General features: G+C 36.2%; 1 protein-coding gene across 1 annotated transcript; it reads left to right on the top strand.

Annotated features, from left to right (window-relative positions):
• Positions 1-11754: 11754 nt before the first annotated feature.
• Positions 11755-61549, top strand: LOC145669192 (uncharacterized). Its single transcript, XM_081737517.1, has 4 exons — positions 11755-12169; positions 42241-42398; positions 45042-45167; positions 61369-61549. Exons 1-4 carry the CDS (start codon positions 11857-11859, stop codon positions 61483-61485), a joined length of 714 nt encoding a protein of 237 aa, XP_081593643.1. The 5' UTR covers positions 11755-11856; the 3' UTR covers positions 61486-61549.
• The last annotated feature ends 10540 nt before the right edge of the window (positions 61550-72089 follow it).

The following is a 72089-nucleotide window of genomic DNA, read 5'->3' as shown; positions in this document are numbered from 1 at the left end:
GTAAATCCAAATTAACTTTCTTGTTGATTTTTGTAGATATCACCTTATTTCTCGTTAAATTTATTAAAAGTCTATTTGACGTTAGAACCAAAGCAGTTATGTGGTTATCATTTCGAAGATATGCCTATTTCTTTAACCGTTATTAGCATACCTAGAAGAACTAGAAAAAGTTGAAGCACGGTTACATTGACCATCAGAAATTTTTATCTAAATTAACTCATTTTTTTTTAACTTTAAATTAAACTTTCATTGTTTGTTGCTTTTTAACTATTTTTGCTATCTCCACACACTTCGGTGACAGAGTGATCGTCAGTGTAGCCAACTGAACAAGCCATTAGCAAAAATTCTTTCTTTCAGCTTTGCAGCTTGTGAGATTTTTGCTCCGCATGTTTTAAATCACTTAACTATTAACTACGCACCTGTTTTCCTAGCGCCTTGGAGACACCGTTATGGGGAAAACAGGATAGATTAGACTTAGGTCATCTTTCGTTATATATATCATTTTTTTTTTAATTCCTAACCATCTTAGCAAAACTGTATCTTTACCTTGGAGAACTGAAGTTCGAGCCCCGTGGAGTCAACTTCAATTCTCCAAACTCTCATTCATTTTTTTTATTTGTGTAATAGGCAGATGAGTTGTCGCTCATCAATACCATTCACTTTTCAAGTACAAGGTCAGGTATTCATTTCTCTGATGCATATTAGGCTCATCCGTGAGTGCCTTAATTATTCATTCTAGTTCAGATTAAATATGCAAATTAGAGATAAGGAATCGAATTCCGAAAACAATACGTTTCATATTCTTCGTCGCCCAAATACGTAAGATCTGCTTATTCGTAATATCACGCAGTAATTCTATTTGGCAGCCCGAGCAGAAATTTTCCTTTAATTATTAGTAATTTTCTATCGTTGCAAAACTTAGCGCCCGAGACAATAGCATTATCATTACCAAACTTGGCTTCCAATACCGGAACCCCCAGTGTTACAAGAAATGGCTTCCCGAACAGGAACCCGAATGCGTAGTTAATCTTATTTGAAGGACCAACATGCGTAGTTAATTTTATTTCAGGACCGAAAAGCGTAGTAAGCGTTAAAAAAAAAAGTAGGAAATTTAGTTTGGAGAAGCATACATAGTAAATTTCGAACAGCGAACGAAAACAGTAATCAAGTCTATTACGTAATACTAAAATTAAGAATGGGAAGCGTGATAGGAAATTAGGTAACTTTGTATTCAAAGAATCATTATTTCGAGATTACCCGTAGGGAACGATTAAGCGTTCTACTCCCCCTCGCAACCAATTTTATTTCATTTCAGCACATGCGTAAAATAATAATAATAATAATAATAATAGTATTTGTTCTTACCTCATGTTTGTTTGTTGGTTTGTGTGATTGGAAGAGAAAAGAGATACACCATTTTCTTTGTTAAAAAAAAAGAAGAAGAAGAAAAGAAGGAAAGAAGAAAACAAAAAGGTAATGCACCAGGTAAGCGATTAATATAAGTGAACATGCAAATTTTTGGCATATTGATGCATAAATTTAGCTAAGTTTGTTTCTAGTGAATAACATTAGTATTAACATAATTATATATTCATATATAGATATAGGTTTAGAATAGGTCAGATATAATACTTTTATTTACACATGCATTTTATTACTTACATATTATTGTGTTTTAGACATATTATATGTTAATTAATACACTATTTGTACACACACATAAATATACATGTGAACAAAAAAAAAAAAAAAAAAAGAATGAACTAAGTTGTTGTGGAAAACGTGTGGTGATAAAGTAGCTTGGCATGCTACATTGATGAAATAGTAATATTTTTGCGTATTAAGGTGAACTTAGAGTACGAAATTTAGAGTGATTGACAGCATAGGTCAGACAATTAGAATTCACTTTAGACAAATTTTAATAAGAATCATTCTGACAATCCAGTTATTTAAGTCTACTTGCAGATGCCACAGTTGAGGCCATCTACCTTGAGGCAACGACCAAGAAACAGGATGTCTGCCATGGAAGAAGCACAACGTTGTCGCACGTGTGGACGTGACCTATGGGAACAGGATTTGGATCCCACGGATGAGGCTCAAAATTGTCCTGAATGTGGTGACCAGAGGAATACAAGTCCAGTTATGGAAAATGATGTCACTCAAGGAAGTAGAGACAACATTCAACAGCATCACAGGCCGAACAGCACTAATGGCGATTTTCAGGAATCTCTTCTATCAGCGTTACATGAGTTCATGAGACAACAAAAAGAAGAAAACAAGAAAAACGAAGAATTTAGAGAAGAACAGAGGAAGAAAATCGAAGAATTTAGAGAAGAACAGAGGAAGAATATAGAAGAACAGAACAAGAAAAACGAAGAATTTAGAGAAGAACAAGATAGAAAACTTGACAAGCTCATGGAAAAACAAGACCATTTGGCACAAGACCGAGAAGAACAAGATAGAAAACTTGACAAGCTCATGGAAAAACAAGACCATCTGGCACAAGACCGAGAAGAACAAGATAGAAAACTTGACAAGCTCATGGAAAAACAAGACCATTTGGCAGAAGACCTCTCGAGGAAACTACAGGAGCAAGCTAGGAGGCTGGACGAACACGAGAAGTCAAACACGGAAGCGCTGGAGGACTTCAAGCGCACCATCTCCCAAAGTCTGGAGGAACAGAGAGAGCGGCAGCACAGGCAGTTGCAGGAGACAGAAGAACGTCTCACGGCACAAGCTGGCCAAATGGAAGAGAGGATGGTCAGGCAAATGGAGGAAAGACAGGAACAGGTCCTAGAAGATATGCAGCGCATGCGGATGGACTTGGAGACGCAGACCCAAGCACAAAGGATAGAGCTGCAGACAAGGATGGAGAATATTGAACATTCCATGACTGTACGACAAGAGGAGCTAATAGAGAGCCTCACTAATCAGAGCACCAGGATTGAGGAACTCCGGCAAATCCAAGATGTCGAACGGGAGAAAGCAGGAGCTATTCAGCAGACGGTGGACCAACTGACAGCATCCCTAACGGAGAAGATGTCCGAGTTGGTAGAAAGGAGAGTTGGGGAAGCAGTAAGAAACATACCTCAACCCGCTTTCTCAGGAATGGAACCACCTCGAAGGACTCCGACACCTCCGGTTTCAAATCCAATTTTAGAAGACCTCAGTCAAGGGAATCAGGAGAGTGGAAGATCTGTGGACTCTCACGCTAGCTGCAGAAGTTTTCTTCGAGCTCCTAAAATAGATGAATTGCCATCGTTTGACCCGGATACGGATGTGGGACTGCCATCAACCTTCCTTGAGCGGTTGTTGGATGACTGCAGGCTATACGGAATAGCGCAGGAAGAACTTCTCCACATAATTCCACGTATCCTACGTGGAGCAGCAAAGATGTGGATAGACAATCACATCCAACAGTTCAGAACTTTTGAAGACTTCCGTCGTGCCTTTCTGAGGAATTTCCAAAGCGAAGCCATTATTCAGCGAAAGCTCACTCGCCTCAGAAACACACGCTATAGGGCTGATTCACGTAAGTCCCTGCGTGAATTCTTTTGGGAGCAAGTCAAGGCGTTCCGGGAACTAAGTCCTTCTATGTCAGAAGCGGAAGTTCTCTCAAACGTGAAGAACATGTTACCGTTACGTATCCAAAGGCAGCTCATCGGAGTTCAGCTGGAGGACACGGAGCAACTGTCAATGATCCTCTGGGACAGCGAAGAGCTGGACAGGATAGAGAGTTTCCAGAGAGACCGAAATGCCCAAAGGAATAACAGGGGTACGACAGGCCAACGGAGAGTACAGCATGTACGTAGGCAGTCAACGGAGGAAACCGTATATAGGGACTCCGGAAATAGGAGACAACGGCACCATCCTTATCGAAGAGAGGACAATCGATTGCGCAACACTCGCCAGCCATCACAGCGGACTGATGAAGACGGTTCCGGCAGCGAGAGAAGTACAGGAGCACCGACAAGAGGTCACGCGCAGCACCGTTTCCGCCGCAATCAAAGAAACAGAGGAGACAGGCCAAGAAATGAAGAGAGACAAGTCCGACAAGTGACCACGCATCGAGGGAACAGCTCGGAGCGAAGAGGTCACACCAGAGAAAACAATCGTGGGTCACGAGGGAGAGGTAGCAGTACACCAGACAGCATCAATGCTACCAACCCACTGGTCCTGCAGGCAGAGCAGCAGCAGGAAAACTAAAAATTGACCTGCAACGGTCCAGGTTCGAGTCGAGGTTACGTGACAGCTTGCTGGAAAACAGACTAAGATACACAATGGCATGAAAACTAATGGAAGCACAGAAATACAATGATTGTAGGCAAGAAGTAAAGAAAAATTGCAAGAAGATACTGCAAGAAAAGCATAAGTCAAGAATAAAGTAGTAGCGCGAAGAAAGAAAACTTAGCAGGAAAATGATGAAAGAAAGATAAGAGAATTGTGTCTATAGCTCAGTTGAATGTACCTGCATCTCTTATCCAAGCGGCTAACCCTAGAAGTTAAACATAAAGAATAAGAATGTGTACTATATGGAAGAATAATGCCCAGAAATGAATTTGTTTACCAGCATTTGTTTTAACTTTATTTCAGATACCGGATGTGAGGCAATCAAAACTACAGAGGAAGATTGGAAAAAGATATTCGCCAATGTGCGCAACCCAGCATTGAAACCGGCCCAGGAGATATAATTTTTGTTATGCACGAAGAAGTGCCTGTATACGGAGCAATCGGTAGAGATGGATTCCCGATTTGAGCTCTCTGAAGTGGAGTTTTGCGTTTAGAGCAGAGACTCAACGCACCCCTTCGCCTTGGTGATGATACCTGCGAAAACGCGCCGAGCCAAAGAATAGTGAGCTACGAGCTGCGAGCAGATGACAATTCCACCAAGATGTTTGCAAGTTCCCACAATTGGATGTTCGCGACATGGAACTTTGCCTTTATCATTTTACTCTCCTTATTTTTTTTAAAGTTATGGTACTGAAGATGAATCATGGCCGAAGAATAAAAGCAAAAGTGCGAGCAGTGGCTTTGCCCTCGCACATGGAGGAATTGAAGCTCCATGCCACCCTCTGTAACCAATGCTCTCTTTCCCGATGATACAAGACGCTGAAAATTATATAATATTGTTGTTTTGTTGTTTTATTACCTAGGGCAGCCAGCACTTTGGAAGAAATATAAGAAGTCGTATCCCGCGCAGAGAAAATAAAGAACTCCAAGAGACAATTAAGAATAAGGTCATATTATTTAAAACATGCCTCATAAGCTTGTGTCCAGCAGCTTGAACTGACCAACAACTCAATACCTGAGACCTCTCATCTAGATTGAGATTATCTCTCTCAGCTTGCACGAAATTTTAACATTAGGGTTCGGATTTTTTGTGAATATTTGAATTTTCTTCTTCAACATAGATTAGGGTTAGGACTTTCATGTATTTGTACTTTTTATCAGAATTTGAACTTTTATATTTATCAAATGTTACTTCTCCTTAGATGCAGCCGTGCCTCACTCTGTTGCAGCACTTGCTACATCTTGGGAGGGGGGTATTGTGACAATTACGCTCACACACTAAAATTAATTGTTCTTATATTCAAATTAAAACATCTTTATATGTAAATTCAATTTATTTTAAAAAGTCAAGGAAAATTTTATTTTGTTTCATTTAGCAACCGAGCAACCTCTTTCATTTGTCCCAGGTAAAGAAGTTTCTCTGCTTTTCAGAAAGAAAAAAAAACATAAGACGGTAACCGCACTAATAGACCACCCACCGTTCTACCTCGCCAGTCGATGGTATTGTTACTCCAGCCATACTGTCGCACTACCTAAGTACCTCGATATCGCAAATATCACGTCACAGACACACAGGAACCAAAATTTTTTATCTACAATCTTCGCAAGTGCTTATGAAACTCTTTAACATCACGTACGAGCCCAGAACAGACGCTAGAAACCCAAGCCAAATTATCAACCGATTTTTGGGAAATGGTGTCACGAACTTAAAGCGGCGAATCAGAATCCGAAATTCAAAATTCACAAAGAGAAGAATGAAGCGTCTATTTTTTTTAAAAAAAATAAAGAAAGCTGGGAGAACGCCTACACGGAAGAGAGGTTACTCTAAGTCGACACTTCATCGTGAAAACATCACCAACACGCGATTCATAAGCGTACGTCAACTCATATGTACATATATATATATATATATATTTAAGTGTTTAAATTTCAGAAAAATGGCTAGCTAGACACCCGTTAGCAGCCAGTTACTTAAATCACGCGTTATCCACAGCAACTTCGTCGTTACAAGATTATTTATACAAATATTTAAAACATCGACAGATAATTCTTATCATCTTACGGTAACGCTACATAAATGGTGATGTTGAAGTGAGTCTGTGATTCTATATACGTTGATTTCCCGCATAAAGTGCAAAGACAGGAAAAGTAGTGCGATGTATGGCGGATATATATATAAACTGTGCGAGTGAAATTTAAGTGCAGATGGATTTGATAAGTGACGCATCGTTGCATTTCAACAACATGGAGATGAAGGACGGAGACACGGGTTCGATCCCCAATACTCGAGACAGATGCCTTGCCACAGGAAGACCCAGACGCTTCAGACAAACGAGGACCTCTTCTCCGGGAGTTGAATCCAGAGGACAGCGGGGTCTGAGAAGGGACACTAGGAAGCATTGTGACGGTCAGTTAAGTACAGTGCAGTTTTCTTCTGAAGTGTGGAAATATAAGCGGAAGGACTTATTAAGGTAGGACAAAGTATTCTGCTATTTTCTTTATTGAAGAAGGACTATGGCCAATATTTCCGTGATTCGTGATCTCCATACTCACCTTTTCCTAGAAACTTCGGGACATTGTTTATTCATACGGAACTGTCCGTAAACATTTAGAGCATTTTTTTTCTTTCTTTTGAAAAGAAGTCAGCAAATAGCCTAATGCCTTGGTTGCATTTCCAAAATTAATTCACTGATATAGGAACTGTTAATTTCATTCTTGAATAAGTACCATGAAGTTTTGATTATTATACTAGTAGAATTTGTATACATTGATTTGATCTTCAATCATGCATTTATTTGTAATCGTAATGTGTCAATATTTAGATCCTTGAAGCCGTCATTATAATCATTTATATGCAATCCAGTATTTATTCATATCAAGTATGGATTATTTCTCTTTTAAACATAAATCGCGTTTAAGATGTGTGAATGTAATGTAATTTCTGTTTTGAGTAAACTATGATTTAGCGTCAAAGTCTAGTTTTTCAAATTTTAACAGTTGTATAGGTTGTGTTAGGGAAATATGTGTCAGAGCGGTAAACAGGCTTAATATGATTTTATTGTAACTTGTCAATTTTTATTATACTCATTCTTAAAAGAAACAATCAATATAAAGGTTCCAAAGACGTGCTATGTTGAGTAAGTTTCAGACAAATAAGTGTAAACATTCTTATCCCGTAATATCGTTAGAGTCTCGTAAATAAGGTAAACAAATTTAAGATACTCGAGTAAATCCCTTCGGAGGTACCTATCTGAGCAACGAACGCAGATAGGGTCCATAGCTATGGAGAAACGTGTATTCGCAAAATAAGGAATCAGTGAGAAAATCAGCAAGCGTCGACAATATAATTATTTTGATCAATTGGCCAAACTATAATAATGGTAGTACTATATATATATATATATTTCTGTGTAGTGTACTTGAATATGAAATATTTGTGTAGTTAGTGTTGTGTAACGATTTTTATTGTGAATTGTATTATTTACCAACTGATATAGTATGTGTACAAAGCTATGTTTTGTTTATGCAAATCTTTTAATATTGAAAATTCATTAGAGTTCATTAGAAACAGTGCACTAAATTTTCTCAAAAGCATACTATCGCTTCTAAACTATTTCTCCAGTAAGTCTTGCAAGCAACCTAAATCATTAATTCTTTCATTCCGCAATCCGATTCTTAAACTTATTTCCATTCCTTTTATTAATAAAAAGAGGTAGTAACTGTGGGCGAATTACTTAATAGTCGTTTATGTCTAGGGGGAAAACAATAAATCATTTTGCTAATTAATATTCAGTTTAATAGAAATTTTTGTTTGTATAACTACGTCATAGTAATTATAAAGAATCGAATATTGTCAGTTTAGTTGAGTAGAAATAGATTGTTGCTAAATTTTACAGTCAAGATTGAATAATTTGAATATTACGTTGTACAGTGAAGAATGTGTTAAGAGAAATCATATTATTTGGTCAAAACAGTCAAAAGTCTGATTCATTTTCAGTAAAGTCAATTAATTCATTTTTTTTTTTTTTTTTTGTAAATCCAAATTAACTTTCTTGTTGATTTTTGTAGATATCACCTTATTTCTCGTTAAATTTATTAAAAGTCTATTTGACGTTAGAACCAAAGCAGTTATGTGGTTATCATTTCGAAGATATGCCTATTTCTTTAACCGTTATTAGCATACCTAGAAGAACTAGAAAAAGTTGAAGCACGGTTACATTGACCATCAGAAATTTTTATCTAAATTAACTCATTTTTTTTTAACTTTAAATTAAACTTTCCTTGTTTGTTGCTTTTTAACTATTTTTGCTATCTCCACACACTTCGGTGACAGAGTGATCGTCAGTGTAGCCAACTGAACAAGCCATTAGCAAAAATTCTTTCTTTCAGCTTTGCAGCTTGTGAGATTTTTGCTCCGCATGTTTTAAATCACTTAACTATTAACTACGCACCTGTTTTCCTAGCGCCTTGGAGACACCGTTATGGGGAAAACAGGATCGATTAGACTTAGGTCATCTTTCGTTATATATATCATTTTTTTTTTAATTCCTAACCATCTTAGCAAAACTGTATCTTTACCTTGGAGAACTGAAGTTCGAGCCCCGTGGAGTCAACTTCAATTCTCCAAACTCTCATTCATTTTTTTTATTTGTGTAATAGGCAGATGAGTTGTCGCTCATCAATACCATTCACTTTTCAAGTACAAGGTCAGGTATTCATTTCTCTGATGCATATTAGGCTCATCCGTGAGTGCCTTAATTATTCATTCTAGTTCAGATTAAATATGCAAATTAGAGATAAGGAATCGAATTCCGAAAACAATACGTTTCATATTCTTCGTCGCCCAAATACGTAAGATCTGCTTATTCGTAATATCACGCAGTAATTCTATTTGGCAGCCCGAGCAGAAATTTTCCTTTAATTATTAGTAATTTTCTATCGTTGCAAAACTTAGCGCCCGAGACAATAGCATTATCATTACCAAACTTGGCTTCCAATACCGGAACCCCCAGTGTTACACTACGACATAATAAGTTTCTTCATTCTGGACGACACTTATGGTATAAGCCTCACTGAGGTCAATTTTGAATGTACCTTAGTCGATCATAAACATTCCAGAACGGTCGCACTGGTATTCACAGTGAAATGTATGTAAGTCCAAGTTTGTGGTACGGTTTAACTATGCTGGCACCAGTGAAGGGAGCATTGGACAGTGCTTAAATGTAGTCTTATCAGAATCGATTCACTTTCGGCGTAGAATGGTGTTTGCTATCCAAGGCGTAGAATGATGTCCCAGGTCATCCTAGCCACGTGGGGCTTAGCGTTATTCTGCAACAGGAGAAACGCTTTGCGATTCAGAAGTTTTGGGTTTTTCTTGAACACGGCTTAAATGTTGACAGTACACAGTTAAATTGATGCTCTGACTAGCTGGTAACACTTCTTGATGCACGATACCGCGAGCAGTCCACCAAACACACAGGAGGACGTTCTTATGGTGCAGTGCTGGTTTCGGTTGTTTTCGAACCGGTTCATGGGATGCTAACCAATGATGACGGCGCCGTGGATCTTTGTACAGGACTCACTTCTCATCATATGTCAACATCTTGTTTAAAAATGGGTCCTTTTTGAGACGAGACAGCAAAGAAACACAGATATCTGCTTGCATTGCCGTCTGACCGGGAGTCAAATCACGTGGGACCCATCGACCCAACTCGTAGTGCTTCCCACGTTGGTGGAGGTGCTGCCGATGGTTTCTCAATTCACATTGAATTGTAGTCCCAGTTCCTCACATGTCTGGCCACTGTTCGCCTCAATTACTGCCTGAAGATCTTTATTTTGTACATGTGCTTTACATCCGACATGTGGTGCGTCTTCGAGAGTTTCGTCACCGTCCTTAAACTTGTTAAACCACCGCTGCACTGTCTGCGTAGTCACGACACGCTCACCAAAGGCCTGGCATATCTTTCGCCCGCTGCAGCGGCGTTTGACTCTTAATTTGAACTCATACAGCATATATGCCGTTATGACGTTCTGTGGAGATCCCATATTCACTCTGTCCTTACGCACGTTCACGGTGTAACTGAATTGTCACAACCAGATATTATGTTGTATGTACCCATAGCAACAACTAGACTACGCTTTATCTCCATTCCGATTCAGCTCACGTTGTGAGGGCCAATTGAATACAGACCTCCACAAAAAGAGACAGAACTGCACTTGCGTAACGAAGATTGTGATCTTTACGTTTATTAAAGATTATTTATGCCATAGAAGGAAGTATTTACCTAAGAGCTTTTCCGATATAAAAGTTTTTGAAAACAAGAATTTTAGGAATGATGAAATAAAAAAATGGATCAAAAGATTGCGCTCTTGGCCAATAATTAATTTTTGGACCAGGGACCACAAAATTTTTGAACGATCCCTAAATCGAGTTTTATTTTTATTTTTTTTTTTTTTTAACGGAATAAGCACATTGTACTGAGTTAAGTGATAGTTTAGGTTTGGCTACACTATATACAGTCTTACAGATATAAGACCTACAAGAAAATTTTTGCCTGAAATGTATTGGATCTTTTGATCCCAAAAACGTCAAATTTTGAATCTCCTATAACTTTGTTCGTATTCATTCGAATTTCGTCATGCCATGATCACAGTATTTGATACAAAAGCACTTTGAATTGCGTTGCCCCGTCTGTCTCATTTCAGTTATTACTGCTGTAGAGGCCACCACAATTTGGATATTTGTGGTGGACAACATCGTACCCGTCAGTTTTCTTGGGGTTCTCCCGTTTTTTCTCACTTTCTCATTCCACCAACTCTTCCGTCATCATTTACTTTCTTTTATCATCGTCTCCCTTAGCCCAAAGAGCATAATCATGGGACGTTAAACTGAAATATTTCCTTTCACTTTCTGGACTGTAGCGCCCTTTGTTTTGAATACTGAATAAATAAATGTAACATTGCAAATTCTCGTTTGACATGTTGATTTGAAATATGATGATAATAGTGCCACTTGAAAAAAAAAAAAAGATCTTGTAAATACAAATTTATGTGCATTGGAAAGACTGTATTTCTTGTGGTATAACAGGGAATACTAAACAGTGTTCCCCTACCAATATTTGCATGGTATAAAATTTCAGGGTTTTGTGTCCAGTAGTTTAGATGTTTCAAGGGCGTACCAAGATGAATGGTCCACTTTATACATATGTGTATATGAAACAGTGGTTCCAAATAGAATATTGAAACACTGTAGCCCCTCCTCTTCTAACTTACTTGACTCACAGACCTTGACGTTGATGTTGTATAAATTCTTTACTACTACTACTACTACTACTACTACTACTACTACTACTACTACTACTATTATTATTATTATTATTATTATTATTATTATTATTATTATTATTATTATTATTATTATTATTATTATTATTATTTTAAATTTATTTTCAGATACTATCAAAGGTTTGTAGTAAAAAAAGGACGAATAGAGAAGAAGAGGAGGTACCAATCAGCAGAACGAGAACTGATCCTTTTCCACGAATTGCATCATCAGAGGGATCAAGTATGATCATGTATAAGGGTCCGTATATGATCAGGCAACCAAGATCTAATTTCGCGCACCTCAGCACACTGATGCGGATTTACCCTCATGAAAGGGAAATACAGATCATAGAACCTGACAACGACGACAGAGATGATGCAAATGAACAAGAAGATATAGAACCTCAGCAGGCACCAATCGAGGCTAACGAAGATCATAATGATAACAATGATGATAATAATGACGAAGTTGATGGACAGATTGAGGAGTTAGCTATTGCTCAAGCGAATGAAGGAGTACCTGCGCGTCAGCAGGAAATAAGGAACCAAAGTTTGGGTACGTAAATACCATATACTACTAATCTTATGAGTTACTGCATTTGTTTTATATAGAGTCCCTGTCGTTGTTTTTACGTGGTGTTATTGGATAAAAGGTAGTTGCTAGAAGCAGTTATGGAATGAATCATGTATCACCGGGTCACTTAAGTCTCACGTTCTGTCCGGGTCTCAGAGCCAATCTGCCCTGGATACCCAAACAGACCTGGTGCCTAACCGACCGAGAAGCAGCCGAAATACTAGGGGCAATCAAAAACTTCCTGGAATGTTGCAGTTTTGGCATTTGTGAAGCAATCTCAATGAATCGTGTACAGCACAATCCTTAGGTTCTCTCAAATTATGAAACTAATAAGTGTGAACAGGTTCATAACAGGTTCAGTGAACGAGTAGCGTAGCTGAACGAAGGACTGTTTGGTGATCAGTTGGCACAATCTCACACATAGATCAAGCAACGCACAAACATCAAATTCATGTACATATTGGGGTTAATCTGCTTCAGAGACTGATAGCCTTAAAAACAGTTTAGCACCATCGTGTGTCTGGCTCTTCCCAAATCTAAAAGGGCTCCTTTTTTGTTTCGTTAATATAGAAAAGATCAAAACCAGCACGGTGGCTGAACTTCCGAAGATACCAAAAGAGGCATCGCGTATATGTTTCCACCAATCACAGGAGCAGTGAAACTAGTGTGTGTGTTTCAAGGGTGCCAATTTTGAATGTAATTAACTAAATGCGTACTTATACAGAGATAATAAAGAGCTATAGATATACCGCATTGACTTGACACCTAGTCTTCCATTCCAAGCGCTGCTATCGGCTAAAGGAATTCCACTCCCTTTCGCTAAGGCTGTCTAGCTTAGCAACAGCTGAACCCTTATTGGCTCAACGCGTGGGTGTGTAGCGGGTGTGAGCTTTAGTTCACATTTTTGCCACGGCTCAAGACATTTTGGCAGCACTATACAACAGAATTCCGGGTACTTTTGACTGCTGCTTGCATTCGTTCTGCAGAATTTTATAGTTGATTACTGATGTTCACGGATTGAGCTCGAATATTGCAAATGTCACATCATGTTTACTCATTTTCTCGTACATAATTTTTGTATATACATAGCCTATACAATATATTCAAACAAATTTGGTCTCAGTGTTAGTGTTACCTTTTATATTCTAAACGACAAGTTTTACAGGTCGATTAAACTTTGACGATCTCTCATACGAGAAATATCAAGCTTATCCTTTTTGTGATTCTGACGCGTTTGTACTCTGATAAGCCTTTCAGTGCGATACTTGACACACACACACACAGACGAAAACAAAAAGCAAGTAAGAAATTTATATTTACTGAAAAGGTAATGAGATATTAGATAATCATGTTTTGTTAGAATTACATTAAAGTCTGTTTCAGACAACCTGATAGGAAACTCCCCTACCTCCCACCACTTACCACTGCAGAAGGGGAAAGCAAGTCGCTGACCTTCACAGGGAGGGAAGCTTTTCTAACAAACAGAATCGTGTAAACTTTAAATTCGTACGTTAATTCGCTCGCACCTGATGTTGAGAATGTACTGCTGTTCCTTTTAGCTATCAAACCCGATTAACAAGCAATTATTATTATTATTATTATTATTATTATTATTATTATTATTATTATTATTATTATTATTATTATTATTTAATTTTTGTGTTGTTGAAAGAAAACTTCGTCCGTTGCCATAGAAACCGCCGTTTCTAGGGCAACAGATCCTGTCACGGTTAGCCAAAATTGAAAGAAGACGTAAAATTTAACGAAGATAAAAGAGCTAATGTAGAGTTGGAGAGGAGTCGCTAAAATTAATTTTCTTTAACGAGGACGATTACGAAAGATCACTTACTGATTGAAATCCAGATTATTTTCCAATAGAGTAACTTCCAATAAACCTTTTGTTATTGTTAATTATTCCATATCGGACTCCCGAAGAAAACTCATCGAAACAACTTATTGACCGTGCCAATAGCGACTACTCTCAATCATGACTCCGTTTTCTTTCATTTAGAAATAGGAAAGAAAGAGAAGAAAGTAGAAGGGTAAAAGAAGGAGGTAGGTAAAGAAGAAAGAAAAGAAATAGGGTATTTTAATGAGAAACAGATTACTGGATAATTCCGGAAATATAGTAAAAGGTCGGGAAAGTCGTTGAAAGATGAATCATTCTAAATGTTATTAACAACTAATCAATTTTGGAATGCTTCGGAATAGACACATGTTCCCTCATACCACCCAGACCTAGCTCCAGGCACCACGATCATGGGGTTGCCCAGACCTAGACCTGGAAATGAGAAAGGTGAAATTTAATTCTTTGTAAAGTTATTCCAACCGGTGATTGATAACTATCCAGCACCTGAACTCTGTCCTCTAGGATCGACCACACATATGAATTAGCCAAGAGGAAAAAAAAAATCAAACTTATCAACTCAATATAAATTTATGTATCGCATCAATAAAAGTCTCAACTTCCTGGAAGAAAGATGTCGTATTTAGGCTTATCCTGCTATTTTTGCTTCACTCCTCGAGCCGATTTAAACCATTAGTGACGGTCCTTCATGACCTAGGTTATTTACCTTAACACATATATTAAAACATGACACATATATTACAGATGTTAATATGACAAATGATATCACTAAAATTACTTATATTAAATCTATCATGCATTCACACGCTCACTCACTCAGGACAGTGTATATATGTTTAAAGGAAACCAACTAACTACAAAGGTACAAATAGTTTATTACATTCATAGAAAAAAAAAAGGACAAAACAAATAATTATCAAGAAAATATTAAACGCACAAGTTCTTGGTTATATATTAATAGAGTACATAGTGTTATATTTTAGTAAATTTTTATATATTCAATCATATTGACAAACGAAAAAGAAAGGAAAACAAAATAATTACACGTATCATATCTTAGGCATGCTAAAGCAAAATGATGATTTGCGACATACGCAAAAGAAAAAAAACTTATTCCACTTAAAAAAAATTGGACAAAGAGGAAAGAAAAAAAAACTTTTTGGTGTATTAGAATTTATATGAGTCTCTACCTCACGTCGAGATATTAAAATATTAATAATTTCGAGCGTCCAAATCACAACTCACGCACTAGTCGTAGTGTCCAAAACGTTTCGCTCCATTTAACTTAGTTTGTGGTCATTTATATATATCTCTATATGTATATATATATATCTATTGGTTTACAAAACCATTCGTCGTCTATATTTGGTTTGTAACTGGTAACAGTTTATATCTGCAATCGCACACTGCTACGTCTATACCCATCTAGGGATTTCGAGAAAATAACTTTCACTAGAGGAAGTTTCTCCTCTTAGACGGTCTATTTCCAAATTTATTAATCGAATAATTTCAAGTTATTTATCCAACACTGGGACACTTCACGAGACCTTTCATTAGGATCACTTTCGTATATGTTTATACATGGTTCGGATTAAAAAAAAATGATCTTCCACAGGTGTACGGAGTATGATGGTTCAAATTGAGGATAAAAAAAAAACTGGTCAAGTCATAGGATACACATGTAGGTGAGAAGGATTCAAGGTGCACTTTCCACAATGGTTTTAGGTTAATTGTTCAGGGATAATATTTGTTATGATGGGGGTTACGTTTAGACCTGCCGATATTTTTTTCAATGCATGCCATTATATAAGTACAGAGGTTATCACTTACATTGATTCAGAAGAAAAGGAAAATTACTTAAGTGCACGGCGGTATTCTTAACAAAATCTACATTCTTAAATTCGTCGGAAGACTTCTGGTAAACTATAGCAACCAATACACGTCTAGGGGGACAGACACGAGCGCTCTTACATATATTCATAATACATTTAATATCATACTTTTACTTTAACATCATATTCACATACTAATTACACATATATTTCGAAGTATTTATTTCTCTCTATATATATATATATTTATAATAAATGCGCACACATTTAAATTAATCATCCCCAACAATAAAATTTTACAAGGTTGCAACATTGTCCAAGAAAACAAATGACTTCCAACATTACATTTGGAAACAAATTAAATTTTATCTGATACCGCGCGTCTATAAATTTTTAACTTTTATATAATCAATTCGTGTTTAAATCATGAAGGGAAAAAAAAACTTTGTGAGGCAGGCACGTAACACAGAGCATTTCTAGATATAACTAGGTAAATCAAAATACAATTTCTGGGCCCAGGTTAACTACAAGGTAATTGAAAACCAAAACAGAAAGGAAAGTGACCAACGGATTAAAAAAAAAACTTAAGAGGAACGACGGTGAAAGAACGTAATCGAAGTGTCGTCAAATACTAAGTCTTTGTTCATTTCAGCGATAGGTCAAAATGTGATGGAGGACCCAATCATTATCTACTCCATTCATGAATCGTGTCTTGCAACGTCTCAGCTGGTAATTTCAGATCAGAGTTGTACGTTAAATAAATCGTAAGTAACAAGTTCAAAATCTTGGGGGGGGGGAGGTTGAAAAAATTAAAAAACTTGAAGAAATGAAGACAGAGAGAGAGATAGAGAAGAAGGAAGACGAAGAATAGGGGCGCCAAAGACTTAAGTGAGAAATAACTAACGCTACAAAGTTAGAAGTCGAATTTCGCTCTCAACAAAATCCATAGCCAAAATATTCTTAATATGCCAAAAAGGGTGGTCTACTCAAATACGTAGACTCAAGGGGCGTCCTGCTGCCAAGGATGCAAGTTCTGTGTCCATCAGATCCCAATCCCACAAGAGTTGGCTTGTAAGACTGAAATCCGATCCCCGTATCCGGCCCAGACCAGCAGGATAAAAGGAGAGGGGGAAAGGGAAAAGGTAACTGCGTCCCCAATTTTGAAATCTCTAAGTAAAAAAAAATATTCGACCCCTTAGAAAAACTAAGAAGGTTCGAGGACAGTAATGAAACTAGAATAATAGCTAAGATATCCCTAACTAATGATTTGCCGAAATAAAAAAAAATTAAATAAACTGAATTTTGGATCGGTGATTTCTATGCCAAACCTCACCGATAGCTACCCTGCGCAGACACGCCACGGTCTGGGATGTCGTTAATTTCCCTCGTCTAATTAAACTAAGAAAATAAATGAAAATACTTAAAGGGACTAGGGGTCGACATCCGGGTACGCGAATAAATTTCAATAACTAATTGTTTTGATTCTGTACCCAGTCAGAGCTGTCGCCTCCATGAACATTGTAAGCTAGCCTGAGTAGGTAACGTGAAGAAAAAAAAAATCTCACGGAGTGGTACATTCTATTTTTTAAAACCGACCAGAAGATATGATTCACTACAGCCCTGTTGTCTAACTACTATTGTCTTTTCATAATTTATTATTCAATATGTCTAGTCAGCGATTATATGATGCTACCCATTCTATCAGATGGTATTACTATGGTTGATTATTATTATAACACATAAAACTACAAAGTACTACCATAGTCCGACTATATATCGCCCTCCGGTCCGCGTGATATTATGGTGCAGGGGTCAGAACCTGAGATGTTTGTAGCTACACGTATCTATTCAATATCTATATATCAACACGCGGCGAAGTATTCACTGGGCTACTATATATTTAACTATATGGGTGTCCTATATTCTATATTCATTTACTACAATATTCATATACTTATTAATATTCATATTCACATTAATATTCATTTGCCACGACGCTATATTCTACAAACACCCTGTTTCCTCTATCTACGCCCAGACTATTTACACATTTCATCATAATACTTTAAAATCTATAATCACTACAAACATTTTCCCATTCCGATCACCGCACGACAACCTCACTCGAACCCAAGACTCTTTTACCACACACACAATACTATGTAATACTTGGTAGCTTTATTAAGAACGAAAGAAAAAAAAATCCTATGTATGTTCACTGAAAATAGAATTATCTGCGATAATGTCTAATGTTTATAAAATTCTGCATCAACAATGAAATTCTACAGCCACGAAGAAAGATGGACATTTAATATATTTTCAAAGCGAAGAACTAGCATCATATCGCCCGACTTCTGTTAAAAATTTACGTATTGTTTATTTATTTAAATATTTAGATTTCTAGACTATGCAGAATGTTGAAACTTTCAGAATATATTAATCTTGGGTCACTTGACCTAACTGTACATTCATATGGGCTGTGAATTATACCTTCTAGGTTTTATTTCGAAAAGAAAGGTCAATTTCATGAAAACTAAATCACTAAGCACCTCGACGGAAGAATGGCGGTTAGTACTGACTTTTGACACTAGGGCTAGCGACGATATAATGAACCCTTGAACAACTGAATGTGACCTTGTACACGGAATTATTATACTATATTACGTTCACTTAATGACGGAGTAATAAAAATTTATCGCATAGTAAATACTACACTGTCCAACACACTCTTTCATCACTTAATTATCACTATCACTGATACTACATTACAAATATACACATACTACTCGAACTACAAGACACATCATGCCACAATCATACTACACACTACATTAATACATGTTATACTAATAAATATACACAGAAATCATTCAGATTTCACCATGTTAAATCGGCTCTATGAAAGGTAACGAAAGGAAAGAAATGAACAGGGCCAACTGGCTCTTTATTTACTAAATCACATTCTTGAAATCAACCTGTTTAATCGATGCCCTGAGGGGACGTATCGGAGTATTAGCTAGCAATAGGACCCCTGCCCTGAAGGGGCAGGAACCCGGAAACAAACTGAATGTTCAACTCATCCCGCTGGAAGCCGTACTCCCAATTTGGGAGTCAGATAGGAGCCCTTACTGAAATTTACACGTGCATTGTGATTACTGGACTGACTACCACAAAATTAAATACCGCCATGTTACTAATAAATAAATACAAAAAGAAATCACATCCACTACATACACGAACACAAACGGTAGTGAGGCAGGCCTTACGTAACTAGAAAAGGAATAATTTTAAGGATAAGAATATTTTAAGGGAGAAAACACCACTCCTCCGAAACTGTTTATAGATTCCTAAGAAAACTCGCAAACTGATGCACTTTACAAAGCCTGTCCATAACTAACAATATCTGCACAACATGGCGTCATCTATTTTTTATTTCTTCAGTCCGGTTTTTACTATGAAAAACTAACAAATTACGGCTCCGTAGCTTCCTGCTTGGTAGTTATTCGACTATTATATTAGTTTTACCTTTTACTGCAGTTTTTCTCACTCCGTTGCGACCTTTTAAGCTCGACGATCGAAATCTGGCTGTTGTCAGCAAGATTTTCCGGCTTGGAATGGAATAATTGCGCCCTAATATCATAGCGTGGGTTTATCATCCAATCAAAACTAAGCATTTTGGCGGTGGGGCTTTGAAACGAATAAAATTTGGTAAAATCTGGATTAAACTAGTTTTTTAGAAGGACCTAGGTATCTAAAAGAGAGGTGAAGGGTGGTCCTGAAAATTCTGTCGAATTTTAGATTGGTTATTTGATCTGGAAAGTTCCGTCCAATAGTGGATCTATATTTTCGGATAGCACTGACACCGTAAGAATTGTAATAATCCATTTACATATACATATGCAAGACTTATAACTAATTTAAAATATAAATAAAGGTATTGATTCCCAAAACTATCATTCCCAATGAATTTTTTACAGTTTTTTCATGTTAATTTGAAATAGAATAACAAATAAAATTACGAATTATATGAACAGCCAGAAATTTTTTGTTAAACATCAAGTACAGTCGGTGCAAAAAATTTCGGGCACCCTCCTATTAAAAACATAATTTCATTAGACTGTAATGGCATATTACAGTTCCCCGGCGTCGTTAAAAAAAAAATTTTGTTTGAATAACAAAATTTTGTTGAATAGAATTAACATGTATTAATACTAATAAACTAACTACTCACTCATACTCTCATACACTCAAATGAGACAGTGTAACATTCACTTTGGGTATTGAGATAGAAGTTCCCGTTTTTTGTCCTCAGTACAGTTGAAAAGCTTAAGATTCTGGAAATTGTGAGTTCACCTTTTAGGTAGCAGGAAAACACGAGGTAACCAGTTCGCAATGTTCCCATCAAACGTGGGAAAACGTTCAATGTCCTGGAGGGAAACTTTAGAGCTCATACCAACATAAGTAGGGGAATAGTTACTGGGAATTAACATATTATCCTGCACAATCGGAGTCGTCACCGGATTTACCACCGACGACGTAGTAGCGGTGTTATAATTACCCATGTAAGGGAAAGGGATTTTGTTGGTCGTATTGAACATGTTGGGCTCCATCACCGGACCAATCGCACTCATGAACAACGACTCAGAATGGCACCCATCTCCTTTTCCCGGCAACACGCTATGTGATTGTATACCTCCATGTAAGGAGGGAGCACTCACGCTAGTGACCGTAGTCGTCACAACACTCGACTGATTCGGCACACTATTAGAATTGAACCACGACTTGGGTTCTGACCGATGCATGGGGTAGTGCGTCGCAATATCCCGTGCATCAACCGACATTAAATTTTCTTTTCCTGCGCCACGGGTAGTTGTAGCGGGTAATATTCCTGAGGAATCGCTACCGGGGAAAGGATAGGTTACCTCTGATTTTTCGCGACTAGATTTTGTCATTTCTTTTCGAATATTTACTATGTCATTTTGAATTTTCAAAACTTTCTGGTCAGTTACTTCCAGTTCGGTTTTCAATGATAAGTCTGACAAGGTTGACTTTAAACTATCAATTTCGGCCTGCTGTGTTTCCAGTTTATTGTCGATTTTATGTAATTTTGTATCCATTTCTTCAATTTCAGAATTTACATGATCTAATTTACTTTCAGTCTCCTGCTGAAGTTGCTTTATGGACTGTTGAGCCTCGCATCTGACCAAATTAATTTCAGTAGACATTTGCTCTCTCAATGTAGTTATTGAGGAAGCAAAGTCCGAGCGTATGTTGTCGATTTTCTGGGTTAATACCTCGAATCGAGATTCGGTTTCTCGTTCCGAGGTGTCGAATTTCTCATTTATTTCGCGTCTTATCTCCCGGCTATTTTCATTCATTTCACGTCTCATCTCTCGGCTATTCTCATTCATTTCGCGGCTATTTTCATTCATTTCGCGTCTCATTTCCTGTAGCATTTGTTGCAATGAAAGGAGGAGAGCGTCATTATTAGATGACCCAGTCTTCCTTTGCTTTTCTTTGGGTTTATCACCAATTGGATCCCCATCTCTTTCATCATCATCGAGGTCAGATATCTCCACTGGAGATATTTGGCCTCGGTTCTTCGGAGTACTATACCCTCGCTCACCGTCTGAATCGGGATGTTCCTTTTCTCTCTCAGAGGATAAACTCATGGATTCACGCGACTGGTAGAGCTTCCCCTCACATTCTTTGCAGTATTTAACTATCTCACCAGCCCGGACCTTTTCTGCACTTTCAGCAGTATCCTCTAAATTAATACAACTGAAATGAATCCATTTCAGCCCACATTCGTGACACCTCACTAGCCTACGAGAGACGCGAGCTCTTTTCTCACTACTTTCTAATGTACATTGTGTACATGAGACTTCCGCGTTCTCGTGTGATACGACTTCTCTATTGGTTGCCATAGCTTACACCCAAAAAGACACAATATAAACACATGCAATTATATACTTATCAACTAACAAGACTTATTAATCAGGTACTATTCATAAATTAAGGGACTCCTATCTAATTCCCTCCTTGGGTCAACTTCCAGCATTTTCAATTTTTAGAATTTACTTTGACAAATTCCTTCATTTCCCCCTTTCTACAGAGAGAGACAAAGATAGCAGAACAGCCAATGACTATAATTATTTAATCTCACTGTAACTTTTAATTATGCACCTTTTGTGGCCAAGTCAATATGTGCTCGATCCTAAACAGTGTTTAATAAATAATTTCAGATTCGTTACCAGGGAAAACAATTGTTTCCATGGTAACTGTCCTATGTCAACGGTCGCCAATATTGAAAGAAAACTTCGTCCGCTGCCATAGAAACCGCCGTTTCTAGGGCAACAGATCCTGTCACGGTTAGCCAAAATTGAAAGAAGACGTAAAATTTAACGAAGATAAAAGAGCTAATGTAGAGTTGGAGAGGAGTCGCTAAAATTAATTTTCTTTAACGAGGACGATTACGAAAGATCACTTACTGATTGAAATCCAGATTATTTTCCAATAGAGTAACTTCCAATAAACCTTTTGTTATTGTTAATTATTCCATATCGGACTCCCGAAGAAAACTCATCGAAACAACTTATTGACCGTGCCAATAGCGACTACTCTCAATCATGACTCCGTTTTCTTTCATTTAGAAATAGGAAAGAAAGAGAAGAAAGTAGAAGGGTAAAAGAAGGAGGTAGGTAAAGAAGAAAGAAAAGAAATAGGGTATTTTAATGAGAAACAGATTACTGGATAATTCCGGAAATATAGTAAAAGGTCGGGAAAGTCGTTGAAAGATGAATCATTCTAAATGTTATTAACAACTAATCAATTTTGGAATGCTTCGGAATAGACACATGTTCCCTCATACCACCCAGACCTAGCTCCAGGCACCACGATCATGGGGTTGCCCAGACCTAGACCTGGAAATGAGAAAGGTGAAATTTAATTCTTTGTAAAGTTATTCCAACCGGTGATTGATAACTATCCAGCACCTGAACTCTGTCCTCTAGGATCGACCACACATATGAATTAGCCAAGAGGAAAAAAAATCAAACTTATCAACTCAATATAAATTTATGTATCGCATCAATAAAAGTCTCAACTTCCTGGAAGAAAGATGTCGTATTTAGGCTTATCCTGCTATTTTTGCTTCACTCCTCGAGCCGATTTAAACCATTAGTGACGGTCCTTCATGACCTAGGTTATTTACCTTAACACATATATTAAAACATGACACATATATTACAGATGTTAATATGACAAATGATATCACTAAAATTACTTATATTAAATCTATCATGCATTCACACGCTCACTCACTCAGGACAGTGTATATATGTTTAAAGGAAACCAACTAACTACAAAGGTACAAATAGTTTATTACATTCATAGAAAAAAAAGGACAAAACAAATAATTATCAAGAAAATATTAAACGCACAAGTTCTTGGTTATATATTAATAGAGTACATAGTGTTATATTTTAGTAAATTTTTATATATTCAATCATATTGACAAACGAAAAAGAAAGGAAAACAAAATAATTACACGTATCATATCTTAGGCATGCTAAAGCAAAATGATGATTTGCGACATACGCAAAAGAAAAAAACTTATTCCACTTAAAAAAAAATTGGACAAAGAGGAAAGAAAAAAAACTTTTTGGTGTATTAGAATTTATATGAGTCTCTACCTCACGTCGAGATATTAAAATATTAATAATTTCGAGCGTCCAAATCACAACTCACGCACTAGTCGTAGTGTCCAAAACGTTTCGCTCCATTTAACTTAGTTTGTGGTCATTTATATATATCTCTATATGTATATATATATATCTATTGGTTTACAAAACCATTCGTCGTCTATATTTGGTTTGTAACTGGTAACAGTTTATATCTGCAATCGCACACTGCTACGTCTATACCCATCTAGGGATTTCGAGAAAATAACTTTCACTAGAGGAAGTTTCTCCTCTTAGACGGTCTATTTCCAAATTTATTAATCGAATAATTTCAAGTTATTTATCCAACACTGGGACACTTCACGAGACCTTTCATTAGGATCACTTTCGTATATGTTTATACATGGTTCGGATTAAAAAAAAATGATCTTCCACAGGTGTACGGAGTATGATGGTTCAAATTGAGGATAAAAAAAAAACTGGTCAAGTCATAGGATACACATGTAGGTGAGAAGGATTCAAGGTGCACTTTCCACAATGGTTTTAGGTTAATTGTTCAGGGATAATATTTGTTATGATGGGGGTTACGTTTAGACCTGCCGATATTTTTTTCAATGCATGCCATTATATAAGTACAGAGGTTATCACTTACATTGATTCAGAAGAAAAGGAAAATTACTTAAGTGCACGGCGGTATTCTTAACAAAATCTACATTCTTAAATTCGTCGGAAGACTTCTGGTAAACTATAGCAACCAATACACGTCTAGGGGGACAGACACGAGCGCTCTTACATATATTCATAATACATTTAATATCATACTTTTACTTTAACATCATATTCACATACTAATTACACATATATTTCGAAGTATTTATTTCTCTCTCTATATATATATATTTATAATAAATGCGCACACATTTAAATTAATCATCCCCAACAATAAAATTTTACAAGGTTGCAACATTGTCCAAGAAAACAAATGACTTCCAACATTACATTTGGAAACAAATTAAATTTTATCTGATACCGCGCGTCTATAAATTTTTAACTTTTATATAATCAATTCGTGTTTAAATCATGAAGGGAAAAAAAAACTTTGTGAGGCAGGCACGTAACACAGAGCATTTCTAGATATAACTAGGTAAATCAAAATACAATTTCTGGGCCCAGGTTAACTACAAGGTAATTGAAAACCAAAACAGAAAGGAAAGTGACCAACGGATGAAAAAAAAACTTAAGAGGAACGACGGTGAAAGAACGTAATCGAAGTGTCGTCAAATACTAAGTCTTTGTTCATTTCAGCGATAGGTCAAAATGTGATGGAGGACCCAATCATTATCTACTCCATTCATGAATCGTGTCTTGCAACGTCTCAGCTGGTAATTTCAGATCAGAGTTGTACGTTAAATAAATCGTAAGTAACAAGTTCAAAATCTTGGGGGGGGGGAAGGTTGAAAAAATTAAAAAACTTGAAGAAATGAAGACAGAGAGAGAGATAGAGAAGAAGGAAGACGAAGAATAGGGGCGCCAAAGACTTAAGTGAGAAATAACTAACGCTACAAAGTTAGAAGTCGAATTTCGCTCTCAACAAAATCCATAGCCAAAATATTCTTAATATGCCAAAAAGGGTGGTCTACTCAAATACGTAGACTCAAGGGGCGTCCTGCTGCCAAGGATGCAAGTTCTGTGTCCATCAGATCCCAATCCCACAAGAGTTGGCTTGTAAGACTGAAATCCGATCCCCGTATCCGGCCCAGACCAGCAGGATAAAAGGAGAGGGGGAAAGGGAAAAGGTAACTGCGTCCCCAATTTTGAAATCTCTAAGTAAAAAAAAATATTCGACCTCTTAGAAAAACTAAGAAGGTTCGAGGACAGTAATGAAACTAGAATAATAGCTAAGATATCCCTAACTAATGATTTGCCGAAATAAAAAAAAATTAAATAAACTGAATTTTGGATCGGTGATTTCTATGCCAAACCTCACCGATAGCTACCCTGCGCAGACACGCCACGGTCTGGGATGTCGTTAATTTCCCTCGTCTAATTAAACTAAGAAAATAAATGAAAATACTTAAAGGGACTAGGGGTCGACATCCGGGTACGCGAATAAATTTCAATAACTAATTGTTTTGATTCTGTACCCAGTCAGAGCTGTCGCCTCCATGAACATTGTAAGCTAGCCTGAGTAGGTAACGTGAAGAAAAAAAAAATCTCACGGAGTGGTACATTCTATTTTTTAAAACCGACCAGAAGATATGATTCACTACAGCCCTGTTGTCTAACTACTATTGTCTTTTCATAATTTATTATTCAATATGTCTAGTCAGCGATTATATGATGCTACCCATTCTATCAGATGGTATTACTATGGTTGATTATTATTATAACACATAAAACTACAAAGTACTACCATAGTCCGACTATATATCGCCCTCCGGTCCGCGTGATATTATGGTGCAGGGGTCAGAACCTGAGATGTTTGTAGCTACACGTATCTATTCAATATCTATATATCAACACGCGGCGAAGTATTCACTGGGCTACTATATATTTAACTATATGGGTGTCCTATATTCTATATTCATTTACTACAATATTCATATACTTATTAATATTCATATTCACATTAATATTCATTTGCCACGACGCTATATTCTACAAACACCCTGTTTCCTCTATCTACGCCCAGACTATTTACACATTTCATCATAATACTTTAAAATCTATAATCACTACAAACATTTTCCCATTCCGATCACCGCACGACAACCTCACTCGAACCCAAGACTCTTTTACCACACACACAATACTATGTAATACTTGGTAGCTTTATTAAGAACGAAAGAAAAAAAAATCCTATGTATGTTCACTGAAAATAGAATTATCTGCGATAATGTCTAATGTTTATAAAATTCTGCATCAACAATGAAATTCTACAGCCACGAAGAAAGATGGACATTTAATATATTTTCAAAGCGAAGAACTAGCATCATATCGCCCGACTTCTGTTAAAAATTTACGTATTGTTTATTTATTTAAATATTTAGATTTCTAGACTATGCAGAATGTTGAAACTTTCAGAATATATTAATCTTGGGTCACTTGACCTAACTGTACATTCATATGGGCTGTGAATTATACCTTCTAGGTTTTATTTCGAAAAGAAAGGTCAATTTCATGAAAACTAAATCACTAAGCACCTCGACGGAAGAATGGCGGTTAGTACTGACTTTTGACACTAGGGCTAGCGACGATATAATGAACCCTTGAACAACTGAATGTGACCTTGTACACGGAATTATTATACTATATTACGTTCACTTAATGACGGAGTAATAAAAATTTATCGCATAGTAAATACTACACTGTCCAACACACTCTTTCATCACTTAATTATCACTATCACTGATACTACATTACAAATATACACATACTACTCGAACTACAAGACACATCATGCCACAATCATACTACACACTACATTAATACATGTTATACTAATAAATATACACAGAAATCATTCAGATTTCACCATGTTAAATCGGCTCTATGAAAGGTAACGAAAGGAAAGAAATGAACAGGGCCAACTGGCTCTTTATTTACTAAATCACATTCTTGAAATCAACCTGTTTAATCGATGCCCTGAGGGGACGTATCGGAGTATTAGCTAGCAATAGGACCCCTGCCCTGAAGGGGCAGGAACCCGGAAACAAACTGAATGTTCAACTCATCCCGCTGGAAGCCGTACTCCCAATTTGGGAGTCAGATAGGAGCCCTTACTGAAATTTACACGTGCATTGTGATTACTGGACTGACTACCACAAAATTAAATACCGCCATGTTACTAATAAATAAATACAAAAAGAAATCACATCCACTACATACACGAACACAAACGGTAGTGAGGCAGGCCTTACGTAACTAGAAAAGGAATAATTTTAAGGATAAGAATATTTTAAGGGAGAAAACACCACTCCTCCGAAACTGTTTATAGATTCCTAAGAAAACTCGCAAACTGATGCACTTTACAAAGCCTGTCCATAACTAACAATATCTGCACAACATGGCGTCATCTATTTTTTATTTCTTCAGTCCGGTTTTTACTATGAAAAACTAACAAATTACGGCTCCGTAGCTTCCTGCTTGGTAGTTATTCGACTATTATATTAGTTTTACCTTTTACTGCAGTTTTTCTCACTCCGTTGCGACCTTTTAAGCTCGACGATCGAAATCTGGCTGTTGTCAGCAAGATTTTCCGGCTTGGAATGGAATAATTGCGCCCTAATATCATAGCGTGGGTTTATCATCCAATCAAAACTAAGCATTTTGGCGGTGGGGCTTTGAAACGAATAAAATTTGGTAAAATCTGGATTAAACTAGTTTTTTAGAAGGACCTAGGTATCTAAAAGAGAGGTGAAGGGTGGTCCTGAAAATTCTGTCGAATTTTAGATTGGTTATTTGATCTGGAAAGTTCCGTCCAATAGTGGATCTATATTTTCGGATAGCACTGACACCGTAAGAATTGTAATAATCCATTTACATATACATATGCAAGACTTATAACTAATTTAAAATATAAATAAAGGTATTGATTCCCAAAACTATCATTCCCAATGAATTTTTTACAGTTTTTTCATGTTAATTTGAAATAGAATAACAAATAAAATTACGAATTATATGAACAGCCAGAAATTTTTTGTTAAACATCAAGTACAGTCGGTGCAAAAAATTTCGGGCACCCTCCTATTAAAAACATAATTTCATTAGACTGTAATGGCATATTACATTGTAGAAAAGTATTGCATATTACTTATGTACTAAAGTTTACCCTACTGTAAAACATTTTATTGTCTTAACAAACATCGAAAATATTGAAATCAATAAGCGTTTAATCCGCCCAATTTTGCATGAATGTGCAAATTGATCCCTAACATAAATACAAGAACGGGAACTTCGGGGTTTCGGAAATAAAATGTTGATAAAAATATTTGGAGCAAAAGAGGCATACATTCAGGTGAATTAAAACACTATGCAAGCTTTTTTTTTCATAACAACTACAGGTCACCGAGTATTATAGAAATAATAATACTGCATGATAAATGTAGATATGCGCACACTATATAAAAACACTAGAAACATAGCCCTTGTATTTGATATCACTTGCACTATAAACTTATGATTCGCACTGAGACGAGACTTTCACTAATGACAAGGGGAATGGAGAGGTACAGGAAGAACTAATTATGCTGAAGTTTCTTGACTCCAAAAACTGCTACATTCTCAAAAGATGATAGATCACTTTTTTTTAGCTTCACACCAAGGTAAGATTCTTCTTACATATTCAATTATTCGTCGCACCCATTCACATTAATATAGTGACAGAACGCTCTTCCTGATTGTTCGTTCCTTCTTTACACGAGGACTTTTACTCTCACTCTCCCACTTCCACTAACGCTTGGGAACAACCCGTTTGCTATACTTCGGGTTGGTAGTGCATTATACAAAATAATAATGAAATGTCAAAGTTTTCTGCATTAGTACACAATGCAACTATGACGACGGTATAATGGAGAACACTAGCAACATTTGTTTTGGTCCCGTGAGAACGAAGCTTGGAAATGATAGTTAAAAAAAGTGTTGCAGTCTGAACTAGTAGATTCTTTCCATGACTATTAGATTTTCATACACTACTACTATACGTAAAAAAGTTCAGTGGAAAGGAGCGGACGATGATAATTGTGTGAATGAGTCATTTCACCTACGACTCCTACAAATCATAAACATTGTTCTCACGGTAGGAAGGATGACGTAATATGAGTGCATGAGAACACGACAGGCGGCGAAAATTCGTTCACACACGATATCAACTTCGTGTCCAAAAATATTCCCAATCTTAATAAATGTTGCTTCGAAGAAAATATATATGGAACAGTCATGGTAACAAAAATATAAGTTGGTAACTATTTTTAGGGAAAGAAAAAAAATAAGCTTGCTACTACGAAGCACTTTGTCCAGACGATAAGCGTTATATTGAAAAACAACGAGTTCTTTGTTTCATCGTGAGAAGCGATAAGAGCAACTGAAGAACACCTGCAGACAAAGAAAGAGTTGAAGTTCTCACCAGAAGAAAAATAGCTTTTCTTTTCTATGAGTAAAATAATGATTTCGTCGCATGAATAAAAGTTAAAAAAGATATACACTGTTCGTCCAAAAACGTAGTTTTGTGGCCGGGCTGACGGTCACAAAATACACATTCAATTGCCAACACTGCCATCCCTTGCCATCCCAACATTATGTCACAATCCCGACTGCCAAAAGGAAGGAAAATAAACAATACAACTGTTCAATAAAATTTCCATTATAATAGCACGTCTTACTCTGTACCTCACTAATACAAGTAAATGTAATTCAGTGTTTTAAAATATGTAGTGTTATTATGAAAGTTGTATTTATTATTTAGACATACAGTATTTAGATAGACTCTATAACTTCGTGTGTGGAAGACGGAACACCAATTCACCTGTACTTGAGAGTGATGGAGGATAAAACATAGGCGGCGCCAGGATTTTGTTAATGTAGGTGCAGGCTAGAATGGGACAACTGCACTATTGAGCCTTAAGATCTTAAAAATAATCCCTAAATTTTACTTTAAAAACCCTAGAAAAACACGGTATGATAGCAAGTAACTTAAGAAGTCACTCAAATATATCCAAACATAGAAAACAAGAAATATACAAAATTAACAGGATTATTGTAGGAAGACTGAAAATCGAAGTTAATGTGGGTGCAGCTGTACCCACTGCACTCACTGTGGCGCCGCCTATGGGAAAACTTCTTTTTCCTATCAGGTTACGTCAGGGGCGGATCCAGGACCGACTTCTGGGGGGGGTTGTCATACTGCTACTTTTAAGGGCTCCAAACTTTGGGATGGGTTTTATTTATAGGGTCTATATATAAAATAAGAAAGTTTCCTATTCTGGGGGGCAATCGCCCCGATCGCCCCCCCCCCCTTGGATCCGCCTCTGGGTTACATGAAATAGATTATAGTAGCCTTATAGATAATCTATGTATGGCGACGTTTCGTCTCCGGGTCACTTTAGGTAATGGGTCTGGTGGGTCATAGGTCTAACTGTCTCGTCTTCCGGGTCACGGGTCACGAACTTCCTGACTCATTCCATCCCTCGTTAAAAGAGAAAACATGAATAGTTTTCTGTAGTACTTTTCAGGGTTGCCAGAATATTAGAGGAGTAAAAATCAATAAGCATAATCAATTTCTCACTGTTTTCTTGTATCATATTATTAAAGTCATTTGTGTTTATTTCAAGATGGAAACTGAAAATTAGGGGAGAAAAGTGCCATACTAAGTTCATTTTGTCATTTTTAGGTCAATTAAGTTAGTAATCATCTAGATGATTTAATGTTTGACCCCAAGATAAATAATTTTAGTTGTTCATTACATAAAATTTTAAAGTATCCCGGTGACTGCTCTTATAAAATTTCATTAGATTCAATTCATCCTTTTTAAAAAAAAGGGCACATACAAGAACTTTAATTTAAAATCATACACCTGACAACACTGGCATACGTCTAACACTATTTATAAATAAGGAAATTAGTTTGCAACCTTGCCAGTGGCTTAGTGTTTGATGGATCAATGGTTGAACGCTTAGTTTTGGTATTAGGATTCCCTGGTCGCGTCCGTGAACTTTCTTTGTGTTCTTCCTTTTCCTAACATATTATTATTGCACTAATCTAGGGTTGGCAACTGTCCAGTTTTTCACCGACCTGGCCGGAAATATTGCTGTTATCATGATTAAAGCCGGTGACCGGTATAAATTTCTTGCCAGTACCTTTATGACTTTTTTTTTTCAGATTTGTATCTAGTTCGAAGCAATTTCATCTAGTTTAAAGTATGGATTTAAAATCTAACTTTCATTCTGTAAATCCAAAACGGTCATCTTTCACCATCTATCAACGATTAATTCGTATTGTTCATCAGTTTAGATAATTTTAAAGATGACAGGGACTGTATCAGGGAAAATTTAAAATTTACTTTTAAGGAATTCTATACATTTATTGAGAGTGAAAAATGACTTCTTAAAGCAATTTTCTGTAGCTCAAGTATAAGTTAAAAGAATAAATTTCATTTTCCAAATCCAAAATTGTCACTTAATGATTGAAGTGGTGGATTCCAAAAGAGCTTAAGTTAATTTTTGTCAATTTTGAGATATTGGTTCTATTAAGTTCCATTTCAGCATCTTCGTATATTGAACAGGCTTTCATGCCAAAACTACATCAAATTGGTTGTAGATAAAAGAAAACTGCATTGTTGTCCAAAATGTCCTTAGTCAACAGCATTCTTTAAAGTTATTTTCTGACTCATGCCTACAAACACTTATAAAATTCTTCCTATAGATGATAATTTCACCGTTATCTTACGAAACGTAGGCAATTACAATTTTCTTTTACGTAATTACTTTTCTTTCACGGAAACGGAATGATGGAAACGCACACAAAATGTCGTCTCCTGAAAAGCTTATTTTTCTGACTTAGGCTCTTTTGGAATTGAGCTCTTCGATTAATATACTTTCGTTCATCTGTTTCGATAATTTTAAAGAAGTGGCAGTCACTGGTAAATACAATAAAATGATCAATGCCGATTTCAGTTTCTCATTTATAGCACATTGTATCTATGAAGCTTATCAGTGAACGTACTAAGGATATGCAGAATACAGACACTTCACACTTAGATCTATATCATTGGGGTTTTGAGGGGTTGCCGGTGTAATACTCCTGGATAGAAGTTATCACGCTTGTGTGATACTCTCTTTTGTAACTTCTATTTTGAGTTGAACAGATGTAATGTATTAACTTCCAACCCTGTCGCTGAAAGTCACTAAAATATAACTGTAATATCTCCTTATGGCATTACTAAAACTAAATATTTGAAATCTGCATAAAAGGTTATTATATCGATCAAAAGAAACGAAAATATTGTTGTAGTGTGTTTTTTAATAGTAATCTGCTACTTAAGTGGTATGCATGTTGCGCATCGATGCTTAAAGATGTCATCAGGTACCTTAAATTCATTGGTAATACATCCACATCAAGCAACAGTTCTAAATTACAAACTGTAATAAAATTTACATTAAACACTTATTTACATGACGGAAAAACCATTGAATTTTGACTTACATGAACTCAGTTAAGAGTCTTGGCCCTGCGCAATGGAATCGCCACCCGTTTATGCTTAGAAACGGGAAAGATCAGAAGAAAAATCAAGATTCAGGACGATGTGGAGAGCAACACCAGAAAATTAGTATCATGACGAAAAGTATTAAAGAGAAAAATCTTGTTGTAACATTATACCAAAATATCTACGATATTAACTTATTAAAATAATCCAGAGACTTAAAAAAAAATTCAATGGTAACGTTTATTTTATTATCAGTTTATAATTTTACTAGATATTTCATATTTTATAATAATCTAACAACAACATATAGCGATGGATTCTTCTTCGTTTACGAACTCAGGTTAAATTTATTACCTTAGTTGTTTATATAATTATGTATATATACGTAGATCATATATATAAGTTTGCTTGTTTCCTTGATTTTCTGATCCTAGGCGCAGATTTTTCTTTAACTTAAAATCCTCAACAGTATTTCATTGTGTGGTGAAACAAATAAATACCAATTACCATTATATTTTCATTAGTCTGAATCCTATTCATAATTATATTTCTTATTTACAATATTTATCTATCTTCATTTCTTCTATACATAAACTCCCACCACAATGATCTACTATTAACATCTCTGCAATTAATGACACACGTATTGAACCTGCAACATATATATATTATTACGATTCTCAGATCATGCTTCCTGTAGGATCATACTTTTCAAAATTCTATATATTATATTATCAGAAAACATTATGAATATACAACCTTGAGTTCGTCGAATCCCATTGTAAAACATTTAAACGGTATTATAGAATTACCATTTGTAGATATATTGTTAGGTTAATTTATCATAATCAGTTAGAAGTAGAATAGGCCAAATTCAATAAGAATGTTTATAACACCATCAATTTTGAATTTTACTGCTTCAATTTATATCATTAATTATTTCATTTCTCTTCTAGAAGTTTAGGTGGACGATGATGATAGGGAGAGGGAGTCTCCCCCGAATAAATTTATTCTAGCACTTCATTTTTTATTATTTTCTCTCCCTTTCCACAAAATTTATATTTAATTATTTCTAGGTTACCTGGTGTAGTTGTTTTAATCCTCAAATTCCGTGTACAGAAGAATTAAATTTATATTTTTCAATAATACACACCAACTTTTAAATCTTTTAGTTAATACACGTATATATTTTTTTTCGTTTCGAAAAAATTTATTAATTTTCTGTAATTTCAATTTTAACATCTTGAGATGCAGATCAAAAACCAATTGCAATCAAAATTTAAAATTCTGGGATACGGATTAAAATCCAAATTGTAGTTCACGAACATCTAGTAATGCGCTAGGTACAGGTATATTTTAGTGGCGCATTACAGACTCCCGCTTGTCCAAATAAAAATTTTGTCATTAGAGAAAATTTTTCTGAAATTCAATTTCCAAGTTTTCTTTTCCTGAATACGGTTAGATGTTTGTAATCCTCTTCAACTAATCCATTTGTCATTGGTTTCATCTTACATTTTCTTTAAAATTTTCTGTCTTTTAGTTTTCTATCTCTGAATCATATTTACTTAGAAGTATCTGCTTCTCTTCCTCTGCAACATTTGGTGGATATCTACTTAAAACATCAGCAATGAAGTTTTGTTTTCCAGGTACATGTTCAAACTTCAGATCGTATCTCTGTAATTTTAATATAATTCTAGTAGTTCTTGAATCCAAATTTTTTAAAGAAAAAGCATAAGTAGCTGCGTGGTTGTCGCAGTGCACTATTGTCTGTCTTCCTAGAATATAATTGGAAAATCTCTCACACAGGAAGAGAATTGAAAGAAGTTCCAATTGAAAAATTGTCATGGACAATTCATGAATTTTAAGTTTTCGGCTGGCATACGCTATGACAGTTATATCATGATTATCATCTTGGTATTGCCCCAGATATCCAGCTAGATTTTCAGCACAGGCGTCACTGAACAAATGAAATGTTAAGTCAAAATTTGGTTGTCCTAACGCTGGTGGTTCACTTGCCAGTTTTCTTAACACCTCAAAATTTCTCAAATGCTCTTCCAGAAATTTAAATGGTACATCCTTTTTCAGAAGTTGATATAATGGAGCAGTTAACTCTGCATAGTGAGGAATATGGCGATGTCGCCATCCCACAATTCCTAAGAAGGATTTTAATTGTTTTCTTGTCTTCGGAAGTGGGAAACAACGTATAGCTTCATTGGCTCTGGGGTCTACTTTAATTTCTTTACAATTAACAACATGACCTAAGAATAAGATTTCCGTCTGGATGAATTTACATTTCTTGTAATTCAACGAAAAATTTGCATTATCAAAGATACTAAAAACATGATCAAGGTGTTGGAAATGGCTTTCTATGTCACTCGAAAAACATAAAACGTCATCTAAATAGACCACTACAAAAGAACGAGTGTCCATAGTGAAGAATTTATTCATAACAGACTGAAAAATCGCAGGTGAAGATCGTAACCCCATAGGCAGCACACACATGCAAAATTGTCTACCTAGATAGACGAAACTTGTGCATTCATAAGAGTCAGGATGCAAGGCTAAACCATAGTAACCAGCAGTACAGTCAAAAGACGAAAAGAACTTTGCTCCAGACAATCGTGACAAAATCTCAAAGATTGGTTCTACTTGCACTCGTGGTGAGATTACTTTTTGATTCAATCCTCTTAGATCCAAAACAGGCCGCACTCCACCAGAAGATTTCCTAACACAATGCATAGGGTTTCGGTAAGGAGCGCTAGGTACAGGTATATTTTAGTGGCGCATTACACCGGTTTTTTTATTTTCCAGAGTTGGCAACCCTACACCAATTCCATCCTTCTCCATAATCATTTAGTTTCATTAAAACTCTTTGCTAAGCTCAACTTTTTCAAATGTTAAGTTCTTAAGTTAAAGGTAATGAAGAACATCAAAAAGGTAGAAAGCCAGGTACTATCTATAAAATCCAATTAAATAACTGTTGATATATGAGACTAATTAGGTAATTTGGGGTAATCCTGATATGCTAAGCGTCAGACAGCTTCAATTTATCTGCATCGAAATGATTGCACACACTGCAATACTTGATATATAAGCCATCCTCATTACCATAGTACTTATGTACTTGAAACGTTATTGTAATCTGTTCAATTTTCCGCAAACGCTACAGGTACGCAGTGTCGAGTCTCTTCAAGCTTTCTTGGGGAATTCCGACACTTGCTATGGGGACTTCCAACACTTCTTTTAAATAGTCTAGAAATAAAAAGGGAAAAATGCAGCAATACAGATATAAGTGGCATATGTAACAGCACATTCATACATCAGAATTTTGGGTCTAGGAAAATTCGGTGTAAGAAAATTCGGTGTAGGAAAATTCGGTGTAAGAAAACTCAGTGTAGGAAAATTTGGTGTACAGAAAATTCGGTGTATGGAAAACTCGGCGTGGGGAAATTTAGGTGTAAGGTAGATTCGGTGTAATACATATTAAATATTACCACTTACAATAATTTACGACACTTCATATTGTGAAAACGAAAACCATAAAATGTAACGAATAAAACGTTATTACCTAATTCAAGAAAAGCATTTTATTTTTTATTATTATTATTTTTATCTTTTTCATTTTTATTTTTTATTTTAGTTTTTTTTTTGCCTTGAGTCCATACTTCTTTCATGTCTTTTGTGGAGTATTACTATAAACTACTTTTCATCACACAATGAAGCTGACACTTTTTGTCGGAAATAAAACAATTACAACTTTAAGTTCAGAGAATAGTTATAGGAACAACTAAAAACACCTTTCCTATAGTACATCATAGAACATATACAAGGTGATTCTTTTAAAACTCATGGTTTTCATTTGGGTCTAGAATTGCTAACTGAAGTCCGATTTTCATGCGGTTTGTGGGAAATGATCAAGGAACGTTGGGAGATTTATGGAACTATGTTTACTGGTTTAAATTCATTTGGGGTAATATCGGCCACGTCTCTAGAAAAACAGCAAATATTCGCCACTATACCGAATTGGAATTAGGTGAGGTGCGGTGTGGAGATTTGAGTTTCTTCGTTAGATGACAACCTCGCGACGGTCAATAAGAAACAAGAAACTGGGCCGTTGTATTGAGAATTATGCTGTGCTACTGTATCAATATGATCAGGACACAGTTATAATAATGTACTCTTTGGAGCAACGTTATATTATCGTTAAAAGGTTTTTGGAGAACGGGATCTGTTGTAGCTACGCAAAGGGCATTTACACGCAACTTTGCCTCGCGTTCTGCCCCAAACAGGAACATAATATGGTCATTAGTGTACAAATTGCAGGAAACAGGGTCGCTTCTGAGTAAGACAGTGAAGCACTACCGGATGTTGTGGATGATGTCAGTTACCGACTCTTTAAGTCGCCCAAGAAATCTCTCTGTCGTTTGTAACGAGAAGCGGCTATAGCTATTCAACATGTGATTTGTGTGTGTTACCACTAACACTTAATTTGTATTTTCACTAACACTTAATTTGTATTCTTCAATTTCACTTCAAATATCCAATATCTCATTCGAACTGTAACGTACAATGGCGAATATTTGCTGTTTTTCTTGCGGCCTGCTCGATATTACCTCGGATGAATTTAAAACAGTAAACATACTCCCAAAAATCTCCCATCCTTTCTTGATGATTTGCAATAAACCGCATGAAAATCGGACTTCAGTTAGAAATTCTAGAGCCAAATGTAATCCGTGAGTTTTGAAAGAATCACTCTGTATATACATATGCAAGATGCAAAAATATATTGATCAAAAAAATCTTAGTGGAAAGGACAATATAAAGCAGGATGGTTTTATCAGATAATAGTTGTACAAATAGTTGACTTCTCCTCCAATCAGACACTTTAGTTTGTTTGCCTTAAGTTAAGGTAAACAAGTACTGCAACCCTATTGACTCCTTATTGACTACTCCTCCAATCAGAAGTAGATACTTTAGTTCAGGCATTTATTTTTACACCTTTGAGTAACATAAATGTCGTTTTTGAAGAATTTCGATTTAAGTGTTTGCTTATAAAATAGACAAAATCGTCAGACCATTTTTGAAAATCTACAATTTTCAACTTTACCCGTCCAGCAATCTACATTTTTTTTTTTTTTTTTTTTTTGGAAGTAGAAAATTCTAGGAGACATCCTCCAAACTTAAGTTTTAAATTAAATGTCGATTAGTAGCGATGGTCGCTTCGCTAAATCACATGAACGGACATCGAAAAACAAATTTCTCGTCATGTAAGGGCCAAGAAATGTTAAAATCCGTCGAAATCTAGAATTCAAATTATTTCACGATGACATTTTTTTTTAATTTGTTATAGTAGACAGTAAAGGTACGTTCTACACAAAGTTTGAACTTAAAACTAATACGCTCATTTATCCTCAAAGTTGAGTTTTTAATAAAACCTACGGTCTACTACAACGAATCTTTCTTTACACCTAACATTCCCCACACCGAGTTTTCCGTACACAGAATTTTCTGTACACCGAGTTTTCTTACACCGAATTTCCCTACACCGAAATTTCCTACACCGAATTTTCCTGCTCCCCAGAATTTTAGAAGACCTTGAAAACGTGTCCTGGTTTATTCCACAAATTATTCTTTTTATAATACTCTTTCGAAGTCTTAGAAAATGATTCTACTGTATCTTTTGTTGGCCTCTAGCTCTAGAAAATGATAATTCCTGAGCTTTCTCTGTAGTAACTGATGGATATCGGTTTTAGAAGTTATACGTCTAATCATATTCAGCCATTTCCGACTTCTTGCTGAAACGGTGTTCAATTTAGTTTTTATCAGCATAAGAAAAAGTTATCCGACGTAAATCAGTAACGGTGAGACCAAATTCCATGGCGTCAAATTTTAGTATTCGTTTTGTACAAACCCCTTCTCTTACTTTTCTCAGAAAATTGGAAAACCCCTAAAGTTCTTACTAGTGAACCTATCTACTTTGATAACCCTTTCTCGTAACGTATTCCTAGGCACATCAAATCCTCTAGCTGCAGTTGTTAGTGACGTTTCATTACGAGGAGCCTCAAAGGCACTTCATATTTCTTAACGATCAACTGCACTGAACAGTTTTACGTTAATAATTACGTACCATTCTGCTGCAACTATAAATGCAGAACAGTGATAAGTTCATTTGAACCCTTTAACTTTGATACTAATGTAATACGTTGTACGAATTGCAAATTTGTAGAACTGTCGGAACTAGGGCCTACCCAACATTGACTGTCGCGAATACCCCCTTACGACCTGACCACTGTTAGTTAGATATATCCTTATATACGAATAGAAACACTGAAACAGCAACAATCACCCGTCATACTCTAACCTTTAGAGCGCCAACTTACATATGGCGGGCGCATTATTTCTTCTTTTCTCTCTTATCAAGAAAGTGAACGCTTAGCAACGTGAAACTGTATTTCACATTACACCTACTTACCTTATAGACAGGGGATACGGACAAAATCTCGCGGCCGAAACATCGCCGCCCAAAATCTCGCCGGCCAAAACCTCTCGGGACAAAATCTCGCCGGGCCAAAACCTCGCGTGGCCAAAACCTCGCGTGGGCAAAACCTCGCCGCCGAAAACCTCGCGTGGCCAAAACCTCGCGGGACAAAATCTCGCCGGGCCAAAACCTCGCCGGCCAAAACCTCGCGGGCCAAAATCTCGCTGGGCCAAAATCTCGCGTTGCCAAAACCTCACCGGGCCAAAACCTCGCCACCCAAAACATCGCGTGGCCAAAACCTCGCCGCGAATGAAACTTTTCTTTAAAATTTACCCAATGAGTTTCTTAATATTCAATTCCACATTACAAATAATAATAATAATAATAATAATAATAATAATAATAATAATAATAATAATAATAATAATAATAATAATGATAATAATATACAAAACATCGTGTACGTGGGCTTTCTCAGGTTATTCCCGTTTCTTCCCACTTTCTTTATTCGATCATTTCCTTCATCCTGGTCATCTACGTCTCCTTTAACCTACAGGACATAATCAAGGGACGTTGTAAAAACTCATATATTATTTCATACTTTCATAAATATTATTAGATTTTTGTTAAAATTTTAAGTTTTTGGATGTTCCAAAGTTCACGAAACTAACCCCGTTAGTTGTCATTACTTTCCTTATGCAGACTTTTTCCCCCTATAACCAGTTTAAAAACATCCTGTCGCCCTACCTTCACATTGAAATCCTCTAATACAGAAATAGAATTTTCATATGGTATCGTGGGACTTGGTCAACTACCCGTGATACTTCTTCTGAAACAGCGTCTTTTATACCGTCATCCTTATCATCTGTTGGAACATTTACATTTTGGTCAGGCGAGATTTTGGGTATGGCGATATTTTGGGGCGCGAGGTTTTGGGTGGCGAGGTTTTGGCCAGGCGAGGTTTTGGCCCCGCGAGATTTTGGCCCGCGACGTTTTGGGCGGCGAGGTTTTGGCCAGGCAGGGTTTCGGCCAGGCGAGATTTTGTCCCGCGAGGTTTTGGCCAGGCGAGGTTTCGGCCCGGCGAGATTTTGGGCCGCGAGGTTTTGGGAGGCGAGGTTTTGGCCAGGCGAGATTTTGGTCCGCGAGGTTGTCGCCGCGAGGTTTTGTACCCAAACCTATAGACAGACATTTAGAGGTGAAATTTAGTGTCTTAGAATCGCATCTACTTATAAAAATTTGTAGTCAGTGGGAAATCTACAAATTTCAGGAAAATACTTGAAATGAAATTTCGGGAGAAAGTCACATTTTTGATTTTGAAAAAAAAAAAATAGGTCTCCGAGATACAGGGACTTAAAATAAGGAACACTTTATACCTAGGTAGTTATGCACTTACTTTTTTGCGAATTGTCAGAATTAATTAATAGGCCAACATTCACAAAAGGTGAGTGTCAGAGAGTAGGTTATTGAGTACTAATGACTAATAAAAGTGGAATTTTTAAAATATCGTACGAATTTTATTGTTTTAGAAAAAAAAAAAAAAAACAAGACACTTGGACTCTTAAGTTTTAAAAATTCGAACGCCTTTAGAGTTTATAAATTATTTCATAGCTCATTTTGTGCCTTCTTCACGCCTCTCAGGGGGAGTCCCTCAGTTTGGGAATCACTGGTCTATTGGATCTGTTTAAAGAAAAGAATATATGAGATTTTGAGATATCTCTCTTGTAAATACCAAACGATGAATACTCATTGAAAAACTTAAAAGTTGGCATACATCCCTGGAAGAAACATTGCTTAGACTAAATTCAAACAATATCACAATAAAAAAATCACTACTTGACATATTTTGTACGTATGCTATATTATTTTTAAAAAATATTATTGAAGTAGAATATTCCGTGCTACATTTATAATACCAATAAGTCACATATCTAATCCACAATTTGCCCTTAGAACCAGTAGGGAAATGTTTGGGTGCAATATTTTTCGAAAAATAATGGATGTCTTCGACAATCTTGAGACATTGCATTGTTTTTTTTTTTGTCAATAATTTTGCTGTAGTACATACATACCAAAGCCAATTCCAAATAAAATTGAGAGTGTAATGTACTAACGACAACAAAGTACAATTATTTAAGTTTCGGATTCGTATTTAATAAGTGGTACTCTTTTATGTGTGTAATTTTATTTTAATTCGTTTCACATTGAAAAATTAAATAAAAAAAACTAAATAAAAATAAAATATGTAAAATTGCCTTGATCATTTAAAGTTACATTTTGTGTAAGCAGGAATATTCTTTTAGTAGCATCTTGTTTGTGAAATGTTCAAGAAATAGCACACAAGATTATTGCAGTTTTTGGCTTTAACTTACGAGTTGAGTTGAGTTGTTAATGAGTTGAGCCAATAAACATGGTGTGAATGAATGTCGTTAAACTGGAAAGTATAGCCACATGATTTTGCTGCATTGAACGTTCTTTTTAATTATACGAATCAAAACTATTAAAATATTATTCATCTTTATTAGCGGCAACTTCTGGCGGCATTTTCAATCATCATATTATTCTTCTGTACACGAATCTAACGAAATTTTGATTTCGTTGGCTACATTGGTTGCTGCATTAGACTTGGTTTGAAGGCGCGTGATTTGATCCAGTGTTTCTTCCAGACCTGTCTTTTGGGGGGCACTGCCCCCCAGAGCTCTGAGAGTGCCCCCCGGAGAAGATCAAAATAATACGTCTATAATATAATAATAAATAGAATTGTATCAGCAGTGCCTCCCCAGAATACCAAGTGTGTCCTTCCCCCCGGAAGATTGTTTCTGAAAGAAACACTGATTTAAACAACGGTGGAAGAACTTTAGAAAAGTCTTCAGTCACAATGACAAACAATAAATCTAACATAGAATTATTATTATTATTATTATTATTATGCAAGTATGCAAGATGATTTATGTTCTTTACATATATTTACTGTTTTTCTATCTTCTATTTTACATAGCTTTATCCGCTGCAATTAAGACACTTGAGCGCAGCGAGAGAAACGTTACCGATATTCTGAGGGTGCGTTGGAGACAGCTTGACGAAGAGAGGGAACGGAATTTGCCCTACTACCGGTGGGTGGGAAACCATCGGAGATGGATGAAGACAAGGCGGCAAGTAAGTTTAAATTTTAATCTTTCTAAAACTTTTCGAGGTAAAAAAAAAAAAAAAAAAAGTTAACCTGCATACTAAATACATAACGGGGACTCAGTGGTAAATGATAGAAATCCTTGGTTCAATCCCAGGCCTTGAGAGTTTGTGATGGATGAGATTGTGTCCATCGGTTTTCTCGGTTCCTCATACACTTCCATTTCAACCAATTCTTGCGTAGGTAATAAATCAGTTTCATTGGATGCACTGAAATTGCGCAAACTTTCACTACCTTATGTGTTGGCACAAATAAAGCCTTAATGAGCAGGTAACAAAATTGGAAATTGCGCAAAACATTGTTGTACAACGTTGCCATCATTACGATAAGCTTTTCTGTGTCATGTTTATCTGTAAGATAGCCTGTAAGACTAAAACTGTAAGAAAATAATCATTGGATAACTGTAAGGAAAACAATCTTATTGGCCTATAAAATAAATTTTAAAAATTCTAGAGGTTCCATTTAAATATTGCGGACAGGCGTTCGACCAATCAGAGATAAGGATTTGTCTACATTTTCCAGTTTTGGCCAATTACAAACAAACATTTGTTTACACATTTCAGGTGTGTCTATCACGTATCTTAGTAACCGTTCTTTCCTTTTATAAATGATCCTTATATTTATATTTGCATCTTATTTACTGTTCTTAGGTGCTGTTAGAAAGATTTGTTAAACATTATTATCGTATAAATCGTTATAGGAATGAGTAGTTAGTGTGCTGGTTGTGGATATAATAAGACAATAATATAACAAGCCAAATTTGCGGAATTTCAGCACTTTCTGCTCCTTGTTAGTAAGTCATGGATCACAGAAATTATCAATGATCTAATCCATAGAAAAATTTGGGCAATGTCGTTGAACCGCTTTCATTAGTCATTTGTTTCCTTTTAACCGAAAGAGCATAAGCGTGGGTCGTTAAATTTTATTTATTCATTTTATTAAGTATATAACAAGTTCAACCCGATCACCAGAGCTAGTGAAGTAATCTACCTCTATCATAAATAGAAATTATAAGGGAAGAATAATAGGAGAATAATTGGTTTTACAATTATTCATTCATATATATATATATATAGATAGATAGATAGATAGTAGATAGATATATAGATATAGATAGATAGATGTAGATATATAGATATATATATACGAGTATATATATCAAAGAGAAGCACCAAATCGATATTGACAAAGTGTACAAGGAATTTAAGTCCGATGTTGGTCATTTCAGACGTATTTCATATTTAAGATCTCTATTTGAATCTCTTTTCAGTGCTTGAAAGGTTCATGAACAGATATTGTCAAGGACTCATATGAGTTTTTTTTTTTTAACTTTTTCATGTATTTAAACACAGCTTACGATTAAACGTTATATCTCTTTTTCGCATATTTTTGGTAATTGGATTTGAGTTCTTTGTGCTCTGAACGTCCCATATATCAAAATACAGTAGTCACGGAATCTAGGCCTAATGTGGAAAGAAGGGTGGTCGAATTTGTGAAAATGCCGAGTTATCGGGAATGGGGTTAAAAGATAATAACTACTAGTATTTCATCAGAAAATACAGTACTGTACTCGTATGTGCTATTTTCTTCAGAATACAATAGAAAATAAACTGCCCAATTAACCTTAAACAAAGAAAAAGTACGTACATGAAGAAGGCATAGAGCCTTTATTATATATTCCACATGAAAATGAAAATTAATGATAACCTGATAAGACAGACTTAAGAGTCTTCATCCCGCTGAAATTATAATACCGCTAATTTTGCAGTAATTATGTGATATCGTCAAATAGATAAAAAATAATTGAAATATGGAACAAGAGCGCCCTAGACAATATTATTTTGCCTGAGGTACCGTTATCACAAGTCACCTAGTGGCTTTCCGTTTTCAGTTGTTTAGAAACGCGAAAATAAATGCCGATTTTCAAAATGGCTCGAAATCGAAAGCAGATAAGTGAGTCGTGATAACGGTTTCTCATGTAAAATATTATTGTCTAGGGCGCTCTTGTTCCACATTTCGATTATCTTTTATCTATTTGAAGATGTCGCATAATTACTGTAAAATTAGCGGTATTTTAATTTCGCCGGGATGAAGACTCTTAAGAAAAATACCCGGCAATGACCCTGAACGGGTCTGCGAGTGGGTATTTTTTTCGCCCTGCCAGGATGTGGAAGAGTTATCCGGGCTGCTGGGTTATCGACTGCCGAGTTATCCTGGCTGCTGGGTTATCGACTGCCGAGTTATCCTGGCTGCTGGGTTATCGACTGCCGAGTTTTAGGGACTCTACTGTATTAAAAATACGTCGAAATATGTAAAATATTTACAAATCATAAAGTTCAAATTACCGAAATATGAATTTTAAAAAATCGAACTATCGATTAGAAATGTTTTGTGGAAGTTAAGTTCAACCCGAACTTAACTTGCACAGTTGTCCACGGAAGACATACAAGCGTCACTTCTCCACAGTAAAGAATAATACATCAAAATAAACTATAATAATAATAATAATAATAATAATAATAATAATAATAATAATAATAATAATAATTTAAGAATAATGTAGAATGTTAAAGATAATAATTTCTTGTTTCGTTTCATGTATGCGTCTATAGATAGACTTGGAAATGTCTATTCAAAAACTAAACCGTCTCCAACATCAATTATTGGAGGAATTAGGCGAGAAAATAGATGAATTGCACGGGACAAGGGTTGAATTACTCACAATATCCCCTTTCCAGGTATGTATATTTGATTTTGAATTTTATTTCACTTATTAATTAACTGTTTATTACAGTCGTTTTCAACTGGCAGATGTATCACGTGGAAGCATTATTTTGTAATCTGAGAAGCACAATGATGAAAGGAAGGTAGGGGATGACGTAGGAGAGCAATTTTTGGCAATATAGAGTAACGATGTAGTGTAAGAGGTTTCAGCTGCTCTTCCCGCTGAAATTATATCACGTGACTGGAGACAGTGGCGCCGCCACTCAAAGCAGTTCGGGTAGCATGAACTGAAAACAAGAATTTAATCGAATCATTCAGAGCACGTGGGTTTGAACAGAGAACGCATGCCCATAGAGTAAGAGGCAATGTAGACGTAAGCATGGATCCACGGCTGCAAAACCATCAACTATGCTATGACTGTTTTTCTGTGTTTGTCTTCACTCTTCACACTTTCTTTTGATAATGACATGGTACTAGGGATGCGCACGAGTCGAGTCGAGTCGAGATTTAAGCCTGTCTCGACTCGTCTCGAGAAAATGTTGTTTCGAGTCGTGACTCGACTCGAAAATATGTTTGTCTTTACTCGACAGTTTCTGTCTTCACTCGACTCGAACTCAAGACGAGACGTCTCGAAATTCGAGTCGAGACAAAATATACAATTTAAAATATACGCACACATCAGTCAGAACATTATGACTACCTGCCTAATTGTCAGTATATCTACCTTTAGCACGGATAACAACATCGACGCGACTTGGAACGGAGGATCCTTGGTAGGTCACTGGAGAGAGTTGGCACCACATATGTACACACAGGTCACCTAGTTCCGTAAATTCCGGGGAGGAGGCGATGCGCTCTGACGTCACGTTCAATCACATCCCAGATGTGTTCGATTGGGTTCAGTTCCGGCGAGTTGGGGGGCCAACACATTACTTGAAACTCGTCCCTGTGTTCCTCGAACCACTCCATCACACTCCTGGCCTTGTGACATAATGCATTATCTTGTCGAAAAATGTCACTACCGTTGGGAAACATGGTCGTCATGAAGAAGTGTACGTAGTCTGCAAGCAGTGTGAGATACGCCTCGGCCGTCGTGGTATCTTCCGTAACTCATGATATGATGCAACACATTAAAGCCTCAAAATAGTTGGGGAAGCGAATAATCCAGAAGTTATGTAACCCTATTGCGTTCACGGGAACGAAAACACAATGATTATAACTATACTAAATTACTATAGACTGCCAATTGCTTATTCGGAGAATTTTTGAAGTTCACTTTATCGCAATAATTTTATACAAACTAGATATAGGCTACGGATAATAGTTTTATACAAACTAGATAATCTATTATTATTATTATTATTATTATTATTATTATTATTATTATTATTATTATTATTATTATTATTATTATTATTATTATTATTATTATTATTATATTTGAAGTACAATCAAATATCATGACATTACTTTTTAGTTTAATTAATTGAATGGAGCTGAAAATTAAATCTTGATCTCGAAAGATTAACTATTAAAATTTATGCGTTCTGTACCTTTCTAAAGTAATAAATGCTGGAATTGGTTTCAAGGCTGTTATTGAGTGAATACTTTCTTCAAAATAATATTAAAAATTATAGAAAGATTTTCGAGACAATCGAGTCGAGTCGAGATTTTTACGAGCAGTCTCGACTCGTCTCGAATTTTACGAAGTTTGTCTGGACTTGTATTTCGCCTCGAATTTTACGAAGTGTGTCTCGACTCGAATTCAAGTCGAGTCGAGTCGAGATTCGAGACATGTCTCGACTTGCGCGCATCCCTACATGGTACCTGCCAAGTTCCTCCTCTCAAATTACGACGTCCCATTGCATTTAACTTTAAATGACTTGCTTAGTACTTAGTTACAGAACTTTTCTTTTCAGATGCTTTCGTAGTACGATATTTTTAAACTTCGTTACTAAAGAATACATACAACCCTTTGTGTCCAAATAGTTAACTCCTGTGCGGTCGGATAAAAACCTAGGTAGAGAAATGACTCCTGCCTCATATAACTTCGGTCATGAAAAAGGGTAATTAAACTCCAATCAAGTAATCGGTGTTATAATCGCTGTGAGTCGTGAAACTTGACCTAGGTCTAGCAATTTCAGCATCCGATAGAACGCGAGGATATGACCCGATCCAGGGCCCGATCGTCATTCACCATCCAGGGAATTTTCCCAGTATCGTCTCCAATGATTCCTACCTTTTGGGGGAAATCCCATTTTGTGGGATTTTTGACATTAATTATTCTAATTGGGTAAAGGGAATTTTCGTCGAAATTTGCAACATATATTGTATTTTTAGTTATATGTATAATCCACGCTAACAAAAATTCTGTACGAGCGGGAAGTAAACACAATGAGCCCTCAATAAGCGTGACAATGTTGTCAACTTTTAGTCTAAAGTATTTTCTTTCTAATCAGGAAAGTCCATACTAGTGAGGAGTGAGTTAAACATACGTGATTCTTAAAAATCAAGTATCAACAAAATAAATTTGTGCTCTGCTATTTTTTTTAAAAAAGAAGAAAACCAAAACAATGAGTGAATAAAACAAAAGAAGTAGAGATCAAACGAGAAACAATCAATTTTCGAACGTTCCAGAGGTATGCATGGAGAACAAAACTTTTCTAGTGTCAATCGGTTCAGTATAAGGTGATGGTATGTACAAAGGTGTGATGGAGTCACTGGATTTCTGACAATATAACAAAATATACTTATTTTCGGGTAATAAAAACAGTCATTGAAAAACTATTTTATAAACGTGGAAGATTGAAATTTATTGATAATTCACCCAGAAATTGAAAAAAGTAACACAGTACATAGTCTACATAAGTTTTATTTTTATATTTATTATATTATTATTATTATTATTATTATTATTATTATTATTATTATTATTATTATTATTATTATTATTATTATTATTATTATTATAGTACGTGAGAAATTAAAATGCAAAATGGAAGTTTTTGCCTCTTGAGATGGGATTTTATAGCGTTTCAGGTTGGCATCACTGATAGTCTCTCGCGCTATACAGAGAACATCTGAGGGTGCAATGGTATCAGATTGTCGCTAAGTTTCATTTTATTGTTGTCGTTATTTTATATTTTTGCTATTATTATTGTTAACGTTTAATTCGCATAATTGTTAGTAAAATGAAATGAAAATGAAATCTTTGAATTGTACGTCCCACGATTATGCCGATTAGGCTAAAGCAGACGGTGATGATGAGAAATGAATGAAATGGTGGAATGAAGAAAGTGGGAGGAAATGGGAAAATCCCGAGAAAACCCACGAGCACGGTGTTTGTCCGCCACAAAGTCCACATGGCGTGAGCTGGGATCGAACTAGGGACCCCAACTACCGGAGGTGAACGCTCTACCACCGAATCCCCGCGCCCCCGCATAATTGTTAGTGTTTGTGTTATAGTTCTTTAGATGATTTTGGCCCGCTATACTGAAACAATACAGTTTAAATTGCAATGAATTCGTCGGAACATAATATTTCTGTAGAAATTATGCGTCATCAAAGAGTGGCACACCAAAATAGGCGCGAGACTAAAAAATGCATTATAAACTATTTTCGCCATTGTTTGGTTGCCCTCAAAGGAAGAAAAGAAGGATCGTTACTCAAATTGTGTCATTGAAATTTGAGAAGAAATAGGTTGAAACATTTGAACCATAAACACTAAAAAATCATGTTACATATAAGTTTCACGAAAATATCAGTAAGTAAATAAATTAAACTATGGCTTTTCAATTCGTGTTTTATTTAATTTAGCTTTCGTTTCAAAGGCTACTTACTGTCTTTAGCATCAAAGTTATAAAACTATTCTTTCGAGGAGATTGTAACTCCATGATATAGACAGTAGTAATTCTGATACCTTTGATGGAGCTGTACTCTCTGTTTAAACAAAGGCTATAACTTTGATTATAAACGGTGTAAGTCACCTTTCAAACGTCAATGAAAAATAAAACACGAATGGAATACCAGAAGTTTCATTTATTTAACTGAACTGTTCTTTAAAGTTATATAACACTTCACACAAAGTCAGCATGATGGAACTGAGATCCAAAAATTAAATAAGCTTAAAAGTAATATTGATTTTTTCAGGATGGGACGAGATGCATAATGGGCTGTGGAAGAGATGGGGACATTCCCGTAGTCAGCCCAAAAATTTAGGGGGGGGGGGCGGTAGAAGTTAGGGGGGGCCCGACCCAATCATATTATACTTCATCACCATATTATAGTTCATTTGCAAGCCTACCGTGAAATTTTATGGGGGCCAGCCAAAATTTAGGGGGGGGGCGGCCCCCTCTTTCCCCCCGTGGATACGGGCCTGGATGGGGACCCTTGATTTAATAGTATTTTCTATGATCTACAACGCTACGAAGCTAAAATTTTAACGTTGTGTTTCACCTTGCCTAGAGTTGTGAAAAAAATTAAACCCTGCTGATTCTCCAATACCTGAATTTGTATATATATTTGTTCTTTCCAGCGCTGTCACATTTCCTTGTAAAAAGTAATATTAGTGAACTATAAGAGCTAGTTTAAAAAAAAAAAAAGTGAACATGTAGTATTCGGGTAGATTAACATCTGGAGAAATTTTGAACTGCATAAGACAAATAGTTTTCACAATACTTTGGAAAGAAGTTCACCATGTTATTATATAGGGATTAATGATCTCAGCTGAAAACGTTAGACACGGCCTTAAGTTCATCATTATATAAATGAGGAACGAATTGATAGGGAAAGTTTAGTCAAAAAGCGTCATCAAATTACAAATCAAAATGCTTTATCGCATTTAATTTCATAGTTTTACAAGAACTTTCATATTAATTAAGTTACTTTTAGTCTATCGTATAAATTAATATAGTTCAATTACAATTTTATTCTTTCCACGGATTAGACCAGGGAAAATGATAAAATTTTAAAATTCAGAACTGAATTTCGAACCCCATAACCAATGATACAAGTAATTAATTATGGGCTAAATTGTAATTATAGTGTGAGTACAAAATAAAGAAATATCCTACACTGATAATATTTGACCAGAAATTAATTCTACCAGAACACGGTGGCTTAGTGATAGAGTACTCCCCTCTCCGGATATGGTCGCTAGTTCGATCCTAGCTAAGTGGGCTTTGTGATGGACAAACACCGTGTGGGTAGGTTCCTCAGAGTTTTCCCGCTTTCGTTATACCGCTATTATAATCTCATCATCACCGTTTCCCTTAACCTCGGCGCATACTCGTGGGACGTTAAAATTAAAACTAAATTTAGAAAATAAATTAATCCTATCACTGAAGTGTAATCCATAGTTCCAGTTTGCATAAAAATAGAATGCGGAAGAAAGAAAATCCCTATTTGAAAAGCTAATAAATTCAAAACCATAAAAGATACGGCAATTATTTATTATTATTTCTGGAAAGTACACAAAATGACATTTTAAATAAACGTATTTTGAACAAACCGTCACTGAAATGTTGACCTTCATTATTGACACACTGATGTAGACTCTCTCCGTAGGCGTCCCTGAATTCGAAAATCATTTCACGTGTTGTATTGGCTTCTTTAGCGTATGGCTATTTGAGAATGCGTTTTCGAAGCGTTACTCCCTGCAGTGAACGCGACTTAGGTGCCTTCTCGGTAATTTTACTTTCGACAGAGTTATAAATCATACTGTGAGCCAGTCAGGGTTTCTAGGTCGTTTTGGCTAGGTCCAGGTCTATAATAGCGAGTTCCAATACTCTGCACAAAGCATCTTCCAAGCAGCTGTTTCTTTCTAAAATCTCCGTGCCTGGCAACACGTCCTTCCTTTTTGTCCTTCCTTTAGACATCTTTTAAACAGCAGGCGCTCAATTGTTCCGAAACACACTAAATACGTTTTCTCCGCGTTTTTATTGCCTTTCGCGTTTGTGATTAGCCATCCACATTTAAATACATGGTCAACGTATTCCAAGCATACGCTTGAGCCATACAAACGCTTTGCGAACGTTATGAATAACCAATGTGTTAGAGTTCCCAAAGTTTAGAGATGTCGTTTATAGAGCTCTTTGCATTCAGATAGCCCGACAGAAAAAATATCACAGTCCAGGAAATCTGGTCTCCTTTAGCATAAACGTGGGACGTAAAACTCAAACTCAGGAAATCTGGCGAGCGCTGATCCAAAGATGGCGTGGCTTAACAAAAACTTGACCCACTGTCCATGGTGACCCACGACCCATTGGATACGACCCACTATGACTCACTCCGACTCACCATCAACCTTGACTCACTCTGACGCGCCATCCTCCAAAACTCTTCGTCATCAACTCTGACCCATGATCCACGCCCTCCTTAAAACTGACTAAAAAATTTATACTTGTAGTAAAAAAAAAAAAAAGTGCAATTATCTTTAAACGAAGTTTGAATTTCTAAGGTTAATCACTGAAGCGCCGTTCTATTACAATAACGGTGGATCTGTCCTTTATGACATAAAATGCTAAAGTGTTGGTCATAGGTCATATTACGATGCATTTCAATTTAAACATCATATATAATTATTTCCTTGTTGAATTATATATACTTTTCAGTGGAAAATAGAATGAAATTTGGAAATCTCAAATCAAGGCAAAGAGGTCAACGTAAAGAAAAAAATATTCCATTTAATTAAGCATAGACATATAGCCAGTGGATCAGAGTGGATCATGGTGAGTTGCAGTGGGTCACGTCCTGTTGACACACTCACAAATCTTAAACCCACTCTATTTATGCTCGGGGCTGGCAGCATACACTGTGCGCTATTACCGGCGATAAGTCATTTTTTTTTATATATGAAACTCCTTAACAAATATAGTGCTGCCAAAATGTCTTGAGCCGTGGCAAAAATGCGAGCTAAAGCTCACAACTTGGACACACTGACCCGTTGAGCCAATAAGGGTTCAATTGTTGCTAAGCGAGAGAGCTTTAGAGAAAGGGAGTGGAATTTCTTCAGCCTATAGCAGCGCCTGGAACGGAAGACTAGATATCAAGTCAATGTGGTGCATCTTTAAAGCAATATGTTCTCCAGACCATGCCATTCGAATATTAGGTTAGTCGCATATTGAATAACAGTAGACAAATATTCCAATAATTTTAAAAATGCTACTGTACTCTGAAAACGACACATACACAGTTGTTCAACGACACGCTTCCACTCAAAACTATACCTCTCCCAAATAGTTGCGTGCGTTCTTTCTAACGCTTTCTGTAAAATCAGTGTTAAAAAGCTTCGCTCTGATGCGCGTGTTATCTGCTATGTGATTGATTGACTTTTTTTTTTAGTTTAGCGTCCCTTTCAGCAGCGGCTATATGAGACGTGGACCTACTGATTAAGTGGAATCCGAACCACATGAGCTCCCACCGGGAATCGAACCCGCGTCTCCCACGCCAAAGGCGCGTACGCTAACCGCTTAACCACGAAGGAGCTCCTGGTACTATGTGAGTTTGTGGTGGACAACACCGTGTCCGTGGGTTTTCTCATGGTCCTTCTGTTTCCGCCCACATTAATTTTCCACAAATTATGTTATAATCATTGTGTTTCATTAATAATTTGTCTCAGTTAGTTTACAGGGCATAGCCGTGGAACGTAACTCTAAATAATTTCACTCTATAGTATTTTTAACTAAAAAAATAGTTTCATCTAATAGAAAGTTCTAAACAGATTTGGCCACCCAATTCTCTTTTTAGATCAAGAAGCCCACCTCTGTAGTAGAGCTCTCACCGCTGGCGCGTGGAGTCACTGGTTTGATCCCAGTTCCCGCCAATCGGACTTCGTGGTGGACATGTTCCATATGTATTGGTTTTCTCCCGTTTCGTCCCATTTTCATCATTCCACCATATCATGCATCTCATCATCACCGTTTGTACCCGCGTATAATTGCCCGGTTCGATTCCCGGTGGGGACAACACTCGGTCGAAAAGGTGTAAGAGCTTTCTCAGGCCAGTCGTCCTGATAGAGGGTTTTTCCGTAGTTTTTCTCATTCACACGAGGGAAATACTGATATGATACCTAAGCCCCAGGTTACTTCATTCCTTCACCATTTCTGTCTTCCCCGAATAGTGTGTTCACCGACGAAAGTTATCCCTCATACGCGACAGACTTACGGTCATAGATGCCATTTACGCCCAAAAATATGTACGAAAAAATAAATGAATCATAACTGTATCAATCAATCAATCATCATCACCGCTCCCTTAACCTCTGTGGGTAAATGTGGAACATTAAAGTTAAAAAAAAAAAAAAAAACTCTATACGAAAAGCTTTCTCCTTTGATATAAAAAGGCCGAGAAAACATTTTTCGTGGCATTGGTATTTGGCATTGCCTTGAAGCTATAGCATATGCGGCTACTGGGCTTCAGACTCCGCATTCAAGTTTCAATAAAGATTCACGCTCTCCTGGATAGACTTTGAACAACTTGTACTTTGTTGAGAGCTCGAACCGAGTACAGCTGCAATCCAGAGTAACAGTACAGAATAGCAACGATGGACCTTTAAAGGCTCTGGAATACATTAAGAGCATCAACAGAGAATTTTATAGTGCTGCCAAAATGTCTTGAGCCGTGGCAAAAATGGGAACTACAGCTCACACCCGCTACACACCCACGCGTTGAGCCAATGAGGGCTCAGCTGTTGCTAAGCGAGAGAGTCTTAGCCAAGGGACTGAAATTTCTTCAGCCGATAGGAGCTCATGGAATGGAAGACTAGGTGTGAGGTCAATGTGGTATATCCATAGTAGGACGAACGCGTAAGTACTGAAATGTTTCTCAACATTGTACAGCAGTCGTCACGACGAGTGTTAACCCATTCTCCCGACACTGTTTCACAATACATACGTACGAAAACTTAGCATGAAAAAGGGCCATTACGTAACCTTCCCAATATCGGTTGATTTTCGGCTATTTGATAACACTCCTATTAAAGGGAGACGTGGGACAAGACCTAAAAGTCATTTCGCGGCACAAGACCTAAACCAGCGTTTCCCAACCTTTTTCAACTTGCGGCACACTACAGGTGTAACCTGAATTCTCGCGGCACACTCATGTAGATAATACTATTATTATTTGTAAATATAAAATATCGTGGTAATTTATTTCTCTGATTACTGATCTCCTCACAGAGAAGAAAGCTCGATAACTGGTTTTCGGTAAATTATTATGCTTATTTTTATTCTAATTTAAAAATAGAAAACAATTGCAATGAGATATATGAGACTCAGGTTTTTAAAAATACACTTTCTTTTTCGAAAACTGTATCCAACCTTTCAGTAAGAAGGAAGATCACTAAATAACAAACAAACAAATACATCTCTTTTACTTTTAACACACATTTGTATGCATGTTTGATTTGTCGAAAAGATTCAATGATATTACGGAACAGTCTGCAACAATAAAGAAGCAATAATGGCCATAACAATGATAACAAATTCTTTTTTCAACATTAAAAATGTACAGAAAAGTAACCGAGAATGAAAATTAAAATTGTAGATTTATAGTAGAAGTTCATAGTAATGTGAAATACATACATTTTCCCTTATGTTTTGCAATTTGATTGCCATGAATTAATAATTTTATTTCGATTTTCTCGCGGCACACCGGTTGGGAAACGCTGGCCTAAACGGTACAAGACATAAAAATCATTTGGTGGCATAAGACCTAAAAATCATTTAGCGGCACAAGACTTAAAGAGCACTAGACCTAAAAGCTCTTGTGGCGCTACCATCGCGTCCATGCCAAGAATACTGTCAAGCTCTTAGTCAATGTTTTAGATATATCTACAGTTATATATTACAGATCCAAATTCTAGCTGAGGTTTTACAAGTAATTTGTATAAATACAAATTATATCGTTCTGAAATTTAAAACGAAAGTAAAGATAATGCCTATTGTTCCTTCTTGCTCTTTGCATGGTAGCATTTATATGGTGACAAAATTTTAACTACCTATGAAATGTGATTTTCGAATCCTTCATAATGTCCGTTTTTTTTTTTTTTCCTATTTTCCACACCATTCTGCAGCAAATAGTTGCCATACACATGATTAACTACTCGTTACTCGTTATTATTATTAATAATAGTTTTAGTATTACTAATATAGTTGTTACCGTTCTAATTAACTAATTTCATAATAGTATTGTGGCAACTACTTACTAACGAAATATTTTATCTAATATTTAAGTCTGTAGTTTCAAGCAGGGTTGCCCACAGAAGTTAATGGGTTATAACATAACTCATAACAATTCAATGTAATTTTAGATGATTTTTAAAAAGGAACTTAATTGAAATTAATGGGAAATTTAAAATAAATGTAATAAATACAAGAACGACACGTTTTAAGCAAGGCCGCAACTATGGAAGGGGTATATTGAGGTACGAACCACTGAAATAGTTTAAAAGCAATAGCTGATTATTATTATTATTATTATTATTATTATTATTATTATTATTATTATTATTATTATTATTATTATTATTATTATTATTAATAGTTTCTCAGTTTTGTGTCCTTATACAACGTCTGATTACGAAGGAGATATCCGACTTTTATATGATTGCTAAATTGAACTGAACACAAATAAAATAAACTGAAATGAATATTAAATACATATTGTATGTAGGAAAACGATGTATACATTAAAAGTGCTGTAAATTTAGAATTGAAAGGACAATTTTATTCAGTATAATTACTACATGAAATGCATAAGCGATAAAATCAACAAATGACGCTAGACTACAAATGTTATATAACACACAATACACAAACCAATACATAGTCATTTAGCGATATAGACAGCAAGTTATTCTAGGGGGGTCATGAATTTTTCAGTTTACAAACTAAAAACCAACCAAAAGTTTCTTTCAAGATTATGAAACAATTAATAACACATAGATACATCAACTGGCAGAAGTACATACATACATACATACATATTATTATTATTATTATTATTATTATTATTATTATTATTATTATTATTATTATTATTATTATATTTCAGATATGCTACATTTTTGAGACGTTGTGTAAGAGATACGTCTTACCGGATCATTTTATAGTACGTGAAGTTAAAATCACAGGCTATGTCACAGGCGGGAATTGATGGTTTAATACCCAAACCAAACTCCTGTCTCCCTCCAATTGGGGGTCAGTCTGTTTTATGTTTATTAAATTTGTTTAATAATTACAGCAAATTAAGAATGTTTAAAAAAAACAAATTTAAAAAAACAAAAACAATTAGACCACGTCAACATGTTAATAATTAAAACATGGTAATTAATCATCCACTTTGTACTCTCGTTTGATTAATAGTGGGGTAGGGTAACCGAAGAATCTTGCAAATCGTGATACAAACATGCCATTTGGTGACGTGGTAGACCATTACCTAAGGATAAAATTTAGATGTAGACCCCAAACATCACATCCTTTATTTGGCCCTGTGACGTCATCATACAACATGGCCGCCCGGACATTACAGAAACACTGTTTCTCACAATAAAGGCTCATAAAACGGTGATTACAAACGATTCACATCAAATTTTGAATTCGTATTACTATATTTGCTAATAAAAGGTACATTTTTTGTCACTGAATCCTGTAATTAGTATTATACAGGATGAAACAAAAGTCCGTTGAAATCGGCCAATTCCGTTATTATTGCAGAAATAAAGAAATGTAAAGAAAGCAAAATTGTTGGAAATATGTCATCTTAAATTTAATATATTGCAACTTTTAAAACTGGGCAGACTTTGTGCTGTACAGTCACCCACATAAGTACCTGGACCTCAAGTAATGGAACTATAATAGTCAAAACTCCAGGTACATATCTGGGCAACCGTACAATGTTATGAACCCCAATGTTAAATGTAAATGTAATTGAGATTGCCTATTGCAACGGACATTTGCGGAATTGGCGTTGCAGAATTGATTTACGGTGCTTGCTTACAGAATTCAGAAGATGATGGAATATGTTTGGCTAGGGCTGCATCCATCGTACGGAAGCACATGTTTAAAGCTTTCCCACAATTCAATGGACATTTTACCACAGCTTGCCAGGAGCAATCAGTTCCACAATCACTAGTAACACTTGTACGGATGATTCTTGAAGGTCCTAATATTGCAAATGAAGAAACTGTTGATGTAAGCCGTGCTTCACTGTCAGTGTCTCAGTTACTGACACGCAGTGAAACGAGAAAGAAAGCAAGGACAGGGAAATGTACGCCATCCACTATCAAGCGAGACTCCGCTGCCCCTGTACATTGGATTAATGATCCATTCAAAAGCACGGAACAGAGGGATCATAGATAGACTGAATAAAGTAGGTGTGAGTGTATCATATGATCGAGTTCGGGAGGTATCGGCCACCATGACCAATGCACTGTGTGAACAATTTGAAACTAAGAAGAGAGTACATCAAGATAACCTTCAAGCAGGCATTTTTACTTGTGCTGCCATAGATAATATCGATCAAACCCGTCGTCAGCAACCTCTACGCAAGCATTTCACGGCATAGGGATATCTATAATTCAGCCATCTTATCCTCGCAGCGATACTGGGGTTATAATTAACAAGTGGTCCCGCAAATACAAAGGTGACTTGCCTGCATGGTTCACAAATGTTCTTCAGATATCAATGCTTAAATCATATCTGCCTCTTTCTACCGTCAATAGTGTTGAATTACCGCTACAGGAAGATATTTTATCAAATATGTGGTTGAAAGCAATCGAGATTATTGACACAGAGAAGGCGCAGTATTTCTGAAGAACATATTACCTGGGCAGCTTTCCATTCTCAGCAACTTCGTGATAAGATTCAACCTACAAGTAGGTGTGTTCTACTACCCTTGTTGCCAGACTCCATAAACTCGTCTGCCATGATTCGTCATTACATTGACATAATCATTCAGACTCTGTCATCACTTAATCCTTCCCAAGTCCCCGTGGTTACCTGTGATCAACCCGTTTCTGCTGTAGCGAAGCAAGTTCAGTGGTCCCAGCCTCTTCAGTATGGGGAAGACAAGATGGTAGTTATGATGGGTCCACTTCATATTGAAATGACAACCTTAGAAATGTTGGGTAACTGGTTGACTGAGAGTGGGTGGACTAATCTTCTAGTGGAAGCAGGCGTAACCACTACTGGAAAGGCAGATAATTGCTTACATGGATTCCACGTGGAGCGAGCGAGATATGCTCACGAAGTGACATCTGCAGCCCTGTACTAAATGCTGAAGAAAGCATACTCAGAAAGCTCATCGCCTGAATGTCCCCAAAGAATTGAACAGTGGGTTAAAATTAGACAGAATGAATGGTGTAAGTATTTGAACTTGAAATGCTTCTCTTTAGGCTCTTGCATAGCTTGCGTTCTGCAGATTTTGAACTCTACATCAGTTCCCTATCAGAGTTGTGTCCCTGGATGTTCGCCTTGGACCACACGCACTACGCACGTTAGATGCCAATATTTGTTAAGTCATTACAGGAGCTCAGTTGCAGACATCCTACCATTTATGAAGAGTTTGTGCGAGGAGGTTTCGTTAGTACTAAGACAAGTCGTCCTCATTCTTGTATGGGCCATGATCAAATGCATGAACAATGCAACAAAGTCGTCAAGTCTGAAGGCGTAGCAGTTGGAATAATTGACAATTCTTCAGCGCTCTTGAAGTGGATGGTGTCTGGTCCAGTTATTGCCAATCTCATTTCCAATTTTGAAGAATATAGATTGTTACTTGATGAAGGTGATTGTCAGACTCATCACGAAGACACTCTGCCTGACAATAAACGATTTGTAAAAGATGTCTCAAGACTGATGTTTACATTTTCAGAAGACGACAGAAATCCTTTCACGCAAGACGGCACTGACCTTGTAAGCATAGTGTCTGACGTAATTATGAACGAAGATGCAATTGCATCAGTGTACAATGCTGAAAAGCTCGGCAGAGACCAGTAGACAGCTTCAAAAAAGAACGCTTAATGCAGTGAAGTAAATCAATTTTTGAACCAATTCATCGAAATAAACTAACCCTCCACCGCAAACAAATCACAAAGACCACTGCCGCACACCGCAAGGTTAATATCATGAAAAATGATTGTTCTCTTTTCAGCGGAATGTTTATTGCTTGTCAGAGCCGACAAGGCGATCTTTCTGACTTCTTCGCTCATGAAAATTTGGAGTATCCTCCATCACTTTCTGACGATGGTTTCATTCGCAAGGGAACTAAGTCAGATGTTGTTACGTGTCTGGAAAGTTCGGAGATTCCCAGCATAATGCTCCCCAGGCCACATGTGTGATACTTGATGGTTCTGCTGTCATACACATGTTGAAACCATCTCCTACAGAAACCTTCCGAGATTACTTTGATACGAAAGGAAACCATATATATTATCAATCCTCACGGACAAAACTAGAGTGGACTTTGTTTTTAACCGCTATCTACCAGGCAGCCTGAAAACGGAAAGCGTCGAAAACGAGGAATTTCGCCACGAGTACTAGTTGGGGACTCTACGCGGATTCCTAAAAATTGGACCATGTTTCTGCATAATGAAGACACAAACAACGATTATTCCAACTCATTGCAGACTTCTTGTCAAATATTCACACACCAGAAGGCAAGACTGTTGTCTGCACTAAAGACACTGGCATATGGATCACGCCCAATGTTGATGTTTGCAAACTCGCACCCTGTACACATGAAGAAGCCGATACTCGACTACTTCTGCATGCCAAACAGGCCAGTGACTCTGGTCACAAATCGATTATCATCAGAACAGTTGATTCTGATGTGGTGGTGCTAGCTTTACATGCCTTTCCCAACCTAACCCTCTCTCATCTATGGATTGATTACGGAGTTGGAAGGAATCGAAGATACCTTCCTGTCCATGAGTATGCAAAAAAGCTTGGAACCAAGATTTTCAAAGCAATACCATTCTGGCACGCATTCACTGGCTGCGATACGGTATCAGCCTTTGCAGGACGTGGGAAGAAAACAGCCTGGGAAGCTTGGCAAGCAAACTCATATGTCACTGATGCATTTGTGGAGCTTTTAGTGTCCTTCGGAAATTGCAGACAGTTCTTTCGGGGGAATGCGGCGCTTTACTGTGTACTTGTATGATCGCAGAAGCACCGCAGAGAGTGTTAAAGAATGTCGGAAAATGCTCGTTACCAAGAAAGGTCGTTCACTGGAAAGTGTACCTCCAACTGAGGGAGCACTTCTTCAGCATGTGAAACAAGCAGTGTTTCAAGGTGGATATATTTGGTCTTAGTGGCATAAGTTAAAACCTAATATACCCGATCTTCAGCAATGGGGCTGGAAGAAAGCTGATCCTTCATACTCATCTTTATGGTCTTTACTGAAACAAATGTCTGAACACTACCAATAGCATTTTCACTGTGGATGTAAATCACTGTGTTCGCGTGCATATAAATGTGCTAAGTTATCTCTTCCCTGCACACCTTTGTGTGTGTGCGATGGTCAGTGTAAAACAAATACTTCCAATGGAAATTAGTGATCTGTGAGTGATGGAGGTATGCTAATGTTAGAGGAAAGAAATATCGTGTAATCTGCACACTCTTGATAATCTTGATACCAGAGGCGGCTTGTGAGGTAAGTTGCACCGGTAGAAATTAATGTTTTTTCTCTTCAAATTAAGTTTAAAAAAAGTTAATTAATATAATAATTGTTATATATAACAATCAGTAAATTAGGTAAGTTTCCATCTTTTAGTTTTAATAGAAAAATCCAAATCTTACCTGTGTGACTTCCTTCGCGAGCTGCCTCTGTTTAATACTCGTTATATAGTGATACTTTTTTCTATTATGGCAATGTGGAAGACTTTAATCAATACATAATTCAGTTCATCCATCAAAATATAGAATATATCGTTTGTAATCAACAGTTCATGTGCCTTTACTGTGTTTCTGTAATGCATATGTCAGCCATGTTGTATGATGACGTCACAGGGGCAAATAAAGGGTTTGATTTTTGGGGTCTACATCTAAATTTCATTCTTAGGTATATATCTATTAAATTACCAAGTGGCATGTTTGTATCATGATTTGCAAGATTCGCCTATCTCGTGACGTTACCCTACTCCACTATAACTGGATGAAGCATAAGCGTGGGACATGAAATTTAAAGATTTCATTTCATTTCATTTCACTTTATTTACAGCCTCCACCACCGTTGAACGAAGAAGAAGCAGCCGAGTTTTTGGTATTGGATCCCGTAATTCCTCCGCCTGGGAACGAGGAAGAGGATTCACAGAACCCACATTGTTCCCACAATTAAACAATAACTACGTAAGTACTTGAAAATTCTACAAATGAAAGTACTTGATTGTTATTTTTTTAAAATGACAATAGGTTAGAATTAAAAGATGCAAGCGATCACATTAGAAGTTTCTCTCTCAAATTCTTTAACGAAATAATGTTATGCTTCAGTTCTTAACGAAATACAGTTTTTTTTTTTTTTTGAAATAGAGCAAAATTTTAAAAGTTTGCCTGAAAAAATCCCCCAAAAGTAAACTATCCTTCGTGGATTTTTTAAAAATAAGTATCTTCGAAGGTATTCATCTCGAAAAAATCATTCGAAGGTACACAGAGAAAAATCCGTTCTCCGGACAGCGGAATATTGTATATACAAATATACGGTATCCTCTTGCTTACTATAGAAATCAGTACGGAGCATACGTTGTCCGTATGCTACATAGCCACTGTCCTTAGATATTACATCATGCCGTTGCAGGATGTCTGACATCTATCAGTTTTCCGTATATCACATGCATACACTTATGTTACCTTCGTCAGCTATATGTTATATACGTCCATTTGTATGTGAGATCCTGACCGCCTACATTGTTTCATACGGAAAGTACATATAGATGGAACACTTATACAGAAAGCATTATAAAACATGCGTTCTCAGTTATACGTCTGCTGTACGTTAAGTCCAAAAACTACAGGAATTACGCATGTAACCTATCTTTTTAAGTACGCCACCTACAATTTTTTTTTTCAGTGTATTCACCTCAGAAAGTAAACTTCCTATTGTATTGTTTCATGAAAATGAATTTAACCATATTATCAATTTATTAGTGAAAAATTTGTTTATGGAATGCGAGCGATATCGAAAAGTCGAAAGTCATGAGAATATCCCGTGGAAACACGCCCTTACGGATCAGAGTAGAACAAAGAGAACTTGAAGAGGTCGATAATTTCAAGTATCTGGGAAGTATTTTGACGAGAGTCGCTTACTGCACCGAAGAGATCAGGTCAAGAATTGTCATAGCTAAAGAAGCATTCAACAAGAAAAGATCACTCTTAACTAGCAGGCTCAATATTGGACTTAAGAAGAAGTTGGTCAAGTGTTATATATGGAGCATTGGACTGTATGGTTCAGAGACTTGGACATTACGGAAGTTAGAGAGGAAATATTTGGAGAGCTTCGAAATGTGGTGTTGGAGGAAGATGGAGAAGATAAAATAGACAGAGAGAGCAACAAATGAAGATGTTTTAAAATGGATAAGAGAGAAGAGGACACTGCTAGCCACCATCCTTCATAGAAAGGCCAATTGGATTGGACACATCTTGCGAAGAAATTGTCTTCTTCACACCGCCATAGAAGGAAAGATGGAAGGGAAGTGAGGAATAGGAAGAAGAACACAGCTGATAGATGATTTGAAAGATAGGAGAAAATATTGGGAATTAAAAGATGAAGCTGAAGATCGACAAAAGTGGAAGAAACATTTCCAGGCCAAATTCTAAAATTGAAAAAAAAAATCCTTATAATAAAAATCCTAATAATAATAATCGTCTGAGTTTTCTTGAGAAAATGATCGAATATATAAACTACGAGGGTTATCAAGAAATTAACGGACGTTTTGAAATAATAAAAAAGAAAGTGAGAGAATGAAGAATCCAAATTGCATTATATACATTTGGAAGATACACTCTTAAGTTATTTTTCCACGTAATCGCCATGCAAATTAAGGCACATATCGTGGTACAAAGTTTTCGACACCGTCGCGATAGACATCTGCCGCCTGCTATTTCAACCACTGGCTTACACCGGGACACAGTTCGGCGTCACTATCTAAGTGTTGTGTAGCGAGCCGTCTTCATCGCTGGGAAGAGGTATTAGTCGCTCGGTGCCAAATCCGGGCTGTATGGTGGTTGATCGAACACCTTCCACCCAAAACTATCCAAGAGTTCTCGGGTACGCTTGGCGGTGTGTGAACGTGCATTATCGTGAAAAATAACACTTTCGCGCTTAGTTTTCTCCGGCGCTTGTTGTAAATCGCGCGTCTTAATTTTCTCAGTCTTTCACAATACCTCTAATCACAGAACGCACCTCACGAGAGGCGATACTTTCTATTGCAGCGCACATTGTAACATGTCATAGAAAGCATGGTAAGGGTGTCACAGTCCTCACGCTACCACAGCTCGATGCGTACTGAGTGTGGCAACGTTCTGACTCGAGCCCCACCCTCTGCAGCGATAGGCCAAAACGTCTGTACTTTTTAGACAGTCTCGTATAAATTCCCTCGTAGACTTTTCAGGATAAATAAGTTATGTTGTATTGTTAGATTACTAATGAAATATATTTAGCTATGAAATATGAACAAAGTAAGCTGGATCGTTTTTTGAGAAAATCGCCCTAAAAGGACTCGTCTCTAATGCTAAAGTAGTCCTCGAAGATTTTTCCACAAAAATGACTTATGCCACCGTATAGGGTTGTTAAAAAAATATTGATATATCAAAGATAAACAAAATTGTTCAGCTATTTTCAAGAAAACTGCGTCTTTTTAATTTTCATCAATCTGTAAATTACCCTTAATTTTCGGAATACGAAGAAAATTCGAAAACCTTTACTAGAGCAGTGCTATTCAAGCTTTTTTTTTTTCTTGCGTACCCCTAGACACAGTTCCCATTCAATTGTGTAACCCTGAAGCTGTTTAAAAGAAATTAAATCGAAATGAACTTAATACACATGTTTTGTTGATTAAAAAGGGGAAGAAATAGAGACCCAACGAATGGACAATCAGTGTACCGATCAAAAGACTGTTTACAAGGGAATAAACTGCACATCCGAAAAAATTAACATGAGAAATTTCAAAACATATGTGAGACATCCAGTTCTACTGAGGAAGATTTTCCCCTCATTCCCCCTGATAATTCGTACACAGAGGACAATGTTAAAAATTCAAAAACTAAAAGTAACTTTAGAACTAACATGTTAATGAGGTGACTGAGCTTGTTTCCGGGGGCCAACTCCTCGATTCTTGGTCGAATCTTCGAGAGTGCGAGAATCAGAGCTGATTCTGGATTCAATCAATTTCTGTGTTTCGTTTCTATTGATGTTAACGCAGAGAAACCATTGGAAAGAAAAAATTCTCCAACAATAATAATTCAATAAATATTGGACGTATGCTTATTTTAGGAATATGTGCCCCAGAAACATCATCGCGTACCCCTAGGGGTACGCGTACCCCGGTTGAATAGCACTGCACTAGAGAATATTATTTTTTTTTAAAAAAAACTAAAGTTTAAAATTTGATGCTGATATTTTGAACGGTCTAGGCAAGTGGATATGTTTACATGGACGAACTGTGTTATATATTCAAACTTATATATATTTTTTATAAATTTGTACTATTTGTTGTAAAACTATTAGTATGTAAAGAAAAGATATCCAAACTCACTTCCTAGAAGGACAAAGATCTGAAACAAAACAAGAGTGAAGGTATTGAAATTGGAAATACAAACAGAAAAACACACAGGTGAAAACGTACATAAACTGTCATCAAAATAAACAATGGTCATTCTGGTGATTTGGGTCTCTTTGGACACTGGTCACTTTGGCCTCACCGTATCAATTGGTGTTGCCATTCATTTAGTCTAAAAGATGTCGAAAGGACCTATAGGTTGGAAGTGAGTATAATGGTCATCAGGTGTCCGAACATCCTGTAAGTGTAAACCTTTTTATATTATTATGTTAAAACGTGAAACAAGAAGTTCAGAAAATGGGAAATCTTCCCTAAACAATTTCATACTCTAGGTAATTTCAGCTTTCATAAAGGTTCATATTGTATTTCATGTCATTTATATAAATACATTGAAACCTGTTTATGTTGGCCACGATCAGTTCCATTGAAAAGTGGCCAACTTACAGAATATATATATATCTCGAGTAATCATAACAATACGCAGTACTAGAAAGATCACGTATTTTATGGTGGTTCATTCCAGACGTATTTCTTTTATTCTTTCTGGCACAAATGCAATATTGTAATTTTGTAGTTCTTGTATAGTGTCGTCTACTTCTTGTTAATGAGCTACAAGTGTTTCCTTCGGAGCAAAAGATGTTTTCAGAAAATCTGAAGGGAATTCATATCTCAAAACCTCTGCTATCTTTCGACTAACCGTCAAGTGCTAATAGTTAACAAGAAGCTGATATAGCTAATGGTTTCACCACAATAGACAGAGTAAACAAATTTGTACAACCGTTTCTTGAATTCCTATAATTACTGTTTCTTATTCACATCTTTTTTCACCACCCCTTTATCAGGGCAGTATTCTGGGCATTGACCTCCAAGAACTAGTTGTGGAAATCCATGCTTCTTTGTTTCCTGTCACAAATACAGAATATCTATCTCTTGTATGGGAATACGAAAAAGTTAAGAAAATATCAAAACAGTGTTTTGCGTAGCCAAGATACGCAGGTAAATTTCTCATTATCATCGTAGGGTAAACATTACTTCAATGCGGCCAATTTTTAAAGATAGACAGGTGGTCAACTTACAGAATTAACAGGTTTTACTGTACTAATATTTATCCAAAATGTGTAAGTTTTAGTTATCTCTTTGTACTAGCTAGATCAAAGATGCATGAATAATCACAGAAAAGGCATCTATACTACCGACAACACTGGATTGTAAATCTTTTAAAGATAAATCAAAACGTAACTTTCTTTAATAGTTTTTTTTTAATTATTTAATGCTGTTGAAATCACTGTTTATTTTAAAGTAAAGAAATGGAACGGGTGAATGAATGAGCGGACGGCCAGATGTTCAAAAATCAAAAATCAAAATCAAAATTGGTTGAATGAGTGGACGGCCATGAAATATGCTTCCTCACGTTGTAAAAGGTAGTAAGTGGTAAATATCGCTAATTTTAGTAAACTTATTCAGGAAGGTTCCCAAAGTTACTATCGTTTTATGGCGTGTAATTAAGATTAACTTCCAAACACTGGGGATCCAATACTGAAATTAAATAATATGTTTTATACTTCTAGTTTCAATACAGGGATAAAACTTATTGCTAGGAATCTGATTCCATTTAAAAATATATAAAATATTTCTTATAGCTTTCTATTTCTGGAAACCTATTGTTTAACCCGGAGTATTTCTAATTTGAATAGTGTGATAAAAGGGTGATGGGGATTCTATACTTAGAATACTCACTTCATTAAGTATAACGTATTTATAAGTTACATATGTGTAACAGATGTAATTTTAATATATATGCATATTATTATCAAAAAATTGAAACACTTGAAGAAAATACAAATTACCTTATTAATACAATGGCTTGAGACAATCGTCAGCTTGGAGAACATCTCTGGTTGTCGTGAGTTTGAGGCATAATTTATTAATGATTTCCAGAGGAATATTGTATCAATAATAATGCAGTGCAGAACTCAGCGAGAAAAGTGGAGGATATCTGCTCCGGACTCTGAGCTTCAGAGCTGATCACCGATCTTCAATAATCTTGAAGTCTGGGGATTTGGCGGACATGAATGGTATTATAGTTAATGAAGTCATGCATCAAGAGCGCCAGCGGACTGAATTACCACCTAGAATGCGCACATAGGCATAATCATAGGACCCAGGATTATCAGGATGGGGTCCACAGCATCGCAGAGTTGGGGTGGGAAACTTTGAAGCATAAGATTCCTTTGACATTTGTCATACATAAACTTAGCCTGTTGTAGGACATAAGGTGAAAGAGGGCTCATCAGACCATATTACGCGTTTCAAGCCATGTCGGTCCAACCACATAGTTATGACAAATTTTGCCGTCCCTCGAAACTTGCCAAGAGCCGGCCGGCCCTGTATATATTTTCACTTCTTTATGATTGTGAGTGCATTCAGAATGCTGATATAATTACATGTATTAAACATATCATTAGTTTATAATTATTGTTTCGCACTGGTGTATTGCATTCCAAATAGAGGAAGTTCAACTTATAAATACATATTTACAATAATAAAAGAAAGAGCTTAAAGTGTATTTTAAAAAAACAAAGAAAAACTGCTCATCTTTCAGGTTGGTAGGGGTCGTTGTTTTATATTTTTATTTTTTTCTAAATCTACCATAAGTGAGAGTATTCATGGTCTCATGGGTTAGGGAAATTTTACTTACTTAGTCATGGGACTTTTGAGAAAATCAGATTAATTAATACAAGAATTTCAGTGTGAACACTGGTTCAGCAGCAAACAAATAAATACAGAATAGACCTATTACGCTATATTGGTTTGATTTTTTTTTCTCTACTTTTAAAAATCTTAGCTAAAACTTAGCTCCGTATCGTAAATTCATTTTCGGTCACGCCTCTATTCTACTTAATATCTAAGAGGTAAATATATATAATACACTACTGTATTCTGAAATTGTCATTATGTATTCCGTCAGTCTTGTCTATGTGAGCCATGAATGAGTCGTGACTCAATGTGAACATAAGGAAAATGATTCTTTCTCAAAGTTGCTTTCTATTTTTAATCATTTATTAGTCAAATTTGCTGAAAATTTATCTTCGTGAAGAATACCTAAAAGAGAAAAATAATAACAATTTTCTACATAAAGCTCAATAATAACCGAATATAGATAATGTGATTATATATAATTATGTGTATAGTGTACAAATTATTGTATGGCACTTTACATCATTTCGAGAAAATTTAAATTGAGAGCCTGAAAAATTGAATTTTTCAATCACGATCAAAATTACGTTATTATCTGAACATCGTAACTTCTTTTACATTAAGAACTTGGTGTATTCGATTTTATATACAGGATGTTCCGGGAATAAACCAACAAACTGCGCATACGTGATTAAGACCTCAATACAAGAGAAAAGTTTATCTTTAAGTTTGTTTGGAAACACCTAATTACGGAGATGAGACCAATTTAAGATATTTAGGGGATTGATTGTAGAATGGCTATACGGAATAATTCGATCGACAAACCTCGCATACAAGTTTAGGACCTCTATAGAAGAAAAAGATATCTGCGACTTTGGTCAGAAACGCGTAATAACGGAGATAGGGGCAATTTAAGGTAATTAGTAGAGTTGATCATAGGGTGACTTACCTTAATTCAGCCCCATCTGTAATTAGATGTTTCCAACCAAAGTCGTACATAAACCTTTCTCTTGTATTGAGTGCTTGAATACGTATGCAAATTTTGTCGGTCCTTTTGTTCAGTGTTGATATCCTACGACCAAATCCACTAATTACCTTTAATGAGCCTTAGGTACGTAATTAGGTGAATTTCTGATTAAATTAGCAAATAAACGTTTTTCCTACATTGAAATGCTAAACATATATGCGAAATTTGTCCGTTTATTCCAGGAACACTCTGTATATCTTTTAGTGTGTCTATTTCATTTGGTTCTCCTTTTTGATAGTAAATTGTATTATGTAAGAAAACATAAGAATAATAAAGAAAAGTAATGATGTTATGTACTTTAATAAATATTACATTAGTATTAAACGTTTTAATGCACCAGGAAACGAATCTTACTTGAAGTTAAGGACAAAGCTTTAAAGAATATCATTTAAAAAAAGTTTGAAGTGGCATTTCATTCACTTCATTCACTTATGTTGTGGGTCCGTGTAAATGGCAAGGTGCATATTCATTTAACACTGAGCGCATAAAGAGTGTAGCCCAAACGGCTCGTCCAATTAAAAAAAAAAAAAAAAATGTTCACTTTAGATTGAAAATGTCATATTTGGAAATGTTTTTTTTTTTTTCCTTACATTCTGTTGTAACTCTGATAATGACAGAGTTAACCTATGTCAGGAGACGTTCGAGATACCCTGTATACGTAAAAAGAAGTTCCTTAAAATATATGAAGGCCGTATCAAAAGCCCTTTAGCACCCTTTCTAAATTATACACCGATGTAGTTTCATTGAATGTGAGATGAGTGATACACATTAGGCCTTTTGGGAATACGTCACACGGACGGCCGCGATTTTGGATTTAAAAGTTTTATTATAAACTGGTGGGTAATGTGATATATATATGGTCGTGATATATAAGGTGCAAATGAAGCAACATCTTTACGAGAACGATCTTGGTCGCCAAGTGCAGTTTTGTGACTGAATTATCGAGTAATTACGGTTAAACAGTAACATTTTTATGCAGATACTCTGTTCAGATTAAGCTGACTTCTACGTAAAAGGGGAGGTTAATAGGCAGAATAGGCAGAACATGTACTATTGATCACCTGATAACCCAGCGTGGAAAGATTCCTTCCAACATGACCAGCGCAAAGAAAACTATGATGTTGGCAGGCATATGAGGAACACGAATAATCGACCATTTTTTAATTCCATAAACTTTACAGGAATAGATACTGCAAGCTGCGATGCCCGAGGATGGTACATTCCCTCAGTTTTCTCAACACCATGGCGCTTTCTTCATTATAGATTCGTGGTGCGTCACTACTTGAACAATTCCCTAGAACATGGATTGATCGATTAGAGGCAGTTGAATGGCCTGCCCAATTATCAGACCTAACGCTATTTTATTTCTAGCTTTGTGGACATGTTAGGGCTATGGTTTGTGCAGTAAAAATTCAATCTAGAACAAAGTATTGCTACCGTCTGTGCACAAATTTGACCTTATACCCTACTTTGTGTCCACAGCAATTGGAAGAAGCTTCTGCAAATGTGCATTACTCAAAACGAACATGTGAAACATATCCTATAACAGGCAAATGTGTTCGAAGTGGGAAAAATCAGAGGCGATATGTTTTATTATGATTTTGACTCGACATACTGGCTATTTAAATGTTGAAATGCAGTCAGGTGTGTAGCCTAAAAGATTGCATTTCTATTTACATAATGACTTAAAACCACTGGAAAGCTTCTTTTAGTTACGGGGAGAACATGGAGAGACATGAACAACTTTCTGGATTTTTTTTTTAAATGCCCCTTACGTTGTACTATAGAGAATTATACACGAAAATGCTCAAAAACCGACTTTTTATATTAACAATTTTCAGTGGGAAATCTCCCGGACCCCCGCTCGAATGAGGGGCATTTCAAACCCCTGTAAGATCCGCACCCACAGCAGACAACTCCTAAATCCGCCCATGCTCAAAACACGACGCTTATAAGAATTAAAACGAGACGACACACATGTAACGAAAAAGCAATTCAATATGACACATCAAAATATAAACTAGATGAACTTCTTGAAAAAAACCTCATTTTTTTAAGAAAAAAAGGTAGAAAAAATGTAAAAATGTCGGTATTGTCAACTTAGAAATTAGTTCTACATAAGAAATAAAATCTTATGTGCAAAGCTATTCGTCAATATCTATAAAAATGGATTTATTAAAGGTATTTACCTCTTACTCTTCCGTAACGGAATGTCGTGATCACTGAAAAACCAGAAGCAGTATGCCTTCATCACTGCAAGCAAAAATAAATAAATAAATAAATAAATAAATAAATAAATAAATAAATAAATAACAGAGACGGTGTGGCATACCACCACATACCGTCTCACTTGGACCACTGCCAATAACATTTCACCAGGTTAAGTTACATGATATCTGATTGCATATTCGACATCCTGACAAGTAAACCTTACGTTTGGGTGAATCGAGTTGCTGATTGAGACACATATGAGAAAGTAGTACTAAATGTGGTCAGTATTTCAGTGAAGTTGTAGGTGCGAAGCTCCAGGGGTTTAGGAGATACAGCTACCAGAACATCACATGGAAGTACAGAATATTCTTCATACAGTTGGAGGTAAAAGCCCTGTAAGACCTTTTGTAACGACAAAAGGTGAATAACAAATATATGGGTACATATTAGGACTAGGGAGAAGTCATATAGTTAGGGTATACCTGACGGCGGCCATCTTGAAATCCGCCATTTAGAATTAAGGTTAAGTTTTTAAAATAGGAATAGGGTCATGTGATACATGATTTAAGGCGCAAATTTAATCAGAAGAACAATGGTGACGTTAATTTTGATTTACGCGCAATTGGTAAAAAGTTACAGGGAAATTAAATATTGTTGCAGCATATGTATTAGTCCTTTACCCCACCTTCTAAATTTTGTGTTAATGATAATAATTAAATAAAAAGCAGGTGGATAAATATTAGGTATATGGTAAGAGTTGCCTTGATGGCGGCCATGTTCAAATCCGCCATTTTGAATGAGACAAAAGTTTTAAACAAAACGCATAACAGTGACGCCTTGTGACAGCAAATTTTACCATAAATTCAACGGTATAACCATTTTTGCTTTAACATTAACCAGCACAAAATTAAATGGGAATAGAGTAATGCAATAGATGACTTTAGGCTAGAAGTTAATCAGAAATACAATGGTGGCGTTACAATGTTAGTTGTTTGATGTTGTACTTGCACGCCATTTCGTTGTTTTTCTTGTATCCTGTTCACATCTATTTCTCGCTGCAACAATATTTAATTTCCCTGTGACTTTTTACCAATTGCGCGTAAATCAAAATTAACGTCACCATTGTTCTTCTGATTAAATTTGCGCTTTAAATCATGTATCACATGACCCTATTCCTATTTTAAAAACTTAACCTTAATTCAAAATGGCGGATTTCAAGATGGCCGCCGTCAG

The sequence above is a fragment of the Thermobia domestica genome, chromosome 13, assembly GCF_964235325.1.
Source record: "Thermobia domestica chromosome 13, izTheDome1.hap1.1, whole genome shotgun sequence".
NCBI lineage: Eukaryota > Metazoa > Arthropoda > Insecta > Zygentoma > Lepismatidae > Thermobia > Thermobia domestica.
This window is presented reverse-complemented; position numbering and strand designations above follow the sequence as displayed.

Excerpts from the sequence above, each read along its gene's own strand:
- LOC145669192 (XM_081737517.1), top strand. The coding sequence starts at position 11,857 with ATGATCATGTATAAGGGTCCGTATATGATCAGGCAACCAAGATCTAAT. Across the intron at positions 42,399-45,041 it reads GGATGAAGACAAGGCGGCAA|ATAGACTTGGAAATGTCTAT; the intron begins GTAAGTTTAAAT and ends ATGCGTCTATAG. Across the intron at positions 45,168-61,368 it reads TCACAATATCCCCTTTCCAG|CCTCCACCACCGTTGAACGA; the intron begins GTATGTATATTT and ends CTTTATTTACAG.